Source organism: Pistacia vera, unplaced genomic scaffold (assembly GCF_008641045.1).
Source record: "Pistacia vera cultivar Batoury unplaced genomic scaffold, PisVer_v2 Contig581, whole genome shotgun sequence".
In the NCBI taxonomy this organism is placed as follows: Eukaryota; Viridiplantae; Streptophyta; class Magnoliopsida; order Sapindales; family Anacardiaceae; genus Pistacia; species Pistacia vera.
In genome coordinates, this window is record NW_022196425.1 from 156,684 (window position 1) to 228,772 (window position 72,089).

The following is a 72,089-nucleotide window of genomic DNA, read 5'->3' on the forward strand; positions in this document are numbered from 1 at the left end:
CCTGATATTAAAAGCAGAAACTATTTACTTACTCTTAGAGCTCTTGATAATTGAAGTAGAAGGATTTTGACAAGGAGAAAATGTGAAATTTTTGGTCATTCTTAATTTGAACAATATGACAAAATCAATTTATAGGTAGACGCAGGACAAAAATTTTGCCCCTCATTTCTTTCTATCTCGTTACAAAATAAGAATTATGTAAGCGGTAATTCCTCCCGTAGTTCAGTGGAGGACCGCTGTCTGTGCTCGTTTATATCAATTAAAAAAGCCACAAGATATTGCAACAAAATTGAAATCGGGTTGATTTAGCTGCATATAAAACGAAATAAAAAAATGAAATTTAATTTGCTTGCACACTTTTGAGATCTGAGTCATCAATCCAATTGAAGAATACTGATACTCAGGAGAAAATAAGGAACAGAAAATGGTTAACAAATTTCTACATACACTAATTAAATGGAGACTAAGAATTTAAGCTCTACTGCTTAGTTAACTGTGTTACTGAGAAACCTAATTCCACCTGTCAGAATTAAAAGCAAATGAGACTCGAGAAGATAATTTAGTGAATTCAGTTGTTATTGAATTGATTATTATAATTGAATCATATGTCTATTTATATAAAAATTAAGTTATAAATGAAACATAATATTGGAATAATACTAAATCTCTTAGAATAATGAAACATAGTATTGTTTCACAATTAAGGAAACATATTATTTGCATTTTATTTTACACTTCAACAATACCTAAACTATTGTAAGGCACCTTTACTGCTTTATTTTCGTAAGTAATATTTCCCCTAGACTTTTGTATTGTTATTATGCTGTCTCTAATCACATGATAGGTGAGTTCCCAAAAGTATTGTTCACTTTAGACTCATAGGTTGTGTTGCAGACAAGCTTGTACGGTTCTGTCCTGAAAATACACCTTTGAGTTTTTGAGTTGGGATGTTAAAATAATATAGAAACCGAACTGAACCAAATTTTTGGTTATCCAAAAAACTAGTTCGGTTTTGGTTCAAAGAAAAAACCGAATTTTCGACTCGGTTATCGATTTGAGAGAATATGAAAAATGATTAACCAAAACCAGTTTTACTTACAGGTTTATTATAAAAAAATATTAAATTAAAATATAAAATATAAAAAATATGGTTTGTTAAAAAATATTAAATTAAAAAAATATATATAATATATTAAATTAAAATTAGTTACCCAATCTTTTAGTTAACCGAAAAACTGGTTTTTCCCATTTCGATTTAAGAAAATTTTTGAACCGAAAAACCGATTTAATCTAGAAATCGGTTAACCATTCAATTAACCATTTTTTAATACCCTTATTTTTTAGGGTGTTTTTATATTATTTAAGCGACTAATATCTTTATCTCTTAGCTAATGTGGGAGTTTGACGTGAACACGAATCAATAATGAAATGAAAAAGAGAGAATCAACTGCACGCCTTTATTGCTTGCATGGTTCACTTCCAACCTTTATCTTTTTTTATTTTAATTAATTGTGATAAGATTCGTCCCGATCCACTCATTGGAATATTTTAACTAACAAATTGATTATTCGCCAAACTGATAGTTTGACTATGCTTTGACAAAATTGTTGACTAACGTTTCTTTTTTCTTTTCTTCTAAAAAGACTTTGTGTTAGCTGCATGAACTACTAACATGGGCCGTTTAAGGACCGCGGCTGTTACATATAGGCAAACGCAACAGATATACGTATGCATTGATTTATTCTTAATTTAAAATCACTCAATCATATTAACACACATTAATATATTAATTTATATATAAGTTGCAGCTCTCTTTCAAAAACATATTAATTAAACTCATTTTTTCTTTACTTTCATTTTTCGAAACATCTTTGAAATTCTAGATTTTTCTTAGTTCTGTTTCCATCAATTCCTTTCACTTTTAAACCTAAAGATCCTTTATAGGATAAACATCAAGTTATCCTTTAAGAATCTCTAGCAATATAGAAAGTATTATTTAGATAAGAATAAAGGAACGCATGATTCATGCGTGTGGTACCTATTAAGGGTCAAGGGCAGAAAGATTATTTGTGGTTTCATGTAATTACTAGTGAATAATATTACGTATACAAATTTCTCATGCAAACTCAACCCTATAAACTGATGTGTTTAAATGTGATTGAATAATTTTACATTAAAGATAATTTAAATAAATTTGAATATGGTTGCCACATCAGTTTGGAAAAGAAAGTTTATATATCTAACATTACTCATAATAAATCTATGGTAATTAGTTCAGGTTTAAATGAACCCAACTTAATAGGATTTCCACTTCACAGAAAAGTCATATATAATAGACTCATAGTTTAGGCAAATATCTTTTTACCATTGAAGAGAAATGACTATTTTGAATGATTTTAATCTGTAAATATGACAAAGAATTCCTCCATTCGATGCAAATCGAGTTTTGGTTCAGCCCTAATATGCTGACAGCCCACTAACGTTCCTTAAAATCTCTTAAGGGTTGAGAGCTTATTTTAACAAACTTTTCCCTCTCTTACTATGTGCACCCCTGCAACCTCAAGGGTAAAGTACCATTGTCTATGAATGGTTTGTGTAGACGAGACTAGAGAAATTATTCTCTTCATTTCTTTCTATCACATATTCACATTGAAAGATACTGAATAATTAAACTCTATTATTACAAACTCTTCCTTATATGCATATTAATATAACAATATACTAAATTTGGATAAGTATGAAAATATAACTTCTGTAGGATATACCTCAGATTAACCTTTAAGAATCTTTGAAAGTATTATTTAGATAAGAATAAGGGAAGTTTTTGGGACTCATTGAATTGCGCGAGTGGATTCTTGTATAATTCACTTTCATCATATGGTATCTATAAATGGTTGGGTAGACGATGTGACAAAAGGTCTATCACATTAAATATAGATATTTTAATAACTTTATTCAGCATTTTTCTATAAAGAGCACGCAATGTGAGTCTTTCTTCACAAACGGAGCTGAGCAAGTGAAAAAAAAAAAAAAAAAAAGTCATGTCCAACTGGAAGGAGCTTAATGGCGAGAAGAACTGGTCAGGTCTTTTGAGACCTCTGAAGAAAAGTCTCGGCCAAACTTTAATTCATTATGGTAAAAGAATTGACGCTATTTATGACACTGTCGAGCACAGTATAACTTCTTCGAGCTACGGGCAACCCAAATATGGAGAAAAAGAGTTCTTTGCTAAGGTTGGTCTGGGACTGTACACCATGAACAACTATGTTTATGGTGACTCAAAAATTGATTTCTTTGCTAAAGGCTCACGTGCATGGATTGGTTACGTGGCCGTGGCCACAGATGAAGGAAAGAGACAGTTAGGAAGGAGAGACATTATGGTTTGCTGGAGAGGATCAGTGACAATCGGAGAGTGGATAAAAGATTTCCAGTTTAGTCAAACCTCAGCTACACCGATTTTAGGGGAGCATTCCGGAAATTCTCGTGTACATGAGGGATTTTTCTCCATCTACATGTCAGCTAGAGATCAGGTAAATAATCTCTTTAAAAGTTTTTTTTGGTATATTATGTGCAAAATCCAACGATTATTATTTTTATTGTCGTTATGTATGTAGGTTCTTAACGCAGTTAAGAAACTGGTGAAACAATACCAACATGAAGAAATCAGTATAACCGTAACAGGCCACTGTTTGGGAGGTTCGTTCGCTATATTGAATGCAGCTGACATAGTTGCCAAGGGATATAATAATAAGTCTGATTGTTCTTGCATGCCCAAAGCCATGGTCACAGTTTTTGCCTTTGCTAGTCCCCAGGTTGCAGGGCCGGCTTAAGGGGTAGGCAGGCGAGGCACCTGCCTAGGGCCCCAAAAAAATGGGGGCCCAAATTTTTTATAAAATTTTTATATTTTTTTATTTTTGGAATATCTTATAAAAATAAAAATGGTTTATAATTTCTTATCTAAGTCAAGGGGCCCCCAAAAAAAAGTCACAAAAGCCCAAATTTATTATAAACGTTTTACATATATTCCCACCCAAAGTTTAACAAAATAACAAGTTTATACCTCTAGTTTTATATATTTTAGTTTATACCCCAAAATTAACACATTGAATCTCTTTTAACAATAGAAGACTAAAATAGTCATTTACATATCTTAAATTACTCACCCCCAGTTCAATCCCAAAATTTGACATTTAAATCATCTCCAGCCCTCTTCTGCCGCCAATGGTTTGGAGTTGATTTCGGTCAATTTTGGTTCCAGTCGATTTTCTCACCAAAATCGACCGAAATCATCATTTTATCATTTCCCAACCTTGATAGCCCTTGATTTGACTAATTTTTGATGAATCTCGCAACCCAACTCCACCACATGACAGCCATTTCCAATCTTTTTGGCATATACTCGACATTGTTGGCCTTCCTCGACACCACCATCTTCCTCCCCTCAGCCCTCTCACCAAAACCCCTATCATACCTTATCCGTTTACTCTGCCAATCACCAGCAATCGATACTTTTTGGGTCGTGACTTCTCAAGTCTTTTCTTATCAATCTTGGCATTGGAAATCACTCATTTCACCACCCATCACTTCTCCAACATCTATTCTCCAAAACCCCGCACCAACCTAACCTTATTAGCCTGCCGATTGCTGTTCACCTCTCCTAGTGATTTTTCATCTCAAAAGGGGAAAAAAAAAATTGAAATGAAATAATTTTTTTAATATATGCTTATATTATTAGAGAGCCCCGAAGTAACTCCTGCCTAGGGTCACAAATATTCTAGAGACGGCCCTGCCAGGTTGGAAACTCAGACTTCGTGAAAGTGTTCAATAACTTCAGCAATCTTCATCTCTTGCACACTCGGCATTATATTGACATTGTTCCTGAACTTCCACCGACAACTAATTATTCGAAAATGGGAACTCTGTTACGCATCACTTATACCAATTTCACAATATGGGATCTTCTACGCCCTATTATCCTCTCTGTTGCTGAAATTCTAACCAGGTTTCATCATTTGAAGAATTTACTCGTGGCAATTGAAAAACAACAAGAAAAGAAAGGCCTCCTTTTTGCCGCTGCTGCCCCCATGGTAGCAGTTCAAGGTGCTCCCCAGCTTGCAGGTCTTCCTGGGGCAAATTTTGCCGGTGACGGTACTGTCATTCTTGATGACGAGGTAAATGAGTCAAATGTGGTGATGGAAGACCTTGGGAATGGCAATTACAAGCTGTATCTGCGAACTCCTCAACGTCAGACTGCTTAACAATGCTGGGAAAATAATAATAATAATAATATATATTACTGAATAAAGTTTGTGCCACCAGTTTGCACAAGCACTAATAATATGTATTGAGAATAAGTTCCTCCGCACATGGAGGACTCAGCTTGGGGTTACTCTACGTCGTGTCGTTGGTTTGCACCAGCACTAATAATATGTATTGAGAATAAGTTCCTGATTGCCAATGGCTGTATGCATGTGTCCCATTATATACCAATAAAAATGTCTAATATTAAAAGTTAGTATATAAGCCTTTTGTTTAAAATGAAAATTTTATTAAAACGTGTAATCACGTGTTCAAGAGGAATTTTGATATCCAGTTTCGGCTAAAAATCTCAAAATAATAATAATATAAATAATAATAAAAATGGCAGCAGAAGTAAAAAATCAGATTATTTTTAATTAATTAAGCAAACGAGCAATCTTAAAATTGGAACCAAGTTAATTTCCATATCAATTAAGCAAAATACACACTCTAATATCGCTTTAGCTCAAAATTCAACAGAATTATTATGGCTTCAGCAATTGTTCGAAGAACTCAACGTTCATCACTCTTGCTGCTAATCCTGCTCTCCATGCTTGTTCAAAACTTATCGAAATTGAATTTAAGATTGGCGCCAGGTCAGCGGACCTAGCGTTTATATGTTAGGTTTCAAATATTAGCTAGGGTTAAAAACAGGTAAAGGTGCTTACTCTGTCATGACTCTGTTATGTGTTATAGAGCTGTATTTGATTCTTGATATAAAAGCTGAAAGAATCAAAGAATGAATAAGGTTTTCAGTTTCATTTTACATGTAGATAAACATTTTGTTTTGTTAATTAAATGACCAATTCACAGTATCCAGCAGGTTTAGATTAAGCAAAATCTGAATGGTTTTTGATAAAGAAAATTATCAGTGGCCATAACGGTGTATATTTATACAAAAAATACAAAAATGATTGAATTCGTACACTTTAATTGCAGTATTCTGTGATGTTTCAGCAGCAGAAAGAAAGAGGTTCGATAAATTAGTAGTATGCTGAAAGTAATGCTAAAACTTTGACCTGATTGTGTTTCTTGACAACAGTCACAAATCATTAGAACTTGACTGAAACAAAAACTAAAAAAATGGATTCTACCAAAATCCTCTTTGTCTCTTTTGACATAAAGAGCGGCATTTTTTATAAGTATTATGCAATGTGAGTATGTCTTCACAATCCGGTTGAGCAATAAAAACAAAAAAGAAAAAAATTCATGTATAGCTGTATAAGGATTCCTAGGATCAGTTAGAGAATTCTGAAAAGGATAAATTTTCCAGGAAAACAAACAGAAAATTGCAGCAAGTTGAAGAGCAGAGAAAGTTCTGGAATGAGCAAAAGTTTTGTTGAATATTAATTCTTTTTCCAACACAATGACCTGATTACAACACTGCTTATATACTAATTCAAGTGCACGTTGGCTATCCGTGTGACTCTTTACAATTTCAGCAAAGTAACACCATTGATTCAAAAGGAAAAACAAAATTAAACCATTTCAGCCGTTGATTTGAAGACTGCAGCTTGAAGTTCTGCAGAAAAATAATACACAGCCCAGCAACTTCGATCTTAAAACGGCAGCTTCTGTGGTGGAAATCCATTGACTTGCTACAGAAAGAGATCTCAGCCCTTCAACAATCATACAACAAACACAAAATGAAGATCTCCGGACCGTAGGATCTGTGTTTTTTCTAAGTAGGAACAGTAGGAAGAAGATGCAAAACCCCAAAAGCCTGTAGCTTGATCTGCCTTGTTAAATTTTCACACTCATTGTGTAAAGAAAACGGTGCCGTTGGGCTTATGAGAAATTGAGAATTAACAGTTTAACACCCATGTGACAGAATTTGACCTTGTGCTGTTATTAGGACCGTTGCTCAGCGCAGAATTTTAAATTCTTTAACTTGCCGTACAAATTATTTGGTTATGTAGTCGATTAAAATTAAACCTTCACCTAATTATCTTATACCATATAATATTATATAAAAGATATTATATGTATAATATTATTCTATTATCGTTATATATCTAAGTGCTTGCCACAAGTAAGAAACTAATGAATGAGTAACAGAAAGAGGAAATCAGTATAACGGTAACAGGCCATTATCTGGAAGTGATTTTGCTATATTGGACTGCAGCTGACATGGTTGCCAATGGATATAATAAGTCAGATTGTTCTTTCTTCCATGGCCAACGCATGGTAACAGTCTTTGCCTTTTCAAGTCCCAAGGTTGGAAACTCAGACTTTGTGAATTTGTTCAATGAATTCAGCAATCTTCATCTCTTGCACATTAGACATCATCTTGACATTGTTCTTAATCTTCCAAATTTTAAAGCAGCACCTCAAGGTGCTCCCCTTGTGGCAAATTTTGCCGCTGACGGTACTGTCATTCTTAATGATGAGGTTGATGAGTCAAATATGGTAATGGAACGACTTGGAAATGGCAATTACAAGTTGCATCGGCGAACTCCTCAAGTCAGACTGCCTAATAATCCTGGGAAAACTATAATTAATTATTATTAAATAAGTTTAATGCCAACAGTTTGCAGAAAGACTAACAATAAGTTGTGAGAATAAGCTCCTCCTCTCATGGAGAAGTTAGAGCTTTGTTTACTGTAAATCGTGTCATTGGTTTGCTTTGGCCTGAGTCATGATTGCATATATATCGCTGTTTGTGTCCGATTATATATCAATAAAAATGCCACCTATTAAAAATTATAGGTATGCCTTTTCTTCAAAAAGAAAATTTTATTTAATACGTTTTTAAGAGCATTTGTACAAAGGATTAGTCTGGTAGTCAAGAACGTTTACTTACTTAATTAATTCTTTGGTTTTAAACCACTTGAGTTCACTTATCACATTTATAGTTTACTTAGAACATGAAACTTATAAGGCGTTTAATGGGTCTCAATGATCAGTAAAGGTGCGTATAAACTGATCCAAACACTCTGTTATCAAAAAAAAAAAAAAAAAGTTGATATCTAATTTCGGCCAAAAACAAATTATTTTATTTGGCAACAGAACTAAAAGAAATCAGGTTATTTTAGTTATATAGAAAATTTGAAAAATAAAAATAAAATTTGTTTCTGCACTTATAACAGAAATCAAACCAGACAATTTCTATGTTAATTAAGCAAAAAATCAATCTTAGTAAGTTAAAACCAAGGTGATTTCCATATCAATTAAGCAACAAACACACACTAAAATTGCCACTGCCACAGAAAAAAAAGCATTATATGGGAAAAGCAAGTCAATGCAAGTCTTTATATAAGTATAAGCGGGAGTCCAGCCACCGCAATAATCCTGAAAAAACAATTCAAGTCAAGTCAATGCATGGCGTGCAATTGTTTTAGCAAGAGCTGTGGACCCTAAACAAATCCCATCCCTCCTTTAAATTCCTGATACCAAATTCTTTATCAGAGTTATTGGTAATCTTACGTTCAACACTATCTGTAACTTTATGACCCTTCCGGTTTCTAGCTTTATATAAATTTCTCAGCAAGATCCTGAAAGATCAGTCCCTTTAGTGGTGGAATTTTTGGAAAGTTCTTCAATACATCCATGTTTCAGGATTCATTCGTTTGACCAATAATAGTAGTAATATATATACATGCATGACTTATATAGAGAACATGGATGATATTCTCACAGATTCCTCTTTCTTGAATTATTGTTGGAAAAGAAAATTTGTGCAAAGCCGCCTCGACTTTATGCTAAAAAGAGAGATTCTACGAACTTCTCTGTCCTTATTACGTGCATTCCTTATAGAAATCCAGCGGAACCCACCTCAAAGTTTAGGAAAATTAAAAGAAAGTGGTGAGAATTTAGTATAGGGTCCATGCAATGTTTGTTATATGACCCTAAATTTATCTTTGTATGCTTCCCAGCTGTTATTTTATGTTTCTTAATGAATTAATTTCACAACCAGAAGGTATGCTTCCCAGCTGTGCGGAGTTATAAAAGTTGAATTTGGGATATTTTCGTGATTTAAGTTTTACTCTGTTAAAAAATCTTATGATATATGGGCATTTTAATATATTTATAGTTAAAATATATCCATTTGTAAACTTTACGTGTAACATCTTTTTTATTATTACATCATTTACCTATATTAATTAAATATTTATCAAGTATTATTTATATAAATTCATCCAATTACTTTATGTCATATCAATTTATATGAAAACTTTACAAAAAGAATTTGTACACTTGGCATCAGAGTAATATTTAATAGCCTCAATTAAATGTACTTTTTGTATACTATAATTTCAATATTGCTTTTGATTCTAATAAAATTCCAACCATAGCCCTCCACCCACTTTTTTACTTCTTTCTATTCTCTTTTAATGGATAAAGGTTACTATCTTTTCTTTTCGTTTCAAAATAAAATTCCTCAAGTAAAACCAAAACACAAAAAATTAATATGGTTTTGGGTTTTTGTACAGAAAAAAAGCATAGTGAGGGTAATTTTGGAATTAATGATATGGATTTACTTGAAATAAGAGTTAATTGGGGAATTGAGAAGATGCATATCATATCACTTTTAATATTATTTCTTTTTAAGTTATAATATCTTAGTATAATGATTTTCAATAAAACGACACATATAAACAAATTTTATATATGTTTTTATACAAAGTAATGTGACAGAAAATGAATTGAGGAATATATATGATGAGTTTGATTTTTTTTATTCACTTTTCTATTTATTTTTTACCGCACAACTTTATATATAAATCTTTGTATTATTTTTTTTATACATTTAGCATTATTAAATGATTTTTCTGTTTTGTAGTTTCAGGCTTTCAGCAAACCACTCTGATAATCAAACAACGGGTGAAATCAAATTTTTAAGTAATTTTGATGTTTAATTGAGTCTTTTATGTCCATTGATTTTGGTAGCTTGTTCTCCTATGCCACCGTAAAATAAAAAATATTCCTTTAGTGATAATCTTCCTATTTAAAGTCTAATTCTATAAGAATAAATAAATCCTAATGATTGTAGTGTTTCAGTGTACTATTGCTATAACCCTCTTTAGAAGTTGTGGAAGCCTTCCTGGCAGTTGCTTTCAAAGAATGTGATTTGTAATTAATTATAATATTCTTCCACTTAGTGGTCTTGCTAAGAAGAGCCGAATTCATTTTAAATCTATTTTCCATTGACCAAGAATTACTATATATACACTCACTCGGAAGATGCACTGCATTTTTAGAACTTAAAGAGATTACTTTTCTTAAGCATTCTTATCTCTCTTTGTGGTGACCAAACGTTAATACTTTGTCAGGTTAATGTTCAGTCCTTACTGTTATTAGTTTTGCTCAGATTATATCTACTTCTGTCACCAAGATCATACATATATGTTTCCATTTCCTTATTCAATTTTAAGGTTTCATCAACTTTCATTTGCGGACGATCGCATTTTATTTTATAAAACTTGGTGCTCAAAGACACTTCTTTCAGTAATTTATTATGTTTGATTAATTTAAACAAACGTACCACCATCATAAATTATGAAGCAATAACTTGTATTCAGGAGAGATCAACTAATGGCCACAAGGGATGCAAATTCAGTACCTCCTCCACAAGTACAAGATGCAGTAATAATTGATATCGATTCATCAGCAAAAGCTCTCTCACCTTCCCTGCTTCTACTAAAGAGTAAGCTATGATCTTTGAAGTGAATTTTCTTTTTCACTCTATTGACATGATGAGATTGCCAAATAGTACTACACATATTATTTTATTGTAAAATCTCTTCTCGTCAATAAAGTAAAATGATGATCAGACTATCCCATATAAATAGACGTCGATCAAGCCAAAGAATTAACCCTTTTCTTCTTGGTTTAAATACACACAGGAGAAAACAGAAGAAATTACCTCAACACATGTGTGTCTCTTCATAAGGCTGCGTTAAAAGGTGACTGGGGAACGGCTAAGCATATTTTTGGACAATATCCTGGATTTTTGTGTGCCAGTATAACAAAGGGAAAACAAACTGTTCTTCATATTGCAACAGCAGCAAGACAAACTAACTTTGTGGAGGCGTTGGTAAAACTGATAGACCCCGAAGACTTGAAGTTGCCAGACGAAAATGGGAACTCTGCGTTTTGTTTTGCTGCTGCAGTTGGAGCGATTCAAATTTCCAAGATAATGTTGATGGAAAATCCTCGTCTTCTAACAATCCGAGGCAGTGAAAATATGAGTCCACTCCACATAGCCGCTGTGTTTGCACAGAGAGACATGGCATCTTTTTTATACGGTGAAACTAAAGATATGTTGACAGAAAAGGATCGAATCGCTATATTTTTCACCTTTATCAATACTGGTTTCTGTGGTAAGTTTACATCCTAATGTTATTCCCTAATCAGCATGTTTGGAAGCATCACATCTTTGCTTATGATTTAATCTAATGTCACAAATAATTCAATAATTTATGTTATACCTACCTCATCTAAGATTTTTTCTTATATTATATATCATCTAGTATACATTATACATAAAAAATATTACAAGGTAGGGACATGTCACATCAATTTCTTTTAAGTGGGATTTTGTTTGGAATGAATTGGAACATAAATAAGCTTGTACCTTAGGATTACTTGAAATATGATATTCTGATATCCTATTCTAAGTAGGATATGATATGATTAAATCAAACAATATAAGATTTTGAGAATATGTTTGGTACATTATTGAAAAACATTTTCTGAAAATATTTAGATTATTTTTTAACCCCTTATATTTGTTAATTTAGCTAAACATCCCCCGAATAAATGTTTATAAATTAACAAAAACACGTCACCCACCCAAACAACTATTGGCAGCTGGCCACCACCATTGACCGGTGGCTGACAGTCATCAAAATAGCACATGACCGGTTGGATCTGGTAAATCATGCACTGATGTGGTCTTTTTCTGCCAAATCCACCATGTATCTAGCTTAAAACGGCCAAATCTATTGTCAGAATCTAGTTGTCATCAATGGCCAAAATCTGACTGTCAACGATAACTAAGATATGATCATTGTTAACGGCCAGATAAAGCCAAATCTGACTATCCACGACTAGATCTGTGGTCATAGACCTGACTAAAAATGGTCAGATTGACACACGATTGATCAGATCTGACCGATTGTGTGTGGTTCTGGCGTCAACCTTGGTAGCTATGGCCAGCGGTGGAAACGGCTGGTAGCCGACAGTGGTTGCTAGCGGGCGACAATGGCTTAGATGGGTGGGGGTGTTTTTATTAATTTATAAACTTTTATTGTGAAAATTAATTGTTAAATGCTTTGAATTGAATAGAATATGATTGAATTTTGAATTGAATAGTTAATATTAAAACAAACATGTTTTTCATTGTTTAGGATAGAAAAAGATAACGGTAATGCATTAATATTTAAAATTAATCTGTGTCAAATTATGAGAATACAAAGGAAAAATATTCATCAAATATTTAATTTCATCTGAATAAATTGATATATATTCATGCTGAACTAAATTAAATCAAGAATTTTGTGTATGGTTTAACTAAAAGATATTGGTTGAATGTTGTTCAGATCTGGCGTTGGAATTGCTAAAGGATCATCCAGAACTTGCTGTGGCTCGTGACAAGAATTCTGAAACAGCTTTGCATGTTTTGGCTCGAATGCCCTCCACTATTGCCGGCAGAAATCCAGGAATCTTGAAGGGGCTTCTCACTTCGTGTTAGTTACTTCTTAATATATTGATAGATGAGATTATATATAAAGTTATTCTTGTCCTTGTTATTATTACATTAATATAAATAATTACACAACTTGCTTCTTACTTTTAGTACCAGGATTGAAGTTCATGACTCATAAGGACTTGATGTCAACCCAAGCTCTTCAACTTGTCAGATGTCTTTGGGAAGAAATATTAAAACGAGACGAGTTGGAGCTTACGGCACTAATCGGAACACCTTCACAATTGTTGTTTGAGGCAGCTAGATTGGGGAACTTCGAATTCTTGGCAGAGCTCATTTGCTGTTATCCTGATGTGGTTTATGAATTGGATGACAATAATCACAGCATATTTCACATTGCTATTTTGCACCGTCATGCCACTATATTCAATCTAATATATGAGACAGCCTTTACAAAGGAATTGATGGGGACCTTTGAAGATAATAAGCAGAATAACATATTGCATTTGGTTGCAAAATATCCAGATTCGAATCGAGTTAGTATCGTATCTGGAGCAGCTCTACAAATGCAACGAGAATTGTTATGGTTTAAGGTATTCTTCCATAGTTCAAAATTATTCTTCAGTTTCAATTATAATACTTCTTGCATTAACATTTTTGTTAATGGTGGTAGGAGATTGAAAAGATGGTTCAACCCTCGTTTAGAGAAAAGAAAAATTCAGAAGGTAGTACACCACAAGAGATTTTCGCCAAAGAGCATAAAGATTTATTAAAAAATGGAGAGCTGTGGATGAAGAAGACAGCTGAATCTTGTATGCTTGTCGCAACACTCATTGCCACTATGATGTTTGCAGCAGCCTTCAGTGTACCGGGTGGTAACGATAATAACAGGGGGACGCCAATTCATCTAAGAGAGACTTTGTTTCAGGTTTTCGCTTTGTCAGATGCAATCGCTTTATCCTCCTCAACTATCTCCATTCTGATGTTTTTATTTATCCTTACATCGCGTTATACAGAAGACGATTTTCTCAAGTCGTTACCGTTTAAGCTGATGGTAGGACTCTCGACGCTCTTTTTATCTATAATTGCCATGATGGTGGCTTTTAGCGCAACCTTCTTCTTAGCTTATCATGATAGATTAAACTGTTTCACCATGCTTACTGCTATACTTGCATTTGTACCGGTTAGTCTCTTTGTTATGCTGCAATATCCCCTTCTAAGAGACATAGTTTGTTCAACATACCGGTCTAAGTTTCTGTTTAAGCCATTATGCTATGATAATTTGCTGTAATAGTATATATATTTGTATTATGTTGTATAATCTGAAATAAAAACTTTTCAATTCAACTATGTGTCCTAATTGTTGGTCTTAGTTACTTCTTTCGACTTTCCAGTGTTGAATAAGGTCAACTTGAGACCTCATTGTACTTATAATAAAGAACATTATGCATATTGATACTTAAAACTTCTTTTAATAATTACTTAAAGATGAGATTTTTTATATAGTAATTGGGAGTAGGGATGACCATGAGTCCCCCATCATTTTTATCTGTACCCACAGTAAAGGATAAACAAATTTCTGCCGAAGCTGATTGGCCACGTGGGTATTTGTTTAGTTGTTGGTTTGGGGTACTATTGGCTGGTGATTTCGGGTTGTGGCTTGGGCAACTGATCCTTCTTGTTTGTTAGTTGCTGGATGTTTTACCGGTTCTTTGTTAGTTTATAGGCTCTTTGCCAGTTTTCTGGGGGGACAAGAAGCCAGAGCCTTGTTTTTGGTGTGGCTTTTGCAGGCTGCTTATAAACAATAAAGGCTACTTTTTTCTGAGTTTCCTTTGTTCTGGGCTGAGTGTCCTTTGGCTTCTTTTAGCCTTTTGTATAACCTTGTCCCTTGGATAGGTCCAAGGTCGTGCGTCTAAAATAGTGTTCCCTTTTTTAGGCTGTTATTATTTATTCCTTTTTATTACAATTATTGGGTTTGTCCAAAATAATAATAATAATAAAGGATAAATAGATTAACATATATCACTCATCTTCTTACAGTGTTTTTTTTTTTTTTTTTTTCATAGATATAAAATCATAACTTACAAGAAATTAAATCAAAGAGTTTTTATATTAAACACCTTTTCACTTCCCAATAACTCTATATAATTTTACTAAAATTTGTGTCTAACCCATGCAATCTCATACTTAAATGGAAAGATTAAAAAAAATTGATTTAAAATTTCAACTCACTGGGGGGAAAGAGACCTAAATACATAATCTATTGGTGTATTTAAAATTCTCTATAACTTTAACCATTGCCTCTCTTACTAAAATACTATATTGGAGAAGAATATTTTTCATTAATGAGAAAATTGAGGTTCTAAAATTTTTTAAGATTAAGTAAAGCTAAAAGAATTCGGTGTTTAATGGAAACAAGAGGATAATTACATATCGTTATTAATATTATGTTCAATTCAAATTTTATCCTTATTTCAAAAACAGATGTAAGCTAATGAGATAACCCTTCCCTATCCTAAATCTAGTTATGGCAATGGGCCGGGCCGGGATTGGGTACCCCTTGGCCCAAGCCCAAGCTCGACCTAATGACAAAGGCCCAAGCCTGGGTTGGGCCCGTCACGGGTATGATAGGTAAAGCCCAAACCCGGTTCGATGGGCTTTTTGTAATCTCAGGCCCAGCCCAAGCCCGCCCATTTTTATAATGTGAATTTTTAAATATTAATAAATTTCATTTTTTTATATTTTTAATTCTAAAAACATTTTTTAAATATTAATTTATTTTTTAACACTCACCAAATATATAAATAACATTCCACAAAATCTATCCATTCATCCATGTAGGGTTTGAGAAAAATGAGTACATATGTAGGATAATTGTGATTAAATATATAGTATAAAAGTAATTTAGCATAATTAATACTAAAATTTTCGGGCCGGACCAAGCCTGAAGACATACCGAGGTTTGGCCTGTACTCAAGGTAGGGCCTTCAAATCAGGCCCAGGCCCAAGCTTAAGCCCGCGAACATCGGGCTAAGCCTGACCTTTTAGGGTCAGGCCGGGTACCCAGAAATATCGGACACATTGCCATCTTTACCTAAATCCATCAACCATCATGGTCTATTTTAATCCATAGGGCTTCATGTAGCCCAATTTTATTTTCTGGGTTACGTTTTCTATCTCTTTATACATGGTCCGCCTGGCCCAAGATGTTTGGGCTTTTTTAATTAAGTCTTGTCCCTCCAAAGGAGGCTCAACAGCCCGTAAAGATTTTAGCTCGGTTAGGGGAATTGTAAGTTTTGGAGATCTCATTCTCAGGTTCTTCCAGCACTTTGATCATTCGAGCGAGCTTCAAGGTTTTATGAAGCCTTAACCTCATACTTTTATCTATGAAAACACTGAGGATTCAACTGGAGTGGTAAAGCAATTTAATCCTGATTAACTCCAACGGAAACGTATAGATCAATTTCCTCTTATCGGGCTTTGCTTCTCTCTGAGAGTCCATGTCTAGTCATGTTGCAACATGTCACAATTAATTTGAATATAGATAATGGCAACAGTTCAATAGATATATAAATGGAATGGAACCTTACAAAATAACTGAAAATCGAAAATCAATTACTCTTCCTTAGATATCAGGTTCTTCCAGCACTTTGATTTCCTGTTTAGCTGGTTTTGCTTCTCTTTGAGAGTCCACGTCTGGTGATGTTGCAAAATGTCACAATTCATTTGAATATAGATAATGGCAGTGGTTCAATAGTTTTTTTTATTTATCCGGGGTGTCTAAGTACACATTTCAATTAATCCCCTGAGATCTTGAAATTATCGACCGGGTAAGAAGTATAGTGATTATCTCTATTAGCAACCAATGAAGAATTCAAATTCAAAATTTCTTGAGTAACATACCTAAGAGCTCTTATTGAACCATTCACTACCCAGAGATAGCTAACAATTCAATAGTTGTAGAAATGGAATGAAACCTTACAAAATAACTGCAAATCGAAAATCAATTACTCTTCCTTAGACCCCTTAACCATCAAATACTATATTAGGTTCCATGACTTTTGAAAACTATTACTGACACGCGTGTCGCCACTTTTGGCTGTTAAAATGGATGTTCACTGACTTTTGGCTACTACAACGACAAAAATATCCCAAAAAATCTGATGAAATTTCAGGCAGTCCAGGTCTATTTATTAACTCATCCTCATCCTCATCCTCATCGTCGTCCGTTTGGAAGAATTCTTTAAACTTGTCTCTTAAGGAATTTCTTAAGAGCCAAGTTTAAAGACTTCTTCTAAACCTTTAGCTGGCCGGTATATATATCATCAAAAGTCAGAGGTAGCTGTACCAATAAATCTGAGAATTTACCATTTATACAGAAAGCAAAACATCTTACAGATATAAATTGTAAATAGACATTGTCAACGCAAGCAAGTGGGGTTTGACTACAGGCAAAGTAGTTTATGTTCATTGATTAATGACCAAAGAGTAGCCATGGAGTTGACTTTGCAATTATTTTGGCTAAAGATGAGAGAGAACGCCGACAAAAGGAAATAGCAGGTGACGATCAGGTAGGGTCGAAGTAGGAAGAAGAAATCAAAAGCTTCCTTAATAAGTTTAATCCAAAAACTAATTACGGTCTATAGTCCAAGGCTTTCATATGGAAACTTACAATAAAATATCTCAGAAATGGTTTGAAATTAAATTATAGTTTGACAACTACTGCTAGTTGTAACTATCAGAGGCCCATCAGGTTTATATTAAACAAAATTTTCTTTATTATATTGTTCTTTTATTAATTATCAATTGTATCATTGCAATTGTTAATGTTAAGAATTCATGATATTTGAGAAGAGGATCTTGGTTTCTTCGTTAATGGAGCCAAGTGTTTGAGTTTCTTTTGATTATTTCATTTTAAAACTCAATAACAATATATTAGAATAAACGAAAACCGTGTTCTGTGTAGAATATTGGTCACGAAGTAATAAATTATGAACGATGCACATTTCTTGAGGCTTACATTTATACTTTGTGGTTCATATGTCATTATCTTAAGAGTAAATGACTTTTTTTCCCATCCAAGGTTCCTTAATGACACTTTCCCACCCAAAGTTAATATCCTCACTATCTAAAGTTGATTCTAACAGCGAAAATTCTCTTCGTCTTCATCATTCGAACCTTCGATCTCTTCTCTATAAAACCTTTCTATTTCAAACCTTGTTTCTCGTCAATTGTAGGTCATTCCAAAGTTTGAGTTTTCTGTTCTTATATGATTTCTGGCTAATTCTAGCATGAATATTCATCAGTCACCACTGTACAATTCACCGGCCTCCACTCTACAAAATCTCTCTCATCCTGTCTCCATAACTTGTCAAACTCGTACGAATGTCAGTATATTTTAGGTATTAACAAAATATAAACTTGGGTAAAAAGTAGCATTTTGAAACTTTTGGGATGCAAAAGTAATAAGGAAAACCTTGGGTTGAAAAACTCGTTTAATCTTATCTTAATTAGCTAAACATTCCTACGCCTTCATATAATCTTAGATAAGAATTACGTTCTTTATATCTTTTAATAAACTACTTACTGGCTACACGTAAATTTCAACTCTTAGAATAAGTCTTCCATGGACTGGCCAATTGAACATTCGGGAAAGCCAGCTGTAGAATTTCTCTATCATACATTGCGATAACAGGTTTGAAAAGATAAGATGAATCCCCAGGTGTAAACACTTGTTAGAAGCATTATTTTAAATTTTAATGTAAACAGATAAAAAAAGATAGAAATTAAATATATGAAAATTAATGTCTCAGCAAGCAATAATCGGTGGAGAGAAATAGTACTCTAGGCCAATGTATCACACATGAAGAAATTAAATTATAGTTGGAGATTAAAATAAGCCCAATTCCAGACTTATACATCCAAAGATTTATAGAATCAAGTAAAAGAGAAGAGAGATCTCCACTATATATATGACAAAATCTATTCTAGGCTTTGACTTAGAGATACAAACACTGTTTTATTTCATAATAAACTGATGAAAGGATATAACAGGGTATATAAACTACCCTTATTAGATTTACATATGGTGCAATTGATTGAAGATGCAAAAGACCTATGATCAGTATCTCCAATTAATTGTTGTTTCGGGGCTGAAACAGTTGGTGAAAGATCCTCAGGTGGTATCCTCTTTCTGATGAAACTCTTGATCCCTTACGAAACATAGTGAAGCGAGTAGTATCATTGCACCGTTTTAGAGTTTGAAAGATGAATCATCTCCTTGAGGACTCTTTTTATCTTGTGGTGGAGGCTCTTGAGGACGACCCATGAGAAATTACCTGGTAGTGAATACCCAGATTTATCTTCACTTTCGCCGCTCTTTGTCTGGCCGGAGCCTCCAGGCGAGGCGCTTTTGATTTCTTCCTGAACATCTCCTCTCGTCTCCGCCGTCACAATCTCGATGTCACTATAACTCTAGGCTTTTCCTTCTCCTTGTAATAGATATGAAACCCTTCTCCAGTACTTATATAGAAGATGAACCGACTTTCTTTCTTTCAAATGCATGGAATTTCAACCTATAGCATCCTCGTGTGAAAGCTGTGTGAGCAGTTGATGATATCTCTTATTTGAAATTAATGTACATATTTTTATAAACGAATCCATTTAAAATGGATTAAAAGGCAATTTTCCCAAAATTTTCATTATTCAGTACAAAATGGTAACTTAAGAAGTTGCTATAATATATCCAGCTTATATAAGCATACTATATTTAAGCATCCAAAGAGAGACAAAATTCATATACTTCTCGGTTTAATTTTATTTACAAAACTAAGACAAATCAATTATATAAATTTAACCTTGCTTTAAGAAATCAAAACTTAATGAAATATGATCAATTAATAATTTGTTGTTTACTCTAATTAGTTTCGCTCTTTCAGTATCTCTACCAATCGAAAATCTAATTAATGTGCGGTTTAGGTAAAGCTGAGATAAGAAAACGATTATATTTCTGCTAATATCCTGCTAACCAAAACTTTGCTGTTAAAAGGAAATAACAAAATTAGTATTTCAGACTCTATTATTTTTTAGATTTTTCTGAAACAATTATAGAGATTATTTATGACTCCAACAAGCATCAGCGAGGTAACGTTTTCCTTGACTACTGTTTTGTTGCGGTGATGTTATTTCTTTTCGGCTAAGAAAGATTTATCATCGCCAGTTGTCTTATTCTTATATTTAATCCATTATTTTCTTTTTTTTTTAAAAAAAAAAAATGAGATTCCATTTCAAATTTTTGACTCTTTAGTTTACCAAATATAATAAATTTATACGATAATATTGTTATAATGTTGGACCTATCATCTGTCAACTGTTTGACCCATGTTTTAAGGAGAGTATATATATTTTCATCTTATAAATGGACATAGAAATATATAATAAAATAAATTTCAGGAAACAATTACCATAATACTGTCCACAAAGCTGTCATTCAAAAACCTGTAGCAGTTGGTCAAACTCAAACTTTGAAAATAATGGTTAATTTGTGCGGAAATTTCTTAGATATGTTTTACCTGTCTAATTGTAATTATTATCAACATACATTTCTAATAAATTATTTACACATCTATTCATTATTTTGTTACATGATGTAATAATCAAATCAAAACAGGCTGTATTGAATATGGCATATGACTCGTGGCCAATAGTAGTCAAAGAGAATTAATCAACGACAGGCCGCTAATGCATGCAATAATCAAATCAAAACAAATCAATCAAAACAAAATGATGGACAACTGAAGAGTTTAGTGGTGACAAGGATTGGTGGGTCTCTTGCAACCTCTGAACAAAAATCTAGGGGAACATAATTATGTGAAAGAGTTCAATCTATTTACGATATCATTACTGGCGGAACCTCCAAAATTAATTTACTTCCGCAAAGCGAATGCTGGTGCTGGGTCAAATTTGGGGTTCAAGCTCCTATTACTTCTCTTGTTCACACAAAGCTGGCAGTTGACAGTCAATTTCGTGGTTGAAGAACTTGAAAATGACAATTTCAAAATTATAAACGTATTTCATTTAGCAGAAAAAAATTAAAAAGAAAATTAAAATAATTTCATTTGTAAAAAAAAAAATTATATATATATATACTTAACAGTGTTAGTCTATCCATTCCGATTTTGATACAAGGAAAACAACTAAAATAGAACAAAAACACTACAAAATAAAAAATAAAAAAACAAAATATGAGGACTAAATTAGGTGGCCAAATATTATTCATAGATTTTGTGTCTTTTTATAACGAGATTTTGTTTCTTAATTCATTTCTTTTTTCCTTTTATGAAAGCATTAACTCCCTTTAAGTTGAGAGTTACGAAATAATGATCTACTGATTTTATATTAGAGATTATCAAGTTGACTTTGGAGCAATAGGGAACCGTGTGGGAATTTCTTAGATAAGTTTCGTTTACCGCTATAAATTAGAGTAAAAGACTTTTTCCCACCCAAGAAGATTATGTTTATAAAACTGTAGTATGAAAACAGGAAATTTGACTCAAATTTTCAATTGTTAAATGGTTTACATCATCATAGTTTGGTCAAAATTAAGCCTACTATTACCCTATTTGCTTACCTGATCCCAACAACAAGCATCGGGTGACTATTGGTAAATTGACTCCTCTCATCTCCTTAATTAGTTGGTTTATCTTATTAGCTATTGATTTGATGCAACCCAATTATTTAGAAATTTTTAATTAGTATTAAAATAATTACATTAAAAGGTAATATTATTTTTACTTGGGTTGGGGTTTGGTTGGGCCTAGTAGGCTTAGAAGGATATGTTACAGATCTTGATACCGTGGGCTACGCTGCTCGAGACAGAACTTTTTACATAATCCAGTCTCAACTATGCCCAAGCTTCCAAGATCATCAAAAGGAAATTTAATTAATCACACTAGAAAAAAAAAAATATATATATATCTTTTTCATATCAAGTTTTAATTTCTGTTGAAAATAAGTTAAAGAAGGCAAGTATAAGACATCAATTTTTGAAAAAATTTATTTGCTTTTGATTAATAGAAAACTATCAGTAATTTCAAGGAAAAAGCTTGCCATTAAAGAGGAGATGAAACCTTTACAAAAGGAAGGTGTAGCCTATTTTAGTTGAAGTCTTTTTTCTCCAATGGTTAATTAAGCATGCTTTCTCCAATAGTTTTTTCAGTTTAGATTTGTCACTCTCTTTACAAAGTTAGTACACGTGATGTGTATTTTAAAACTGGATCGGCCTAGCTGGTTCAGGGGGCTGTTGCTAGTGATTGGTGAGGCAAATGGGGGTGGGCTGGGGTGAGATGGGTTTTGGTAAGGAGGTTGAGGGGAGTGTTTTTGTGGTGACAGAGAGTGTTGTTGACGTCGAAAACAAGCCCTATTTAGCCTAGGTTGTTGAAGCTAATGATCTGCATGCATTTGGGATGTTTTTGTAGGATTTCAAACCTGTAGGGACTTATGTAATTATTATGGGTGTTTTTACTAGATTTTAAACTTTTGGGCACACTTACATCACTAGTTTGACCTATCGGTCAAATCAATTTAACCAGTCAACCTGGCAGGCGATCACTTTGTCAGGTTTCACCCTAAGCCAGGTTTTAAAACCTTGCACATGACATGTCCTAATATGCTGACATAAATTTGACTCTAGTTCACAGATAAAGTAACATGACAAAATATTGACTACAGAACTAGTATAGCACATCGAAATTTAACACAAACTATATATACCCTCTAATTATTTCTCGAATGTACTTATTTCCTTAAAAAAATAATCTAAATTGTACTAACATGTATGTATTTCTTTTTCAAGCATTTCGCAATTATTAAAAAAAAATAAAAAATTAAGGAATGTCCTTATTAATTTTTATTGAATGCTCCACGTTATACTTAATTCATATATATATTATTTTGTCTCTTGCAAACAAGTGAATAGAGGTGTTACACTAGCCAATAAATAACTATATCTTACATAACAACAATAATAGGTAAGTCAGCTTTTAATTTTATATCTCATTAATTTTTGTCTTTCTTAAACCATGATACATATTAACTTTGTTCTTTTTCTCCTCACATTGTATAACGTACATGAACAAAATTTAGTTTTATTTTTATAATGATATCTTTTAATTAGGTGTGAAAGTTGAGTCAAGTCACTCGTTCTCGGCTAATTAAATGCTCAACTTGGCTCAATTACAGTGTCGAGCCGAGTTCTAACACAATGCTAATCGGCTCGAAAAGCTCGTGAGCTTTAGCTAGCTCGAGGGTGCATTTGATAGTTTTGAAACTAAGAGGGAGTCATAAAATTTTATAGTTTTTAAATTGCAAATCCACCCATATTCAAATTATGTAAAAGTCGAATTGGATTTGGGGATTAAAAATTAAAAGGAAACCCTAAAATATAAAAACTCCCTCCTTCGCCTCCTCCTCGTCTTTGTGTGTAATCCAAGCGCATTCTTCCGATCAGGAAGTGTCTTTGAAATACTCTCTTTCTGCAGACATCTCTTAACCCACGCCATGTATTTGGGGCGCTCTTTTTCAATGCTCAAGCCGGACAAAATCTCATATGTGTGAAAATAACAGCAGTGAGGAACCAAACAAATATCCACGAACCCCAAGGTTTCACCTCCGAAGAATGGCTTTTCTCCATAATCTTAGTGGGTCTTGTGTGATTGAGTACTGTAAGAATAAATAAATATGTGAGAGTAGAAAAACTTGAGAAAGATTCAACTTTGTTTGTTGAATTCTTAATTGAGTTTTTAATAGATTTTCGATGGTTCTCTAATTTTTTTCAGTTTAGATTCGTCACTCTCTTTACAAAGTTAGTACACGTGATGTGTATTTTAAAACCCGACCCGGCCTAGCTGGTTCAACCAGCTCAACAGGGACTCAGAGCCTTCATCGGGCTACTTATCAATTTTAACTGTTCATAGCAAACCCTTGAGAGGAGGATGACAATCGGCGAGCACACAATGGCAGATGTTGGGGGTTTTACAGTGGAAGGGCCAATGAGTCCAAAGGTGGTGATGGAAGCGATTATCGATGAGTGAAACGACCGAAAAGAGAAAAATTCACGTGGCCACAATAGTGGACTGTTGCTAGTGATTGGTGAGGCAAATGGGGGTGGGCTGGGGTGAGATGGGTTTTGGTAAGGAGGTTGAGGGGAGTGTTTTCGTGGTGACGGAGAGTGTTGTTGACGCCGAAAACAAGCCCTATTTAGCCTAGGTTGTTGAAGCTAATGATCCGCATGCATTTGGGATGTTTTTGTAGGATTTCAAACCTGTAGGGACTTATGCAATTATTAGGGGCGTTTTTACTATATTTTAAACTTTTGGGCACACTGACATAACTAGTTTGACCTATCGGTCAAACCAATTTAACCAGTCAACCTGGCAGGCAATCACTTTATCAGGTTTCACCCTAAGCCAGGTTTTGGCCAAACGACTTGCGCATATCCAAGGTTTGCCGAAATGACAAGTTGGTACCCATAAGGTTTTAAAATGACAAACAGGTACCTTCTGTCATGTGCTGTTAGTGATTTCTGTTTGTTAATAGTGAAAAGACTAAAATGCCCTTGAAGTTTGATATTTTAGTTTTTTAAAAATTTCTAAAAAACCCCCTAGGTTTGCTAATTTAACTAAACACCCCCATCTATAAAAAGTTTGTTAAATGACAAAAACAACCCCACCAGCTGCGGCCAGATTCCGGCCACCACCACCGGAATCTGGTCGAAAATTGCGTTACGACATAGACCCCGTCGGATCTGTGTTGTAACGCGCCGATCTGGCCTTTTCCGGCTAGATCCGTGGTTGATCTGGTCGGAAAAGGCCAGATCTGGCCGTCGAGGCAGCAGATGGAGTTTTGCAGCCTCAACGGCCAGATTTGGCCTTTTTCGGCCAGATCCGTGGGTGATCTGGCCGGAAAAGGCCAGATCTATGGCTAGATCTGGCCATCGTGGCCGCAAAACTCTATTTGCGATGTCGACGGCCAGATCTGGCCGTAGATCTGGCCTTTTTCGGCTAGATCAGCCGCGGATCTGGCCGGAAAAGGCCAGATCGGCGTGTTACGACATAGATCCGACGGGGTCTGTGTCATAACGCAATTTTCGGCCAGATTCCAGTGGTGGTGGCCGGAATCTGGCCGCAGCTGGTGGGGGTATTTTTGTTATTTAACAAACTTTTTATATGGGGGTGTTTAGTTAAATTAGCAAACCTAGGGGGTTTTTTAGAAATTTTTAAAAAACTAAAATATCAAACTTCAAGGGCATTTTAGTCTTTTCACTGTTAACAAATAGAAATCACTAACAGCACATGACGGAAGGTACTTATTTGTTGTTTTAAAACCTTTTGGATACCAACTTGTCGTTTCGACAAACCTTGGTATGCGCAAGTCGTTTGGCCCCAAGTTTTAAAACCTTGCACATGACATGTCCTAATATGCTGACATAAATTTGACTCTAGTTCACAGATAAAGTAACATAAATATTGACTACAGAACTAGTATAACACATCGAAATTTAACACAAACTATATATACCCTCTAATTATTTCTCGAATGTACTTATTTCCTTAAAAAAATAATCTAAATTGTACTAACATGTATGTATTTCTTTTTCAAGCATTTCGCAATTATTTAAAAAAAAAGAAAAAATTAAGGAATGTCCTTATTAATTTTTATTGAATACTCCACGTGATACTTAATTCATATATATATTATTTTGTCTCTTGCAAACAACTGAATAGAGGTGTTACACTAGCCAATAAATAACTATATCTTACATAACAACAATAATAGGTAAGTCAGCTTTTAATTTTATATCTTATTAATTTTTGTCTTTCTTAAACCATGATACATATTAACTTTGTTCTTTTTCTCCTCACATTGTATAACGTTACATGAACAAAATTTAGTTTTATTTTTATAATGATATCTTTTAATTAGGGGTGAAAGTTGAGTCAAGCCGCTCCTGCTCGGCTAATTAAATGCTCAACTTGGCTCAATTACAGTGTCGAGCTGAGTTCTAACACAATGCTAATTGGCTCGAAAAGCTCATGAGCTTCAGCTAGCTTGAGGGTGCATTTGATAGTTTTGAAACTAAGAGGGAGTCATAAAATTTTATAGTTTTTAAATTGCAAATCCACCCATATTCAAATTATGTAAAAGTAGAATTGGATTTGGGGAATAAAAATTAAAAGAAACCCTAAAATATAAAAACTCCCTCCTTCGCCTTCTCCTCGTCTTTGTGTGTAATCCAAGCGCATTCTTCCGATCAGGAAGTGTCTTCGAAATACTCTCTTTCTGCAGACATCTCTTAACCCACGCCATGTATTTGGGGCGCTCTTTTTCAATGCTCAAGCCGGACAAAATCTCATATGTGTGAAAATAACAGTAGTGAGGAGCCAAACAAATATCCACGAAACCCAACGTTTCACCTCCGAAGAATGGCTTTTCTCCAAGCTCATCTTCCGATCTGTTCAGGATTTTAACGAATTCCCTCTTGGCTGCCTCCGGATTTTCATCTCTTGTTCTCCAGGTCTTCCTCCCAGCTTCAAACGCCTGCATTTTTTTTTTTGGCTACTATGTTTATTGAAATCTTTGATGGGAAATACAGTGATGGAGGGAGGATTTTGTTGTTGTGGGACTGGGCCCCAGTCACTGGGGTACCTTAAAAAAAAATTTTCAAATATTATTGTTCATGGAAATTTGTTTTTTTTTTTTTTCATTTATTAAATTTTGTTAATAAATCTTTAATTTTGTATTTATTTTTTGTGTTTGATAATAATAAAAATTATTTTTAGAATTAAAAATATTAACTAGAGTTGATCCCACTGGAATTTTTGGCAAATTTTAGATGGCAAATCTTTCATTGTCTGCTAGAATTTTTTCTGATTTTTTCAATCAGCTTGAGCTCGAATTCGAACTCGAGCTTGAAAACTCAAGTATCCCTTTAAAGTACCGAGTTCAAGTTTGAACTCGATTCTTCAGGATCGAACTCGAACTCGGTATTGTAGCATTCGAGCCAAGCTCGAGTATTCAGATACTTAACTCAACTCAACTCAATTTCACCTCTAGTTAGTTCTAATCATTGATCCCCAAGTTAATCTATTGTTCTTTCTTTGATTAAAAATTAAAATCCTAATTTCACCACTTATGTGGCAGAAATATTGTTGGATGCTTGGACAATTCACAACCATATTCAGAACATGGTGAGAGCTAGATAGGGCTATGGACCTCAATAAAATGAAATATTTCATGGTCAATATAAAACTTGTGGAGATTTGGAGATTACCTATGATTATCTTGAAAACCAACATGTGACGAACATGGGTTTTCCTAACCCAAAGATTGTTGTAAGGTAGGAATGATGTTATGTACTATTGTTCTTAGTCTTGTTTAAGTTTTTTTGAATCCTATCTCAAAGCATGTCCTATGGTAGGATGTCTTTGTCTTTATGTTCTTTTGCTTGCTCCTCTCTTCTTTGTCCTATCCTTCGCGTGCTTAAGATAGATAAACAAGAGGAGATTAGGTTTTCAGTGTATTACGCTTGTGATTTTGTTCCTTTCCCAAGATCTATCTTGAGGTAGGATGATCGTTTTTTTAATGACTTTTTTGTACATTTTTTCTCTCTTTTAATGGTACTACTTAAAAAAAAAAAAAGCTCATAACTCTTTTGATACTTTCCATAATTTTATAAACTCCTTTTTATATTGGTTACACCATGTTAATTCTTTTTTTATTACCATGCATATGCATGACAGCCACATTGTACTAGATTTTCCTTCTTGGAGGCGAATATCAATACCAGGATTCCCGGTATCGAACAAGATGCTTAAGTAAAATTTTATTCATCCAGTTTAAAATATAATTTTGATTCTCTTTGAGAGATTAGATTAGACTCTCCACTTGATGGTTCACTTCAGATTCTCTTTCAAAGAGCATTTTCATCCAGTCTTTCCTTGCCTGGAGCTTCATATTTCTGGGTTGCATCGATCCCGAGTGCCAAAAGAGGTGAGTGTTTCAAGCCCAGTTGTTTTCTAGTTTTATGGAGTTCTATTTTCTCAATTATTTTCGGACTGCTGCATGAATGTTTACCAGAAACATAGTGATTAATATTACTTAGCAGTACATAACTAAGATTTTTCTTGTTTCTATCCTACATAAGAAATTCGAAAGTAGGTTTAACAATATGCTATAGACATGGTTGCTAAGATTTCTCAGTAAAATAAATGAAAAAAGTATCCTAAATGCTGATAATTGATCTTAAGCACCCATTTGTTTCCAAGTATATGCATATTTCAAGATATTTATCTCCCATAGCGGCATTCCACTACAGATGAGTTAAGGCAGTAGTTATAGAAGATGATCCAATAAATGATTCAGTAGAGTGAGTTATATATATTTGTTTTGAAAGATAGGGTCTACATTGCATGAATAAATTTTTTTGTAATCTATTTGGGGGTTATTATCTCTGATTTCTTTAAATTAAAGTTTCATAAGTTATCGGCAAGACTTCCTTAATTATGTTAAGTAATTTTTATTGGAGCTTAATAGCAACACCAAGTTACATGGTAACTTAAAACTATTACGGCATATTCTTTGAGAAATGAAGATTGGGAATGGTTACTATAGAGGAGAGACAAGAGTTACAGGAAAAAGTCTTGGGTGGCATCCAATCATGAAATGGCAAAATTAGTCTACATTATGTTGGAAAGTTTAAATTATAATTGTCACACCCCCTCCCAGGTATCCTATCTCATTAGATCCAGGCGCTTCGAGGGACTCGGGATCCCAAGAGGAGGGTGAATATTTTTGAAAATGTTTTTCTTAATAATCCCTATAAATAAAACCTCATAATTAATCTCCATGTAAAATGTTCAATTACCCCTTATATTTTTAAAAATTTAAACAACCCCTATACTTTTAAATGCTTAAGTCAACTTTGTAAACTTTTAGATTCATAAACCCCCCAAAAACTCTGAAAACATGATAGTTTCCCCCCTTCAGAATATAGGAGTCTAATTCAAGAAGGGGGACATTCCCTAAGGCCCAAACGGAAAGAATTAAAAGGGTTTACAAAAGAAACTGGGCCTCATTAATAAGTTAATAGGCCAGCCCACTATATATAACAAATTCAAAAACCAACAAAATAACTGGGCCATATTAATAAGTTAATAGGCCAACCCACCATATATAAGAAATCCAATACCCAAACAATATCTCTTCCCCAAAATTTCCAATTTCCAATGAACACGATACAAAACAAAATTCTAGCAGGTCAATGATAGTAAACTTAAAATTTTCCAGCATCATTTCAAATTAAGGGTCAGCGAATACAAACATAAACAGATGTAAATTCCAGCAACACTTTAAATCAAAAGGGGCAGCCGATTACATGTAACTACAACTCCATATTTAAAAAAAAAAAAAAAAAAAAAAAATCACCACATGTATGCCATTTGTACTTCATCACTTAGCCAACAATTTACTCAGTTTCATATTTCCAATATATAATCAACTCTTCCATAGGCTAAATATATCAGAAAGACCAATATAGGGCAGTGACTAAAGTGTATGAATTAACCCATTCAAGCATGAATATTGAAAACATGAATTGTTTATTCAATACTAGTCCACTCACATCAATTTTAAAATGTCCCTTAAAGATTTTTACACTTCTAAATGTACTCAAGTCCTCCTACAAAACTTTAACAGTCCTACTAGATCTTATTTCTTACAAAAATGTTCCCAAAAAGTTTCAATTCTTACACATTACCCCCCAAATTCACATAAATAAAATTGAAAAAGAAATACGGGGTATTACAATAATGCTTTGATCCGATTAAATTTTAAAGTTCAACAAACTCCATCGTATGAAAGTCAGATTTATATTTTATTTAGTTGAAATGTGGAGATTCAAACCTATGACCTTAGGCTTTAAAACCATGTTCAACAACGGATAGTTTCAGCATTAATTTTATAACAACTGACCTGTAACCCTTAATCTACTCAACATCCGAAATTCAAAAATTCTATATGCATTTTCTTTTTCTTTTAAGCTCAACACTTAACAATTTTGATTAAATTTTGTTGTTTTCCTTGTATTTTCTATTTAATTAAGCATAAACAATGAACTACGCCTCATGCCATGGCAACCATTATAAATTTTACTTTATTTAGGATGAGGATTTTATTTTATAGATAGAACTAGGAGTTGGATGGAAGATGCAAAAGACTTACCAACAAAGAGTAGTCTTAATTTGAACTTGAAACAAGAATCATCCATCGAGTAAATGGTTGAATATTACATTTATCATACATATGAGCACTTTCTTACGCAAAAATCCAACTTTAGGGCTTTGAATATTTGAAAATTCATAGCTTATTGTGTTTGAATTTAAACTTATAGAACTAATGAATCTAGACATTGCCACAAAAATATCAAAATTTTCTCAAAAATAAACTGATACAAATGAACCATACCCAGAGTTTGATGGAAAATGCAAAAGACCTATACCTCCAGAGAATTTTTATTTTTTTTATCACTTGAAATTGACAAGGATCTTGTTCTTCAATATTTTTTTCTTTTTGCAAAGAGCTTCAGAGTAGATGGATGCTTATTTTTGGTTTTTGCCGCTGAAACAGCTAAATGATTTTTAGGTCCGAATAGATCCAAAGCACTTGGTCTTGGAACTCCAGGAGAAATCTCTTCAACCGTAGATTTGTCGTCATGAACAAACATGTATGTATTTCGCACTCCATTTCGAGGTTGTTCTTGTTCAACACCATCCCCATTAGCACCTGGTAGAGAACTAGACCTAAATGATGTTACGTCCAAAGAGATCCAAACCACTTGGTCTGTGAACTCCAGGAGAAATTCTTCAGCCGTAGAGTTATTTTTATGAACAAATATGTATGTGTTTCGCAATACATCGTTAAAATCTCAAATCTCAAATCTCACTTGCACTCTCACTTTAGGGTTTTTCTTCTTTCTTTTCTGTGATGAGCCATTGGAAATTTATAACAAAATCTCACTCGCTGAGAATTTTACAGGTAGTTTTCTGCACCGCGTTAGTCAATAGGCCGCGTTAGAATAAAAACTCTTATATTTCTCCCTATTATATATGTTTTATTTTTATTAGAATTTTCAACAAATACAGAGTCTAAATCATATATTAAACTTTACCTCAATCAAATTAATCTTATATCCGGCCACCATATTGGTTAATGTAGACTAATTAAACTTCTCCACTTTTCTACCTTAATCAACATTGGGAATATTTCATAAATTAATCCTTAAATTGCATTGCGAGTTTAGTGGTGTTAAGTGTAATTTTTCCTTTGTTCAATAAATTCCTTCCTTGAGGTCTAAAAAAAATAAAATAAAGGATTTCAGACCTTTTCCCGTCAACATTGTCTATAACAATTTTCTTTGCTGTTTCCCAAGCTGTTTATCATTTCTTTTTTCTGTAAGGAAACGAGATTTCCACACCGCCAGAGTGTGTTGATCTTTGTTATCTTTAAAAATTGTTAAGATGTGGACCTGATTGTAAATTTGACCTGTCTTTAGGGTGGATATGTTTTGCAATTTTTATTTAGAAGAAGACATATATTGTACATGGTTTTAAAACGGCAAGTCCGATCGGAATTCGGTAACACTGAATGGATAAAACTATTTAACCATTGGACAAGATTGACATGTGGTTCAACCAGTGGCTAATTGGATTACTAAAGTGCAATTTCAAAATTTCAATTTCAATTGATGCCTGTTGATGTCAGCATTTTTATAATTACTAGAGTTTTAAAATTTTATTATGTTATGCTGATGTCAGCATGACACCATCGGTCAAACTTGCCGATCAGACGGGTCAAGCCCAATCCGGATATAAAAACATTGACATATAAATAAATTAATTAATAAATTCTAAAATTATAACTACTCATAATGAGAAATATTTTGTGTCAAATAAATTTCTTGTAAATTCTCAATTGAAAAACTTGCAACTTTAGAGAAAGGAAAGAAAAAGAAAAAAAAAAATGCAAGCAATGTTTGCTGTAGTACGACAACTCGTGCTATATATATTCATATACCAAAACTTTTCAAAACAGAAGAAATATTGCAGTCAACAAATAGTTAATTTCAAAGTTATAAGAAATAGTTATATTTTACTAATTTTGTGTTAAGTGATATATAATCAGATATTGACTTGACTGAAGGACTGCGTTGGAAATTACTACTTAGATAAGTTAGAGACTAAGTTTTCGGTGGCCATAGCGCATAAATAAAGCACTAGAAATGTTTGACCTGGAAAATAATATACCAAGCTTCTTCTCATGGGCAAATAAATATTGTAAATTTTGTAGGTTCTCATTTTATAATGTCATGTAAGCTAGTTCAGATCACAAAAATCCTCTCATAATTTTAGGTACAATTTTCCTTAGCTACCTAATGGTCAGACCATGAAGTTATTTCTTTTACACCAAGAAATCGGTGTATTAGTTTTAAACAAAAGTTTTTTATTAGGTTTCTTTTTTTTTTTTTTTTTTTTGTTTGTTTACACCAGCTTTGTGTTTGCTGACATGGAAATTTACATGAATTGCCAACATGGATTTTGTTTTGTATACAAACAATCCATGATCTAATTCAACATCGTTTCTAAAACTTCAAGGAAATAGTTGAGAAACTACATAAAAAAAAGTTAGCCCAAATAATATGTTTTATAATTAAAAAAAATCTCATAAATAACTATTAATTGTGAAAAGTGGTAGATGAATTTATTAGGATATGTGTTAATTCGGAGTTAAGAGTGTAGAAGACTTCCTTTAATACTACAAAAGGGGGTTACCCTTAGCCATTTTGAATAAACCACCATTTTGAATAAACCAAATTTCAGAAGCAATATTAGTTCTCTCAAATTTGAGAAGCAGTAGTAATTCTCTCTTCAATCACTCCTCTCCTCTCAGCCATCTTAGGAAAGCTCATTTTCTAACAAAGTGATATCAAAACTATAAAGATCATGAAGACGGTAAGTGAGATGGTTTCCTTCCAAGTTCTAATGCTTAGCCAAAACATGGGAGATTGTGGAGAAAGGCTACAAGGAGCCTCAAGATGAGGTTGTCATCTCCCAAACTAACCTTGCAAGATAAGGAGGATGGTTACAACAATGAAAAAGGTCAACGTGGATGGTGGTATTTCTTAATATTTCTTCCTAAGCCTAATATAAAGCCCATATTTAACCTATGTATTTAGCTCAAATAATAGACCTTGTAATTAGAAAGATCTTATATAAAGATATCTTATTTATCAGGGAGTTGAAGAATTTGTGAAAATATATTATTTATTAGGAAGTTGTTAGATAACTATTAATGGTAGAAAGTGGTAGATGATATTTATTAGGGTAGGTGTTAGCTGGGAGTTGGAGCATAGAAGTCTCCCTTGAGCATTATAAAAGGGGGTGACCCCTAGCCATTTTGAACAAGCCAAATGTGAGAAGCAATGGTAATTCTCTCTTCAATCACTCTCCTCTCAATCATCTTAGTTAACCTTGAGTTAGAAAACTCCTTTTCCAACAGAATTTGATGTCTATACCAATTAATTTTCTCTTCTTTGAAGGAAATAAATGCAGAACTCTAAAACTATATAAGAAAATTAAAAGCCAACATAATATGGCTTGTGTAAATTATACAAGATCTCAGTTATAACTTGTGTTATTCTAGCTTCCAAGCTTTACCACCGTTCATGTTGAATTTCTTTAGCCTTCCAAGGAGCATGACAAGAATGAGTATCAATTTTCCACCATCACTCCATCTTCCAACAAATCCATACCAAGTGTCTTTGCATGAACTCTCAGGATGCAATTGCCGTTTACAACTGTACCCAGTGGTGAACCCAACATTCCCATATGCACTACAAGAAGGCATTTATTTTCCCTTTAGAAAATCTTAATTTTATATACATATATAAAAATTTATATTTCAAAATAATCTCTTCACCTTATAACTTCTACGATGATGTTTAACACATTGAAGTTGAGGGGGTCTTCCTTGATTTTTTGTCTCTCTGTGATGCAGACCAGGATGGTAGAGATGACTAAATAAGAAAGTTGTGAGAGTATCAGATTCTCAGCAAAACGCTTCTTTCCCTTTTTCTTGAGTTTGCCATTTTTTGAATCTGTTTTACGGTATCTTCTGGGTAAAAACGATGTATAGGGCGGGAGATACCTGAACAAAGCAGGAAAAAATAGTTATGATCTGTTTTTGTCATTTATTTGATATAAATTCTAATTGTTGGAGGACAATATTCTCTATAAAAAACTAATAATTTTAACGAGAGATTAGAGAAATTGATGTTTCTATTTTTAATATTTTGGTCAACGAGTTCAGATTAGATTAAACAAACAAACAATAATAAAAACAAAAACTTAGAAAGTGCTTTTTTTGGAGTATTTTGAATAACAATTTTCAGGTATATTCTTAAGACATTAATTTAAACCTGAGAATTTTTCTTTTCTTTTAAGAATTGAAAACATTAAATTGTATTATAATTTTGGAAAAATACTTCCCTAAATCATCAATCTAAAGTAAGATTTTGAAATTATCTTTCTAGGATAAACTCTCTCTTTATGGTCAAATGGCATGCCCTTTAGTAATTGGAGTTAACTATACTCATGAATCTTATGTTTAAGTTGTAGGAGAGACAATTATTGGGTTTACCAAAAAAAAAAAAAAAAAAAATTAGACTTAAACTTCTGAAGTATGAATAGAAAATTCTTTATGTACAAACTATTTACGCAGATTGATGTGTTTTTTAAGTGATAACACAAAAGAAAGGGTTCCAAGTTTACCCTTCAACATGTGGTATCCATGAATGGCCAAGAGAAGATGTGACAAAAGAAAGGGTTCAACATTATTTAACATATTAACATATACAAATCAGTAATTTTCTTTTCTACGCTTTTTATATTTACTTCTTGTGCTCATTGTCCTCAGAAGGGTATATAAGAAAGGGCCTCTGAAGGTTTCATACCAAAGTTTTACTAAGAATTACTTTCTAATTATATAAATTAAATTACTAAAAAGAAATATATATATATATTGTTGTTTTACAAACTTCTAATTTCATAGGTTAATCTTAACACCTATCATTTAAAAACTGTACATTAAAATTTAAAATATTGATTATCTACTGTATATTAAGCATGACACTTGCTAATTTAATTAAAAATCATATCATGAATTTCTAGAAGAAAACCAAGAACTTACATCATAAAAACGAAGAGCGTCATCATCGCTGGAGAAATTATGGAGAGATCAAACACAGATTCACCAGTATGCCTCGAATTAACCACTTGAAACAATGAAGCAACGAGTTTCTGATAGGCATTCATACCATCCATGGCTTCTGAATTCCATTCCGAGGCACAAAACAGCACAAACTGAAGAAATATGAACCCAAATGCCGTAACACCAAGAAGAGAAGAATAAACGCCAGATAGCATGTGGCGATAGCCAATCTCTTTGTAATTCTTCAACATGTATTCAAACTCCCCTTGGTTTGTCACCTTCTTCAAAACCCAGATGAGAAGTCGCAGGAAAGATGGATACAATGTGTTGCCAAGGACGACTTGTGGGATTAGAACCCAAAGGAGGCCTGGATTTTTATTAAAAACCATCATGTTTTCATTGGTAGGGACGAATCCAGAGTTTGAGAAGGTTGAAACAATTAAGAACACAGAAAACGTTAGCGTATGAAGGCCCTTGTTTTTTAGCACTTCTTTTGCGTTTTGAACAAGGCTTATATACAAAAAAACTAGACTAATTCCACCTACATGAACAACTAAAAGATAACCTAATACTACATAAAACAAATATTTAATTGAATTATCAATTAAAGACTTTTCATTATCATCTTCTGAGCTATTAGTATTTGTAATAATAATTTGATTCTGGTTTTGTGTATGTGAAGAATGTGCCAAACCCAGCTCAATTTGGTCTTGAAAATTTGCGTTTTGTAAAGAAGAAAGGTCGATGTTATAATCTGAACCGACTCTATTTCCTAGGAAATGTTTTCTGGGAAACTTGTAACTTATGTAAAGTCCAAGCCAGGAGACGAAAACTTCTCCACCTATAAGCATCAAAACGATCAAAACGATGAGTTGAAAGTGAGAGAAAACCTCCATTTCGATTGTTGACATGCTAGAATTTGTCAATGCGGACACGGAGGTGAAGAATAAATCAAAGTTTTTTGGGCGAAAGGAGGTTCTTGGATCTGAGAACCGCAAAGCTAAGTATCCTGCTAGAGAGGAAATTAAGAAATAGAAAAGCTGAATCCAGAAAGGATGTACTTTGACAATCACGACACGAAAACATGACCAAACTAAAATCAAAACAGATTTGTTAAAAGAGGCGATTCTGATACTTGAATAATTACAAAAATCCTTTAGATTCTTACAAAAAGAAGGAATGTTATTCATCTTTACAGAAAGAAAAAGGCCCGATGAAGTAGCAAAGTGTGTGGGTTTTAAAGACGAATATAGGGCAAGGGTGTAACTTTAGTCATCTTTTTATAGCCATCAGTTTCATGTCAATAGTATTTCCAATAGTTATTTTAAAGAGTATATTTTATATAAATAAATAGCATTTTTATTAATTTCTGAATATAAAAAAATTATTATAATAAAGAATTTATGTTATATAAAGAGTCATTTGGAGATGCATAAAATATCTTCTTTTTTATTTTTTTTATTTTCCATTTGCATCATTGATGGCAATAATGGTTTTTTTTTATTTTCCATTTGCATCATTGATGGCAATAATGGTTTGAGGTTTGACTAAATGACCAAAATCTTCTTTTAAGGCCTTTAAAATAACAATAATTTGTAAATATTCATAAACTAGTATAATTTTTAGATATGGTTATTTATTAAAAAAATTTGGGAATCAATGTCCTTAACTCATTATTTATCCCACACTTATTTTTTCATTAGTTATATTTGGGAATCAAGGTCATTGAAAGTATCATATTATTTAATTTAACATATTTGAATATTTGCTACTAAATGTTAACATATAGCTTCTGTTTCTAGATAGCACAATAAATTTTTCCCTTTACATCAAGGTTAAAAAAATAATAATATTAACAAAACAATCAGTCTTATGCCCACAGTTGGAGACAACTCAACTTTGACTCTGGTCTCCTTCGATTGGCAGCAATCCCTCCTTTAGGGCTCTAAGAGTGTCATGACCAAGCCTTGACATGGATGCTTACCACTTAGCTAACAATCCCTCCCTGCATGGATGCTTCAAGGTTTTGATACCACTTGTTAGGATTAGACGTATAAGTAGACCAAACATTGTAGTTATTAGTAGACCATGATCCTTGCACGCATAGTTTGAGGTGACTCGTACCCGTAACCTCCGCTACAGGGTTAACTTACGTAGCTAGCAATCTCCCCTTCAAGACTGAGGTGGCCCAATCCCTTAGTCCCCTAACCTCTACCAAGGAAGATAATGGCCTATCTAGCCAACAAATTGATGTTAAATAACTCTTTCATTGCCTATTATTTATTATTTATTAAGTTAACTTTTTATATGAATTTATCCATCTAATTTGTGTCATATCAATTTGTATTTAAGAGTTTCTATATTATTATCTTTTTCCATTTACCAATGATTTTTTTTTTCTATCTTCTTTTACGTGAACCAATTCAAATGAAAACAGATCGCTTAATGAAAGGTTCGTGTTAGGAAAATTGAATCTTGGACTTTTAATAGAGATCTAAATAATTGAGTTATTTTTTTTAGTGTGATCAGCACAAATATATTAAAAATTCTTGTTAATATATATAACAAATACTGAACACGCCTCTACACAACGCATAAAAATATATGAATTATTGATCTAAGTCCCTATACATTACATAAAAAAAAATATGAATTATTGATCAACCTCCATACATTAATAATATTCCTAAGTTGTTTAAGGAAAGGCATAACTTCCCGTTACTGAACACCAATCATAGGACACTAAATTAACATCAATGATATATTTTTTCCCCAATTTAATGTTAAAGAAAACTGGTTTTATCTATAAATATATCTAAAGTTAGACTATAAAATAATAATAAAATCTCATCATGTCAACGTTAAGAAAACCTTACCTAGGAAAATTATACAAAATATATTTGTTATGTAATAAAAATACGGCATGATTAGCATAGCAATTGTAATACTTAATCATTAATTGGATGCCATTAAAAAAATAAGCATGATTGGCATAAATAATTAGAGTTAACGACATGTTCTCACACAAAAAATGGCCCATTGACAAATTTCATACCTACCCGCATTTTAAATACCCTTTTAGTACCCAAAGGTTAGTAATTTTTGTTGTGGGAAAGGGTAAAATGGTCAAACGCTCGTTATTAGTGGGGGCAGAATGGTTAACAAACATTTGGCCACTGGAGAAGAGAAAAGAAAAGGGGAGGCGCACATTAGCAAGGAGATGGCGACGGTTTTTGTCGTTTTTGGGCAGATGCCGACGTTCAAAATCACTCCTGAGACCACCCACTGAATCCCCAGCACCCCCTCTACAAAGCCCAAGGCTCCATTTGTCGTCATCACTCACCATTTCCCATCACCACCTCCATTCACATGACCGACATTGAAGTCGGATTTTTGGTCGTTTCCGGTGTCGAAAATCCACCGTGAAACTCACTGCCTCCTCCATTCTTTCCCTCGAGCCTTTCTCACCCTTAATTCATTCACCCTGAGCCCGGTGCACTTGCCAATTGTCGGAAATCGCTGCTTGAGTTTTTGCACGATTCCCCATCTTTCTGGCCTTTTTCCGATCGATTCAGTCACCCAAAATGCCCCCTGCCACCGCCATTCAACTCCCCACCCTTTGCTCTACAAAACCCACCCGTCCCCCAATCTTTCATGCTTGCCATTTGTCACCTGTGTCCAGCTCTTTCCACCATGGGACAATTACGATTTGCGGTGGTTTCCTCCACAAATCATTGGTGTTTTTGGTGCTTAATCAGTGGCTTTTGAGTGGTTGTCCTTGGGTTGTGTTTTTTCCAGCCACTGTTATCTCCCAGATCATCAACCTAAGTGCCCTAGCGTCATTCACCACCTATTTGATTTATTGTCACTCCCAGTTCCCAGCTCCCAACAATGGAAAAGGCTAAGGGTGTTTTCATAAGTTAATATATTTCCCACCCCAAACTTAATATTTGGGTACTAAAAGGATATTTAAAAAGTAGATGGATATGAATTTGTCAATGGACCATTTTTTGGGTGGGAACATGTCGTCAACTCTAAATAATTAAATAATAAATGAGAGAGAAGTGGCACAAGGAAGTTGGAATGTTCATCTTTTGAGCGGCCAGTAATTGCAATTAATGAATGAGTAAATGACCTTTTCCTGCCCAAATAATGGTTTAATGACACGATTCCACCTTCAGACTTTTAAAATAACACTCTATTATCTAAAATATTATTCCGTTTTCCATTTTGGCATCGTTGCAATCTCATACCACCACCATTCTCTTCGTTGATCATCACTAACCAAAACCCCTCAAACCTTGTTTCTACCAATCCCACTAATCGTTAGCAACCGAACGATTAGGGTTTGCGCAATCACCCCTCCCAAGTCAAATTCTGATCAATCCTAACCACCAAAATCCAATATTTTACCACTAAAAGACTCATCGGTCTCTCCTCTTCAAAAGCCCCAGTAGCTTGGACTGATGTGTTCTCTATTCACCGCTGGAATATAAATTTAAGCAGTAAAGTGATATTTTAAAAATTTATAGGTGGAAAATCGTCATTAAACCATTATTTGGGTGGGGAAAAGTTGTTAACTCTTAATAAATAATAAAACCAGGACGGTAAGATGAATGAGTTTATAAGAGTATTAAATATAAATTCTAGTAAGTCATTTCATGGTACTGTTAGCCCGTTCATGATACAACATCAATTTAGATCTTATAAATTTGACTTTGTAGGTTAATTACTTCCTTAAAAATAATTATATAATGAAGAATAATTAAGGATTATAATTTGATCAAACTTCTCTATTAAAACCTGTTTGGTTAGACTTATCTTCTAACTAAAAGAGTTTATTTAAAAGTATTTATAAGTATTTTTTAATTTTGTTTACACCATTTGGTTGCATTTTAGAACTGTTTATAGAATCATAAGTAAGTTATTTTAAGGTTCATGGGAGAAGCTCAAATTTTCAGCTTTCTATAAGCTTTGTATGAGCTTATTTGAAATGTTGAAATTTCAAACATTATTTTTATATTTTTTATAAATCTGACTTGACTTATTCTTGTATATCAAAGTTATTTTTAGTAAATTAATATATACTAGAAAACTTTTTTGCAATTTCTTAACCAAACAACTAACAGATTTTTTACAAATAAACTTTTCTTTTAATAAACTCTACTTGACAAAGCTGTATCAAACAGATCTTATATATATGTGAAAAAAGAGTGACTGACCATTTCCAAGGATTACCGTCATAAAAAATAAAATAAAAATTGAGCCATGAGAAGTGCAAACAACTCACAGTATGTAAAGAAGGATCTCAGAACTAATCATCAAATAAAAGTAACTGGTAGACATGATCACATTATCTTCTCATTTCTTATCATTATAATTAGAAAACTGAGACAAGAACTGAGACAATGTAACATTATTAATGAAAATAATGCCATAATTTTGGGTCAATAAGACTTATCTTAAAGAAAAGAATGATTGGAGTCGGATTTCTATTATTAGGGAGGAGAAGCCATGTGGCCTTGTGCTTGTCTTTATCCAATGGTCAGTATTATTAACAATTTGTCTATACCTATCTAATTCGGCACCAACTTTTGTCTTCTGAAATCACTTCCAATTTATCAACAATTAAGTTATCTACTATTGGCATTGTTTGTCCTAAACCTGTACACTCTTGTTGGGTGCATGTACCCATTTCTCTTTTCTGGTTGGTTTGAGCTTGTGAACTCCATTAGGGTGAATGTGCACATCTTCTTCTTTTATTTGGAATCTGCATACTCCTTTTTGGACGATTGTTCCCATCCTTTTGAAAAAAAGATGGGTACATCTATTCTGATCTTCTTTAGACATTTTTTTAGGGTATATCCTTGATTTTCTATATAATTTCTCTTCTTTTATGAAATTTACCTTTAAAAAAAATGCTCTACAATGAATAGAACTATAATTTCTTTTAATTCTTTGGGGCTTATTTCTAAATAATTTTTAAATATTGTAGTTCTATATACACATAAAAAGTTATCTCGTGAGATAAAGACATGGTATCAACTTCAAGTGTGTTGATGTTTTTGTCAAACTTATGTTATGGTGAGACATTTTGCCAAGTGGCATTTTCTTTTTTATTGTCTTGCCCATCAAGTTTATTTTGATTCATGATATTCTTGTGTAAGCTAACTTTACATGTGTCACAATTTCTTTATATGGTCCTAAAAGGTTGTAAGACTTCGTCTGTGATCCTGCAAGAAAGAGAAAAGTTATGTTTGTGGTCTAACAAAAAGTTGTAATTCTTTTTGTCCTCCACGTGTTTAACTATATTAGACTTATGTCTTTTGCATTTTCATTTCATGTGTGTTCATAGTAGATGTGTGCTTCCACACTTATGTCAGACATAAGCATGTTGCATTTCATTTCACCTTCTACTTCGTGTGTGTGCACACTTTTCTGTTATGTTGATATCACATGTCTGACTCATTTTTCATAAGTTGCGTTTTTATCCTTAACAGCTAAAATATTTTCTTTGCATCATTTTTGCTGTCATTTGGACCACTTACAGGTGTCCTAATATCTTTTAGTGGTCTAGGGAAAATTAGCCCTTTTCCCCTTTTGGTTGTGGTCTTAAATTAAAGTTGAAAACATTTATATTTTTGGACCAACACATGTCAGCCTTTGTCTATTGACTTGGCTAGAAGTGAAGTGCACGAACTTGGGTTTATCTTCTCCATTCTTGCAACTTTGTTTGGCTAACCTTTATGTTTGTTTTTGCCTTGTGCTCTGAAAGTTTCAGAGAGTTTTTTCCTTAAAGGTTCCCAATATGTTTTTGTGATAAACACTTATCATCCTTCATCTTTGTTGAGCTAAAAGGAAGTTCATTTTCTTCATTGTTTGTTTTTCTTTTTGAACCTAAATATCTATTTCATTGGTGCTCTAAACTTTTCAGAGCGTTGTTCTTGGTTAGGTTCTTTTATATGGGTTTGTGCTAGAAACTTTCTTGTTTATCTTCTTTCTTGAATGGCGGCTAGAACGTGGTTCTTTTGCTAATACTAGAGCGTGCCTTCAGCGACTAAACCTTGGGTGGAGCTCAAGCATTTTCCAAGAGTGAACCTGGTCTGAAGAGATCCATGGTGCAACAAGACATTAGATATTTAAAGGGTGATGTTTAGTGTAACTAGAACAGAGAGTTCTCTTTGTTGTAGCTAAAATCAATTTTGAACTATATCTTGTAATGTTGGTTGATTAGTGGATTTTCTTCGATCTAGATGAGATCCCATTGATGTAAGCTAAAAGTGGATTTAGCCAAATCATGTATATGCTGGTGTGCTTTACATTTACAACTTGTTATTATTTGTGATTTGTTCTAACTTGACTTGCTTAATCAATTTGGTAAATTTCTTCCTCTGTATCTTTAAAATGAGTACCTAAATGTTAAATAGAGTTCACCAACTCTAACAAAGTGAATCATATGCAACTTCTGAGAACTATTTTCTATTACTTGTGGAAGCAGTTTCATTAATTTTCTCTAAATTTAGACTTCATTGGTTGAGCATTTTGAGACTATTATGATCCAAAAACTAAATAACTACATTAATAATTATCTCTTCTCTAAGTACTACAACAAAAGCAAAAATTCAAAAACTACAGATAATAAGACTAGAAGTTAATAAATTAAGTTATAATAATCATTATTGGGGATTTATTCATCCAAATTTCAACATAAATTTTGAACTGTTAGATTAATGCATTTAAATGGTTGAAATTACATTTAAATATGATATTTCCCAATTACATTAAATATGTAAGTTGTATTGATTACCAACTGATTTGATTCAATAACTTATAAATTGTGTTATATTTTATGTAAAAAAATGTGGTGCTCTTAAACCTTCCCTTTATTTATCATATTAATGGATTTTTTTTTTTTTTAGTGGATAATGTATCATTATTTATGAAAATAAAACCATAATTTTTGGGTCAATAAGATTTTTATAAGAAATGTTGGTTTGGGGTACTATTGGCTGGTGATGTTGGGTTGTGGCTTGGGCAACTGATCCTTCTTGTTTGTTAGTTGCTGGATGTTTTACTGGTTCTTTGCTAGTTTATAGGTTCTTTGCTAGAGCCTTGTTTTTGGTGTGGCTTTTGCGGGCTCCTTTTGTATAAATAATAAAGACTACTTGTTCTGAGTTTATAGGTTCTTTGCTAGTTCCTGGTGGGGGGGGGGGGGGGGGCCAAAAAGCCAGAGCCTTGTTTTTGGTGTGGCTTTTGCAGGCTCCTTTTGCATAAACAATAAAGACTACTTTTTCTGAGCTTCCTTTGTTCTGGGCTGAGTGTCCTATGGCTTTTCTTTAGCCTTTTGTATAACCTTTGTCCCTTGGATATGTCCAAGGTCGTGCGTCTAAATGGGTGTTCCCCTTTTTAGGCTGTTATTATTTATTCTTTTTTATTACAATTATAGGGTTTATCCAAATAATAATAATAATAATAATAATAATAAAGGATAAATAGATTAACATATATCACTCATCCTCTTAAAGTTTTTTTTTTTTTTTTCATAGATATAAAATCATAACTTACAAGAGATTAAATCAAAGAGTTTTTATATTAAACACCTTTTCTCTTCCCAATAAATCTATATAATTTTTCTAAAATTTGTGTCTGACCCATGGAATCTCATACTTAATGGAAGGATTAAAAAGAAATGATTTAAAATTTCAACTCATTGGGGGAAAAAAGTCCTAAATACAATCTGTTGGTGTATTTAAAATTCTCTATAAATTTTAACCATTTTATCTCTTACTAAAATACTATATTGGAGAAGAATATTTTTCATTAATGAGAAAATTGAGGTTCTAAATTTTTTTAAGATTAAGTAAAGCTAAAAGAATTCAGTGTTTAATGAAAACAAGAGGATAATTACATATCGTTATTAATATTATGTTCAATGCAATTTTTATCCTTATTTTGAAAGAATAATGTTAGCCTTACTCTCTTTCTTACTCCTTTCTCTTACTCACTCATATTAATCTCCCTTCTTACTTTTTTCTCTCTCTTCTTACACTCACCTACCACATGAGTAGTAAGAGAAATGAGTAAGAAGGGAGAGTAAGGCTAATATTACTCATTTCAATAACAGATGAAAGCTGATGAGATAACCCTTCCCTATCCTAAATCCATCAACCATCGTGGTCTATTTTAATCCATATGGCTTCATTTGGCCCAATTTTATTTTCTGGGTTACCTTATCTATCTCTGTATACCTGGCCCGCCTGGCCCAAGCTGTTTAGGCTTTTCCAACTAAGTCTTGTCACTCCAAAGGAGGCTCAACAGCCCGTAAAGATTTTAACTCGGTTAAGGGAATTATAAGTTTTGGAGATCTCATTCTCAGGTTCGAAAATCAATTACTCTTCCTTAGATCTCAGGTTCTTCCAGCACTTTGATTTCCTGTTTAGCTGGGTTTGCTTCTCTTTGAGAGTCCACGTCTGGTGATGTTGCAAAATGTCACAATTCATTTGAATATGGATAATGGTAGCGGTTCAACAGGTTTTTTTTTTTTTTTTTTTTTTAAATTTGACCAGGGTGTTCAGGCTAGCTAATACTCACTTCAACTAATCTCCCAAGATCTTGGAATTATCGACCGAGTAAAAACTCTAGTGATTATCCCTATTAGCAACCAAGGAAAAATTCAAATTCAAAATTTCTTAAGTAATATACCAAAAAATCTGTATCAAACCACTCATTATCCATGATAGTTAACAGTTCAATAGTTATAGAAATGGAATTAACAAAAATATCCTAAAAAATCTGCTTGAAAATTCAGGCAGTCCAAGTGTATTTATTAACTCATCCTCATCCTCATCTGTTTGGAAGAATTCTTTAAACTTGTCTCTTAAGGAATTTCTTAGGAGCCAAGTTTAAAGACTTCTTCTAAACCTTTAGCTGGCCGGTATATATATCATCAAAAGTCAGAGGTAGCTGTACCAATAAATCTGAGAAGTTACCATTTATACAGAAAGCAAAAACATCTTACGGATATAAATTGTACATAGACTTTGTCAACGCAAGCAAGTGTGGTTTGACTACAGGCAAAGTAGTTTATGTTCATTGATTAAAGACTAAAGAGTAGCCATGGAGTTGACTTTACAGTTATTTTGGCTAAAGATGAGACACAACACCGACAAAAGGAAATAGCAGGTGACGATCAGGTAGGGTCGAAGTAGGAAGAAGAAATCAAAAGCTTCCTTAATAAGTTTAATCCAAAAACTAATTATAGTCTATAGTCCAAGGGTTTCATATGGAAACTTACAATAAAATATTTCTTATAGAAATGGTTTGAAATTAAATTATAGTTTGACAACTACTGCTAGTTGTAACTATCAGAGGCCCATCAGGTTTATATTAAACAAAATTTTCTTTATTATATTGTTCTTTTATTAATTATCAATTGTATCATTGCAATTGTTAATGTTAAGAACTCATGATATTTGAGAAGAGGATCTTGGCTTCCTCTTTAATGGAGCCAAGTGTTTGAGTTTCTTTTGAATATTTCATTTTAAAACTCAATAACAATATATTAAAATAAACGAAAACCGTGTTCTGTGTAGAATATTGGTCATGAAGTAATAAATTATGAAGGATGCACATTTCTTGAGGCTTACATTTATACTTTGTGGTTCATATGTCATTATCTTAAGAGTAATCGACTTTTTACCATCCTAAGGTTTTCCTTAATGACCCTTTTTCACCAAAAGTTAATATTTCATCACTACCTAAAACTGATTCTAACGGCAAAAATTCTTTTTATCGTCATCATTCGAACCTTCGATCTATTCTCTATAAAACCCCTCTCACTTCAATACTTGATTTCTTATTAATTGTCGGTCATTACAAAGTTTGAGTTTCTTATTCTTATCTAATTTCTAGCTAATTCTAGCGGTGAATATTCAATCAGTCATTACTGTATGATCCACTGGCCTCCACTCTACAAAATTTCTCTTATCCGGATTCCTGATAACTCGTCAAACGCCAATTAGGAAAGTGAAGTATATTTTGGGTATTAACAGAATATAAACTTTGGCTAAGAAAGTAGCATTTTGAAACTTTTGGGGTGCGAAAGTAATAAAGGCAAACCTTGGGTTGGAAAAAGTCGTTTGCTCTTATCTTAATTAGCTAAACATTCCTACGCCTTCATATAATCTTAGATAAGAATTACATTCGTTATTTCTTTTAATAAACTATCTTATTGGCTAACTGTAAATTTCGATTCTTGGAATAAGTCTTCCATGGACTGGCCAATATTGAACATTCGGAAAAGCCAGCTGTAGAAATTCTCTATCATACATTGCAATAACAGGTTTGAAAAGATAAGATGAATCCCCCAGATGTAAACACTTGTTAGAAGCATTATTTTAATGTACAACAGATTAAAAAAGATAGAAATTAAATTATATGAAAATTAATGTCTCAACAAGCAATAATCGGTGGAGAGAAATAGTACTCTAGGCCAATGTATCACACATGAAGAAATTAAATTATAGTTGGAGATTAAAACAAGCCCCAGATTCCAGACTTATACATCAAAAGATTTTATAGAAATCAAGAAAAAGAAAAGGAAGATCTCCACAATATATATATATATATATATATGACAAAATCTAATTCTAGGGCTTTGACTTAGAGATACAAAACGCTGTTTTATTTCAATAATAAACTGATAGAAAGGACATAACAAAGTATATAAACTACACTTATTAGATTTAGATATGGTGCAATTGATTGAAGATGCAAAAGACCTATCAGCATCTTCAATTAATTGTTGTTTCGGGGCTGAAACAGATGGTGAAAGATCCTCAGGTGGTATCCTCTTTTACTGATGAAACTTTTGATCCATTACGAAACATAGTGAAGCGAGTAGTACCAGTTTTAGAGTTTGAGGAAGATGAATCATCTCCTTGAGGACTCTTTTTATCTAGTGGTGGAGGCTCTTGAGGACGACCCATGAGAAGATTACCTGGTAGTGAATACCCAGATTTATCTTCCCTTTCGCCGCTCTTTGTCTGGCCGGAGCCTCCAGGCTGAGACACTTTTGATTTCTTCCTGAACATCTCCGATCTTCTTCGCCGTCACAATCTCGATGTCACTATAACTCTAGGCTTTTCCTTCTCTCTTGTTAATAGATATGAAGAACCCTTCTCTAGTACTTATATAGAAAGTGAACCGACTTTCTTTCTTTCAAATGCATGGATTGTCAACCTATAGCATCCTCGTGTGAAAGCTGATGATATCATTAGTTGAAATTAATGTACATATTTTTATATACCAATCCATTTAAAAATGGATTAAAAGGTGTAATTTTCCCAAAATTTTCATTATTTCAGTACAAAATGGTAACTTAAAGAAGTTGCTATAAATATTTATACAGCTTATATAAGCATACATATATTTAAGCATCCAAAGAGAGACAAAATTCATAAACTTCTCGGTTTAATTTTATTTACAAAAACTAAGACAAATCAATTATTATAAATTTAACCTTGCTTTTAAGAAATCAAAACTTAATGAAATATGATCAATTAATAATTTATTGTTTACTTTGATTAGTTTCGCTCTTTCGATATCTATCCACTGATCGAAAATCTAATTTATATGCGGTTTAGGTAAAGCTAAGATAAGAAAACGATTATAATTTTTTCTATTATCCCGTTAACCTAGACTTTGCTATTAAAAGGAAATAACAAAATTAGTATTTCAGACTCTATTATTATTTTTAGATTTTTCTGAAACAATTATAGAGATTATTTATGATTCCAACAAGCATCAGCAGAGGTAACATATTCTTTGGCTAGCTGTTTTCTGACCGTGATGTTATTTCTTTTTGGCTAAGAAAAGGTTTACCATCGACAGGTGTCTTATTTATATTTAATCCATTATTTCATTTTAAAAAAATGAGATTCCATTTCAAATTTTTGACTTTTTAGTATTACAAAAATAAAATTATTCAGAATCTTACATTATTGACAACCTAGCTGTAACTTCCCAAAAAAAAAAAAAAAAAAAAAAAAAAGGAAAATAAATTATAAAATTCTGATAATATTGTTATAATGTTGGACCTAGTCGTTGACAACTGTTTGACCCATGTTTTAAGGAGAGGTAATATATATTTTTCATCTTATAAATGGACATAGATTATATAAATAAAATAAATTTCAGAAAAAAATTTGTTCATTACCATATATACTGTCCACGAAAGTTGTCATTCAAAAACCTGGAGCCGTTGGTCAAACTCAAACTTTCGCTATTGGTCATATATAGATCCAAAAACTTCGAAAAATAATGGTTAATTTGTGTGGAAATTTCTTAGATATGTTTACTTGTCTAATTGTAATTAATTATCAACATACATTTCTAATAAATTATTTACACATCTATTCATTTATTTTGAGTACATGATGTAATAATCAAATCAAAACAAATCAAATCAGGTTGTATTGAATATGACATATGACTCGTGGCCAATAGCAATTAAAAGAGAATTAATCAACCACAGGCCACTAATGCATGCAATATTCCTCACAAGAGACTTTATCACAAGGAAAAACAAAATGATGGACAACTGGAAGTAGTTTAGTGGTGACAAGGATTGGTTGGGTCTCTTGGAACCTCTGAACAAAAATCCAGGGGGAACATTATGGTGAAAGAGTTCAAGCTATTTACGATATCATTAATGGCGGAAGTCCCAGATATGAAGAAAAAGAGTTATTTTCTAAGGTTGGTCTAGGACTGTACACTATAAACAACTACGTTTATTCAACTCCAAATTTTAATTTACTTCCGCAAAGCGAATGCTGGTGCTGGGTCAAATTTGGGAGTTCAAGCTCCTATTACTTCTCTTGTTCACACAAAGCTGGCAGTTGACAGTACTCCCATTACATATCTTGATGAGCTTAATGAGTCCAATTTAGTAGTTGAAGAACTTGAAAATGACAATATCAAAATATATAAACGTATTATCATTTAGCAGAAAAAAAATTAAAAAGAAAATTAAAATAAATTTCATTTGTTAAAAAAAAAAAAAAAAAAAAGAACTTAACAGTGTTAAAGTCTATCCATTCCGATTTTGATACAAGGAAAACAACTTAAAATAGAACAAAAAATACTCGCAAAATAAAAAATAAAAAAACAAAATTTGAGGACTAAATTAGGTGGCCAAAATATTATTCATAGATTTTGTGTCTTTTTATAATAACGAGATTTTGTTTCTTAATTCATTTCTTTTTTCCTTTTATGAAAGCATTAATCTCCCTTTAAGTTGAGAGTTACGAAATAATGATCTACTGATTTTATATTAGAGATTATCAGAGTTGACTTTGGAGCAATAAGGGAACCGTGTGGGAATTTCTTAGATAAGTTTCGTTTACCTCTATAAATTAGAGTAAAAGACTTTTTCCCACCCAAGGTTTGCCTTAATGACATTTTCTCACCCAAAAAATTTTAAAATATCACTTTTCCACCCAAAGTTAATATTTTGTTATTACTCAAAGCTGATTTTGGCGATGAAAATTCCTAGTTATCACCATTTGAACCTCCGATATCTTACAATTTGAATCTCCGATATCCTCTTTACAAAACCACTCTCGTTTCGGCATTTGATTTCTCTCTCATTGTTGGCCACCGTAAAGTTAGGGTTTCCTATTCTTAGTTGATTTTTTAATGATTTTAGTTTCGAATATTCAATCGGTCACTACCATTTGATCCACCGACCTCTACACTACAAAACCCCTCTTACTCTGACTCCTGATAACTCACCGAACGCCAGCTAAAAAGGTGAAGTGTATTTTAAGTATTAATGGAATATAAACTTTGGGTGGGAAAATGATATTTTGAAATCTTTTGGGTGGAAAAGTGTCATTAAGGCAAACCTTGGGTGGTAAAAAGTCGTTTACTTCTATAAATTAATGCTATTAACTACTGGCATATATAATAAGTTAATTATGTGTGAAATCAAATACTTTGGGAACAATGGTTAAGACGAAGATCTCTCAAATATATAGAAATAAATACAATCAATGTTCCCACAGTGGAAGATTATGTTTATAAAACTGTAATATGAAAACAGGAAGATAAGGGGAGATTTGACTCAAATTTTCAATTGTTAAACGGTTTATATCATCATAGTTTGGTCAAAATTAAGACTCACTATTACCCTATTTGCTTACCTGATCCCAACAACAAGCATCGGGCGACTAGTTGGTAAATTGACGCCTCTTCATTTCCTTAATTAGTTTGGTTTATCTTATTAGCTATTGATTTGATGCAACCGAATTATTTAGAAAATTTTTAATTAGTATTAAAAATAATTACATTAAAAGGTGAATATTAATTTTTACTTGGATTGGGGTTTGGTTGGGCCTAGTAGGCGTAGAAGGATATGTTACAGATCTTGATACCTTGGGCTACGCTGCTCGAGACAGAACTTTTTACATAATCCAGTCTCAACCATGCCCAAGCTTCCAAGATCATCAAAAGGAAATTTAATTAATCACACTAGAAAAAAAAAAAAAAAAAAAATTCTTTTTCATATCAAGTTTTAATTTCTGTTGAAAATAAGTTAAAGAAGGCAAGTATAAGACATCAATTTTTGAAAAAAATTATTTGCTTTTGATTAATAGAAAACTATCAGTAATTTCAAGGAAAAAGCTTGCCATTAAAGAGGAGATGAAACCTTTACAAAAGGAAGGTGTAGCCTATTTTAGTTGAAGTCTTTTTTCTCCAATGGTTAATTAAGCATGCTTTCGTTCATGACTTTTGAAGCCATTGTAGCACGAGATAGTTTGAGTTAGGATAGTTAAATGTCATAGCAACATAGAACCAAGAAAATATACATATGATCAATCCATGAAAAGACTAGTCGTTTGAAGGCCAAACGTGCCAATTCTTTTAGCCGGAGAGGACCCAATAAAATATTCAGATTCCATCCTTACTTTTCTTCACATGGCTGCCAATATTAGTAAATTTATACGAAGAGAAAGACTTCTCGCAATTGCCCTTCAATGATCACAGCCTACTTGAAGGCCACCTGATGTAATCTAGTTATCAGTTATAATAACAAAAGTTTCAGCTCCGGATATCTCTGAAGAATAATCTTTATAATTCTTTGATTTGCTTTCAGCACCTTTTGGACTTTCTCATTAACCAAACACTCCACAAGTCACAATAAAAACTAAAAAAATGAATACAAATCTGCCTAAATCTTCAGTTATGATAAAAATAAAAAAAAATAAAAAAAGTCCAATAATAAACACCCAACTTCAAAAAAGTTAAGAGAGATTATCATAGATTCCTTTTATTTGCATTAGAGTTAGAAAAAAAATAATTGCTAGGCCGCCACAACTTTAAAACGCCGAAAGAATCCTCTCATTGAGTGTCGAGAGGAAGAAAATTTTCTACAGGCGCCGCCTGTGTCCTTGTCGTTATCATCTTTACTCCTTAAAGAAACCCTTCACCAAATTTTATAAAGTTTATTGAGAAATATTTTTCAATTCCAAGCTGCCCGGAGTGCGAAATTAGGTCACTGTCTGGGAATGAACTTTGTATAATAATTATAATTTCTTAATTATCGATCTTCTCTTGGATCTCAATGATTTGATATGGTTGGTTAAACCTTAAGGAAGTGATCAGTTTATTACGATTATTAATTAATTAATTATTTGAAGTCTTTTAAACTTTAGTCATTAGTGTATCACTTCATTATTTATATAATCACCGTGAGAAGTTGTGGAAACCTTCCTGGCACTTTCTCAATTTTACAACGCGGTCAGTAAATAACTATTAAAATTAATTATCCATTTCTGGTGCATGAACAAGAATCTAATCCATTTTAAAATAATTAATCTATTAATTTCCTATTGACTATATATACCAAAACACAGTGCAGTGCATGTGAACAAGTGCTAATCTCAGCTGTTAATTAACCAAGTCTTTTCAGGTTGATAGCTTAATTCTATTATTTCTCACCAACAATACCTCGATTGGTCACCCAAAGGGTTATTATTATTATAAGCACAGTAATGGCGACAACAGATGTTAATTCAATTCCTGATCCACAAGATGCTATAATTGAAATGGCACAAATCAATATTGATTCTACAGAAGCGCCACAAGCTCCAAATGAGATCATGAATGGTAGTTCAACTCAATCTAGTGAGCTATCTCTCTCTTTTTCCATGCTAACCACCTAGATCTTTGAAGAGAATTTTTTTTCAAAATTTTTTTCTCATTGTTTTATTAATTTACATAGGAGAAAAAGGAAGCCTTCAGCTGAAAACATGTTTAGAGCTTCATAAAGCTGCCTTAAAAGGCGACTGGGAAACTGCTAAATATTTGTTAGAACAAGGGCCTCGATCAATCTTATCTGCCAGTATAACAACAGGAAACCAAACTGTTCTTCATATTGCAACAGCAGCAAAAAAAAACTAACTTTATCAAGGAATTAGTAAACCGGATGGAACAAGAAGAATTATCGTTGAAAGACAAAAATGGGAACACTGCGTTTTGTTTTGCAGCTGCAGCTGGAGTGGTGGAAATTGCTAAGATAATTTTAACAAAGAATTCAAGTCTCATGACAATCCGAGGCGCTGAAAATGTGACACCACTCTACATGGCCGCACTGTTTGCACAACGAGACATGGCATCTTTTTTATACGGTAAAGATGACACTAAAAAGGCATTGACAGTAGAGGACCGAAAGGCAATATTTTTAACTTACATCAGAACTGGTTTTTATGGTAAGTAGTTTAGTACTTCAAATTCCATACTAATATTTAATATTTATAGGATGTTAAGAACTAGCAGCTGTGCTTAAAAAATTTGGATGAATTTTTTTTCAGATCTTGCGTTGAATTTGCTAAAGGATCATCCGGAACTTGCTGTGGTTCGTGACATGAATTGTGATACAGCCTTGCATGTTTTGGCCCGGATGCCTTCAACATTTGCTAGGAAAGATCGAGGACTACTGGAGGGGCTTATCAGTTCGTGTAAGATTTTCATGGATAATTGTGTAATTAAACTATACTCATGTAATAGTATTTATTTTCTTAATTTTAGTCCCAGGAATGAAGATCATGACTCACAAGAAGGACTCGAAGTCCAATCAAGCTCTTCAACTTGTCAGCTGTCTTTGGGAAGAAATATTAAAACGAGATGACTTGGAGCTTACAAGCCTACTAGGAAAACCTTCACAATTATCGTTTGATGCAGCTAAATTGGGGAACTTCGAATTCTTGGCTGAACTCATTGGCTATTATCCTGATTTGGCTTATGAATTAGATAACAATAATCACACCATATTTCATGTGGCAGTCTTGCATCGTCATGCCAAGATATTCAAGCTAATATATCATACAGCTTTCGCCAAGGAGTTGATGGTGACCTTTGAAGATAATAAGCAGAATAACATATTGCATTTAGCTGCAAAATATCCACATGCAAGTCAAGTTACTAACGTATCAGGTGCAGCTCTTCAAATGCAAAAAGAATTGTTATGGTTTAAGGTAAAACTCTTAATTCTCCCTACTATTCTCCAATTTAATTGTCATGTTTCAAAATATGAGATTTTATTAGTGATCACAGGAGGTTGGACAGATAGTGCAGCCTTCATTTAGAGAAAAGAAGAATTCAGAAAGCAAAACACCACAAGAGATATTTAGTGAAGAGCATGAAATATTACTGAGAAGTGGAGAATTGTGGATGAAAAAGACGGCTGAGTCATGTATGCTTGTTGCAACACTCATTACCACTATCATGTTCGCAACAGCTCTTAGTGTGCCAGGTGGTAATGATAATAGTACAGGAATACCTATTCGTCTGAGAGACACCCTATTTCAAGTTTTTGCTTTGTTAGATGCAATCGCATTATCCTCTTCTTCCATCTCAATCCTGATGTTTTTATCTATTCTTACATCGCGTTATATAGAAAATGATTTTCTTAGGTCATTACCACTTAAGTTGATGGTTGGACTCTCAACTCTTTTCATATCCATGATAACCATGATGGTGACTTTCAGCACCACCTTATTCTTAGCTTATCATGATAGGTTAAATTGGGTTACCATGCTTACTACTGTGCTTGCATCTGTACCAGTCACTCTTTTTGTTCTGCTAAAATATCCCCTGCTGAAAGACATATTCTGTTCAACATACCATTCTAGGTCTCTATATATTTAAGCAGTGTAAATCTATGATAAAGTTGAAATATTGTCTATCTGAATATGAACCAAATATTTTAGCTTTTCCTTTCAAACTATTGGCTGTAGATTCAGCTCCCAAGATTAATTGATAGTTTTTGTGAGTGGAGGCTCAGATTAATAATCTTAGTGGGTCTTGTGTGATTGAGTACTGTACGAATAAATAAATAGATGAGAGTAGAAAAAACTTGAGAAAGATTCAACTTTGTTTGTTGAATTCTTAATTGAATTTTTAATTGATTTTCGATGGTTCTCTGATTTTTTTCAGTTTAGATTTGTCACTCTCTTTACAAAGTTAGTACACGTTATGTGTGTTTTAAAACTCGACTCGACCAACTGGTTCAATCGGTTCAACAGGGACTCAGAGCCTTCATCGGGCCGCTTATCAATTTACAGTAGAAGGGCCAATGAGTCCAAAGGTGGTGAAGGAAGTGATTATCGATAAATGAAACGACTGAAAATAGCAAAATTCACGCAACCACAATAGTGGGCTGTTGCTAGCAATTGGTGAGGCAAATGGGGGTGGGGTGGGGTGAGATGGGTTTTAGTTAGGAGGTTGAGATGAGTGTTTTCGTGGTGATGGAGAGTGTTGTTGACACCGAAAACAAGCCGTATTTGCCTTGGGTTGTTGAAGCTAACGATCCACATGCATTTGGGATGTTTTTGCAGGATTTCAAACTTGTAAGGACTTATGTAATTATTAGGAGTGTTTTTGCTAGATTTTAAACTTTTGAACATGCTGACATCACTAGTTTGACCTATCGGTCAAACCAGTTTGATCGGTTAACCTGGAAGCCGATCACTATGTCAGGTTTCACCCCAAGCCGGGTTTTAAAACCTTGCACATGACATGTCCTAATATGCTGACATAAATTTGACTCAAGTTCACAGATAAAGTAACCTGACAAAATACTGACTACAGAACTAGTATAACACATCGAAATTTAACACAAACTATATATACCCTTTAATTATTTCTCGAATGTACTTATTTCCGTAAAAAAATAATTGACGTTCAAGTTGATCAGTTCTAATTGTGCTCAATATTATTAATAAATTATGATATATATTTTGACAAAACTGAGCTGTAAGTCTTGATTGAGCTTGCCAACTGTACACTAATCTGGATTTACTTAAAGCTAATCTAAATTGTACTAACATGTATGTATTTCTTTTTCAAGCATTTCGCAATTATTAAAAAAAAAAAAAAAAAAATTAAGGAATATCCTTATTAATTTTTAATGAATACTCCACGTGATACTTAATTCATATATATATTATTTTGTCTTCTGCAAACAACTGAATAGAGGTGTTACACTAGCCAATAAATAACTATATCTTACATAACAACAATAATAGGTAAGTCAGCTTTTAATTTTATACCTTATTAATTTTTGTCTTTCTCAAACCAGGATACATATTAACTTTATTCTTTTTCTCCTCACATTGTATAACGTACACGAACAAAATTTAGTTTTATTTTTATAATGATATCTTTTAATTAGGGTTGAAAGTCGAGTCAAGCCACTCACGCTCGGCTAATTAAATGCTCAACTTGGCTCAATTACAATGTCGAGCTGAGTTTTAACACAATGCTAATCGGCTCAAAAAGCTTGTGAGCTTCAGCGAGCTCGAAGGTGCATTTGATGGTTTTGAAACTAAGAGGGAGTCATAAAAGTTTTATAGTTTTTAAAATTGTAAATCCACCCATATTCAAATTATGTAAAAGTCGAATTGGATTTGGGGATTAAAAATTAAAAAGAAACCCTAAAATATAAAAACTCCCTCCTTCGCCTCCTCCTCATCTTTGTGTGTAATCCAAGTGCATTCTTCCGATCAGGAAATGTCTTCGAAATACTCTCTTTCTGCAAACATCTCTTAACCCACGCCATGTATTTGGGGCGCTCTTTTTCAATGCTCAAGCCAGACAAAATCTCATATGTGTGAAGATAGCAGTAGTGAGGAACCAAACAAATATCCACAAAACCCAAGGTTTCACCTCCAAAGAATGGCTTTCCTCCAAGCTCATCTTCCAATCTGTTCAGGATTTTAACGAATTCCCTCTTGGCTTCCTCCTGATTTTCATCTCTTGTTCTCCAGGTCTTCCGAGAAAATTTAGCTACCCGGTCATCCCAAGTTTGGATTTAAGAAAATGGCCTTGAAACTGTTCATCATTTTTTTTTTAATTTAGAGAAGATGACGTGGCATAGTTAGGATTAATTAAACACGTAAAATGGGTTAAAATGAAAAGATTAAAACATATGTAGAACGAATCAGAAATAATGAAAGTTTTTAAAATTTGAAATTTCGCAAAACAAGCCCCACTAACTATTCACCTCGCTTAATCGAAATTCATCAGTTCAAAAAGCGATTTCTTGAACGAAAGGGAGACGCGATTTTTCCGATCGAACATCTGCAAATTTGCACCCTAAATCAATTTCTTGAACCCTAAACCGAATATAGGCGCGATTTTCAATGATATAGTCGCGATTTTCGATCGATTTGTTGAACCCTAAAATCGATTTCCTTAACCGTAAACGAAATCTGTGCCATTTTCGACGATACAGTCCACATTTCCGATCAAAACTGCAAACTTTGACACCAAATTCAATCCAAAACCATGAGTGACACTGATAATGAGGAGGGAAGCCCAACGCCACTTCGAATCCTAGATTCTGGTGGCGCAAGCAGTTCAATGGCTACTCCGGTGGATCATCTGACCAATGAAGGTGGTCCACACGCAGAGGAGACGCCGGCGGCACAAGAACAGAGGGAAGAACCAGCAAACGGGTCTAAAGACGAGGAGTCAGGCGAGAATTCAGGCCAGGAGGAGGATTCCGATGAGAATTCAGGCCAGAAGGAGTCGTCGGAGGATCCAGGCGACGAGGAGGAGGCCGGCGAAGATAGGGTACGTAGTTTGGGAATATTGCTTATACTTTCGCTTAAGCGATCATTTGTATCACTTAAGCGATTATTCTGTTTTACTCGTGATCGCAGTCATGATCGCTTAAGCGATAAAAAGGATCTCTTAAGCGATCTGAGATCTGGGCAGATGATTCTGCCCAGACCTAAGATCGCTTAAGCGATCATGAGTGTTTACTCTTGGTCGCTTAAGCGATCTTAGGTCTGGCAGAATCACAGATATAATAAGCGATCTGTTGTATCGCTTAAGAGATTCTTAGTTAACTCTTGGTCGCTTAAGCGATCTTGCATGAGGCAGAGTAAAGATCTCTTAAGCGATCCAAGATCGCTTAAGCGACTACAGTGGTTTTGGTTTATTTTTGTTGATGACATTTTATTTATATCGATTGTGAAGATTATGCGGACCGTAAACTGTAGAGAGTACGAGTTGGAGCCTATAAGTGAGAAGGTACCCTACTTCCCTGCAAGGGTGACGGTGAGGTCGAGCTGGGAGGTTTTTGACAGAATAAGGGCCATTTTAGCTAGAATGAGGCATGGTGAAAGAGATTTTGGTGACACTTGTTTCGTCAGTTTTAAGAATCGGACAAAGTGGAAAAAGTCATTTTGGGGCAGGGATGCATTACTTTGATGCACTCAGTAAAATGCAACAAAAATGAAATGTGGTTCGTGGGAGGGAAAGCCACTACGGTTTGGTATGATAGAGTATGCGTTGGTGACGGGCTTAGGACGCTGAAAGTGCCAACTAAGCAGAGGCAGACGCAAAAAGGACGAGTGCGGGACCATAAACTTTTGTAAAAAGGTTTTGAAAGGGGCAAAGTCTATTACAGGAAAAGTTTTAGAGAAGAGGCTATATATAGTTCGGTTTAGTGATGCAGAGAAGATAAAGTTTGCTTGATATTGTTTTTACATTCTATCTTATGGGCTGACTCAACAAAGCTGTTGAGAAAGATTGGTTGTTGTTGTAAGTGACTTGGAGTTCTTTAATTCTTATCCGTGGGATGGATATCATTTGAGCGAACCATCAAGGGCCTGAAAAAACCAGACATGGCGTTAAAGCATGCCGAATGGGGTGGGAAGGCTAAACCAAGCACGTATAATTTGTTTGGCTTCCCATGGGCAATGCAGGTAAATATTAATAGCTCTTTGTTATATTTTTTATATATGCGTATTTGATAATGACATGGACTTTTTTTTACAACGTAGGCTTGGATGTACGAGGCCATCCCTGTCTTCGCTAAGGGAGGAGCAACAATTTGAATGTCCAACAGCAATTTCCTAGGATGTTGCGGTGGCATGTCGAGAGCTGTAACCATTGGGTTATGGCCAATTAGAGATTGAGATCAACAGCTGGGGTAAGATTGAAGTTAAGCTTTTGAATATGCAGTTGCTTTTTTATTTTACTTCAATCTGATTGATTTTTATTTCTTATTGCAGGGAGTCGTTCGTCCCTTTCTGACCGCTATTGGGGATGAGCGGAAGAGGACTATTTCACATCTTTCAAAGCAATGGAGGATGAAAGGGATGAACAGATAGACCGCCTGATGCGGGACCTAAAAGGTGTCACGCATGTATGGCAGTTGCAGGGCCATTGCTTGACAATGTTTGATGTTGGGATAATGAAGCTCGGGGGGCCGAGGATGAGAGAGAAGAGGGAGGAAGGTTCGTATGCCTCAGCAAACCGGTACAACAAGTACCGCTTTGCCGAGACATCGACGTGGGGAGAATGAGGTTGTTGACCTCATAAACGGCCTGTTTGAGAGTTTTACAACAACTGTTTATACAAGGTTTGCACAGGAAGAAACAATGAAAAGGGTGGAGGAGAAAGTGGATAAGTTGGGAGAGAAAGTAGGTACAATGGAGGGCGAAGTTGGTACAATAGGAGGAACTTAGTGGAATTAGGCGGTTGAAGTGCAAACTGGCTTGAAAAGAGAGAGCCGAAAGAGCAAGTTGTGAAATCGCCTTACATGGAAGTGACACAGGTAAAGGAAAGAAATGAAGAAACAAATGGGAACAACCAGAAATGGAGAAGGTTGGTGGTGGAAGTGGGGCGGTGATAATGGAGGAGGGGGAGGTGGGAGGCGAAGGAAGCGGGGTGTAAAAATGGAGGAAGGGGGAGGAAGTGGGGAAGGGAAATTGGACCAAATGTCGATTTGTATAAGCTAATAGAGGAAAAGAAAAACTCTTTATGCCTATTACAATGAATCAAAGTGATGGCCATATAAAGTGTAAGACAGGGATTATCCCCGGGATGGTTTCAGAAGTTGTTGACGATGGGGACGTGGCTTAGGACTCGGTGAGTTATTTTCACTTAATTTTCCTTATTTTTGCCTGTGTTTTCCATACTTATCTTGTGTTTTTATTTGATGCAGCACTCGATGAGATATTAGCACTGATGAGGCTACGATAGACTATGATGGTGATCTGTTGTATCCTGACTGTACTATCACCGATGTGGCGTTTGGCAAACGCTGTTTCGGCATATCGCACTTTAATTAAAAATATCGTTGCTAGTGGTGTAGTAAAGGCCCGAAGCGAAAACGATTAGCCCCACACAGTCGACTGCTCCCTGATGATTTCCGTTTTGATGACAGGATATGCAGTACGTAAAGGGGGATCGCCCAATATGGCCACGGTTGGGCCTTTGCTAAAAGAGTTTATTGCATCATCCTCATCAAACAGATGCACTGGATAGCAGTCGTTGCGCATCTAGAGGAGGGGTTTCTGAAGATCCTTGACTCAACCCACCATTTGTCGAGACAACAGTTGGAGTCGAGTTGGACCCACTGTCCAGTTGTTCCCCGCGTGTTACGTGACAGTGAATGTTGGGCACTTCGGTGATCAGGTACTAAGCGAAAGTGGCCAATTCAGCGCTCTACCTGCCCAATAAATGAGTCAAGGTAAATTTTGTTTAAAATTAACTTACATAATACAATTGTTCTATAAGTTTTTATTATAATGCTAATGTCTTCTTCCTATTGTAGCGCTGAATGTGGGGCATATGCCCTGAAATTTATTCAGTTCGACATGGCCAATAGCCCGATGGACAGCTTGAATGACGAAACAATGAGAGATTGTCGGGAGCGCTGGGCTGTCACTGCTTCCATGGGCTGATAGATCCGTTTTGAGTGACCAGACCCAATCAAAGGGTATGAATGTTGGACGCTGAATTTTGTAGTTTATGTGATGTTGATGTTCATACTTGTTTTTTGAGTTGATTGTATTTATTCTAAACCATATAACTTCAGCTGCTAACACTGAGTTTTTTGACTTGTAGTTTGAAAGATGGAATGGTCAATCCCCCAGAAGTCAACGGAGGCCCCATATTACCGTCCTTGTAGATATCTCTTGAATTTGTTGAATGCTAGTACAGAGCCGAAAGCATTGGGAAGAATGATGTCGTGGGCATCTTTTCAAGCATGGACTGCCCTGATACCTCACTGTGGACTCTAAACTCTTGGCATCAAAAACTAAATTAAAGGCTGTACAGGAAATTGTAAATATTTACTATGTTAGGTGTGATCATTGTAAAGAATTGGATCTGATATTTGTGATATATTTTTGTTTGTCCATATAATAATTCATCAGCAGTTTCAATTTACTATATATGGTGTGTCCATTAAGATATTTTTGTTTGTCCACATATCTCTCTTAAACGACCAAGACTTTTCCAAAAATGATCGCTTAAGCATCTAAATCGCTTAAGCGACCAAGGTGTGGGCATATGTCATTTTAGGAAGAATCGCTTAAGCGATATAAATGGGTCGCTTAAGCGATCATAGTCTGACAGAGTCATTCTGCCTCAGAAAAGATCGCTTAAGCGTCATAAATCCGCTTAAGTACATGTGTCTTTAGGAGATCGCTTAAGCGATACAAGTGTGTCGCTTAAGCGATCATAGTCTGGGCAGATGTCATTCTACCTCGGAAAAGATCGCTTAAGCGATCATAAATCGCTTAAGCGATCATGTGTCTTTTAGGAAGAATCGCTTAAGCGATATAAGTGGGTCCTTAAGCGACCATAGTCTAGGCAGATGTCATTCTGCCTCGGAAAAGATCGCTTAAGCGATCATAATCGCTTAAGCGACCATGTGTCTTTTAGGGGAATCGCTTAAGCGATATAAGTGGTCGCTTAAGCGACCATGTGTCTTTTAGGAAGATCGCTTAAGCGATCATAATCACTTAAGCGACTATGTGTCTTTAGGAAAAATCGCTTACGATGCAATCTAAACTGACGTGTAAAAGAACTATATTAAACATACAATTCTTTTACACGTCGTATGAAACCTATGGTTTACGATTCGTTCAGAGTACCTGTTCCGTTATTACATTTATTTAAACATATAGTTCTTTTACACGTCAGTATGAAACCTATAGGATTTACGATTCGTTCAGAGCACCTGTTCCGTTATTACATTTATATTAAACTACAGTTTCTTTACACGTCAGTATGAAACCTATAGGGTTTACGATTCGTTCAGAGCACCTGTTCTGTTATTACATTTATATTAACATCAGTTCTTTTACACGTCAGTATGAAACCTATAGGGTTTACGATTCGTTCAAAGCACCTGTTCCGTTATTACATTTATATTAAACATACATTTCTTTTACACGCAGTATGAAACCTATAGGGTTTACGATTCGTTCAGAGCACCTTGTTCCGTTATTACATTTATATTAACCACGTCAGTATGAAACCTATAAGGTTTACGATTTTTCACACCTGTTCTGTTATTACATTATATTAAACATACTTTTCTTTACACGTCAGTATGAAACCTATAGGGTTTCGATTCGTTCAGAGCACCTGTTTCGTTATTACATTTATATTAAACATACAGTTCTTTAACATGTCAGTATGAAACCTATAGGGTTTACGATTCGTTCAGAGCACCTGTTCCGTTATTACATTTATATTAAACATACAGTTCTTTTACACGTCAGTATGAAGCCTAGGGTTTACAATTCGTTCAGAGTAGCTGTTTTGTTTTACATTTATATTAAACATATAGTTCTTTTACACGTCAGTATGAAACCTATAGGGTTTACGATTCGTTCAGAGCACCTGTTTACGGCTATACTAAACATATGGGGTTTAGATTCGTTCAGTATATTTTTATATTTGTTTGCTTATATTTACGAAATATTAGTATATTTTAATTAATTTTCGACCCATTAAGTGAATTAATTTTATAATACCAAAAGTTTAAAAATTAACAAAAACACCCCCACCCACCCAACTTCCCAGATTCTGGCTACTGCCGACAGTACAAACGATCGAAAATGGCTAGTAATGGCCAGTTGTGACCTTTTCGATCAGATCCACTGGATGTGGCCGGAAAAGGTCACATCTGCCGTTATGGACTTTCAATGAAATGTCACTTTGACGGCAACGACGGCCAATGTTGGCCTCTTTGACCGACAACGACAGCCATATATTTGGCTGTCAAAGATGGCAAAATCTGGACTTCTCCATTCGTCTACGGCTAGTTCTGGTGGATTGTCTAGCCTTTTCCAGCCACATCCGTGGTCGATCTGGCTGGAAAAAGGCCGTATGGGCCCTATCGGCCAGATCCGACCACTGTGCATCGTAACGCCCTTTCCTGGTAAGATCTGACTCCGATGCCAGATCTGGCACCGTGGGTAGGTGGGGTGTATCTGTTAAATTTTAAACCATTTGCACAAATCGCTTAAGCGATCATGTGATTGGCAGAAGCATCGCCCAGGTGCATGATCGCTTAAGCGATCCGTGATATCGTTTAAGCGAATCTTGTCTTTTTTCCATGGTCGATTAAGCGATCTGTGTATCGCTTAAGCGATCCTGTTACGAAAACACTTTGTCGCTTAAGCGATACACTTAATCGCTTAAGCGATCATGGGCAAGGTATACTTTTGCACCTTTTCTCCTGATTTTGACAAACTAAAATTACCAACACGTATTAATTCCATATTTTTTCCTCAATTTGACAACCTAATTCCAAACTAAAATCACCAAAAAATATTTAGACCATTGTATAAGAATACACAATATAAAGATAATTTATTAAAGGTAGCAATAAAATTTAAACATCAATAATTGAAACAATAACTCATCAACGGTTGCCTTTCGCAACTCCTTCAATTTCATCCTTCTTCGAACCTAATTACTCTGCAACTCTTCTCTTGTGGCCAGGCTGCTTGCAAATTGAGCACTTATTCATCTTCCGGGGAACCTTAAAGGCTGATGGAATATGCTTAACCTTTTTTCTCCCCTTTGGTGTCTTCTTGAATGGTGGCCGGAGGATAATGTCAGCCACCTCTGGCGGCACTACCCACTCCTCTTCGGGAGGCACCGATATATCGTTTCTGAATATGCTAGCATGTAGTGATCGGTCATATAGAGAGGGAGCAAAGTTCCATGTAAATTCTTGAACAAAATCCGGCTTCTGTTGGTGTTTTAGTGCTGTAGTGCATGAGGACAAGGTAAACGTTGAATGTCAAACACTTTACAACTGCAAGTTTTTTCTAACAAGGTTAACTAGAGCATCCGACTATAGCCATGCACAGTGAACTCTTGAGCATTAAGAGGATAGGCAAACAGTGCATTTGACACTCCATACGTTCTCGTAATAATTTTTCAGCTGACGGAACAAGGGTTGTAGTAAATTATCTGACTCTGTACACGCTCATGGAACCACTGGACAGTGTCCTTTGGATTGCATCAAAGTGCAACTATTGGAAACTCTCTTTCTATTAACAACTTCGAATTTATGGACTCAGCTATGTTCGTGGTCATGACATCAAACCTTCTTCCAGGAAAGTAAGCTCTACTCCATCTCTCGAAACCAACATCATGCTCAAGATACTTAGCAACTCTAACATCCTTGATTCGGATTTGCTAGAAGTGCTCCCGAACTCATCAACCCGATAAGCTTTTGCTGCCATATTGTATGTCTGAAGAGGCCAGCACACTTAAACTTTTGTTTTATGTTCTCACCAAGGTGCCTCATACAGAATCCGTGATGTGCTTGACGGTAAATAGTGGTAATCCCCTTCTTTATAGAGTTGTGCCATCGGATATTATGCACAACGTCATTGTCAGACACTATCATACGTAACTGCTGAAAAAACCAATCCACGCCTCGTCATCTCAAGTCAACCACACACCATGCAACAGGATATATGTGATTCTCACTGTCCTGTGCAGTGGCCACCAACAATGTACCTCCATACTTTCCCGTCAGAAAGCAACCATCAACAGCCAACATCTTTCTCATGTTTACAAAACCCTTTATAGCAGACCATAAGCAACAAAAAATATTTAAACATCATATTCCTGTCCCACTTCAAAGTCGTATTGCTACTTGGTTTGTCAACTCAAGCATATAACGATATGCTTCTAATACTGCGTACCCATGCTCTGGCGTGCCTCTCACAAAATCTTGGCATGTTGTCTCCCTTTCCAACATTTCTAGTAACTAACAGCACATCCCAACTCTGTGCGCACAAGTCTCTGAATGTCTTTAGGAGATGGACCTTTCCCTTCGACGAACCGACTTTTGACAAATTGTCCAATAACATCAGCGGACGCTTGTCGATGCTCACCTGAAATATGTCCCAAACCACATGGGTGCTCACGGGTATATGTGCTAAGAATAACTTTTCCGACTCCGTCAACCTTCTACAATAAACCCGCCACTGCACTTTCGGTCACGACATGCAACCGTCCACGCCAATGAATTTGACTTTTGGTGATGAACTCAAAATTACCTTTCACAGCAACAGTTTTAGCTTCCTCACCACTTCCTCTTTGTTGTCAAATAAATACCCTTGTGCAACTCCGATCTATCTGTAAAGACATGAGCTTTTCACTACTAGCTCCAATTGCCCCCTCTGAACCTACATAAACGACCATAGTGTTCTCTTCCTCACAATGTACGCCTTCTGCATAATCTGTATTTAAAGGAATCTCTACATCTGTGGGAACATCTACGGGTCCTCCTCCTCAACATTTTCATTCTGCCCCCATCACCACCTCTTCTATACTGTCCTCCTCACCACCCAATTCACCGTCACTCTTGATTTTTCAGCTAACAAATCAATGGCCTCGTAGTTCAAATTAAAACTAGGCAAATCTCTGCCTACATCCTTGTTATCCCCTTCCTTGGAACCAACTTCCACGGTTTTTCTACATAAGAAACCCTTAAAATCGGCCTTGAACCACTATCGGCCATATCAATCATATATAACTTTACACTTTTATCCGACTTTATATAGCAAGAGGTACCTTATATTTTCAGGAGCTCTGCTTAAAATATTCTTCACAAATATATCACTACGCGAGCAACTCAAATTACCTCTTCTATTATTTTTATCATCAACTCACAAACTAATCTCTGTGCTCACAGCAATTGGTATAACTTCTTTGCTCTTCCCAATCCACTTCCACCTACTTTCTTCCCCACCCACTCACCAAAATATTCAACACCCAAAACAACTTGTCCCATGTATAATAATCCCAACTATCTATAATGCAAGAAAAACATATTCTTAAATGTTGTACTAAGGGTTCATATTTTAAAAAGAATCTGCACATTCGCATATTGGTCTGATGTATCGCTTAGGCGATCATGGTTATTTATACTGGATCCTTAACGATCAACTTGATCGCTTAAGCGATCCAGTAAATAACCATGATCGCTTAGCGATCTTATGCATTTACAATCGCTTAACGATCTGCTCCATACAACACTTTAACCAGATCACTTAAGCGATCATATGCCACATACCTGATCGCTTAAGCGATCTATCTGCTGCATTACCAGACCTACCAGATCGCTTAAGCGATCCATCATACCCAGAACACTTTTTCAGTCATCTCCACCTACAATCGATCCATCAACCCAGATAAATACCCAGAATAAATTTTCACAATTTCACTCCTTTCAACTTGCATTACATCAAACACAACCCAACAACCTAAACAACTAAATCAAAATCATAACCCAAACCCCTCCATTATTAAATCTTTGTAAATCTAATATAAAATGTAAAAAGGAGATACACGTACTTACATGAATGTCAGGAGAGGAGGAGGGGGATCTTTGCCGGAGAAGATGTTAATGGTGGAGGAAGAAGAAGTTTAAGGGGAGGACAGAAGATATAGAGGAATGAGGAAGAAGAAGATGTACAGGAAGGAGGAAGAAGAAGAAGATGCAAGTAAAGATGCGTTAATGGCGGGAGGAGAAGAAGGTGTTTGGTTTTGTTGCAACAATTTGGGTTTGTGGGAATATAGTATAATTTTGAAAAGATACATAATACTTCTTTAATCATAATTAAGCACTAATCAAGTTTAATTACCCTTAATCAATAATAGGACTATTTAGTTAGAACTTTAAAACTTGATAGCTTTTTAATTAAATTCAAACTTGAGAGGTTGTTTTAAATACTCTCCAGGTCTTCCTCCTAGCTTCAAACACCTGCATTTTTTTTTCCTACTATGTTTATTGAAATCTTTGATGGGAAATACAGTGATGGAGGGAGGATTTTGTTGTAGTGGGACTGGGCCCCAGTCACTGGGTACCTCAAAGAAAAAATTTCAAATTTTTGTTCATGGATTTGATTTTTTTAATTTATTAAATTTGTTAATAAACTTTAATTTTGTATTTATTTTTTGTGTTTGATAATAATAAAATGATTTTTAATTAAAAATATTAACTAGAGTTGATCCCACGGGAATTTTTAGCAAATTTTAGATGGCAATCTTTCATTGTCTACTGGAATTTTTTCTGATTTTTTCAATTACTTGGACTCGAATTTGAACTCGAACTTGAAAACTCATAAACCGAGCTCGAATTCAAGCTCAAGTTCCCTAAAGTATCAAATTCAAGTTTGAACTCGATTCCTCAGTTGAACTCGAACTCAAACTCGGTATTGTAGCATCAAGCCAGCTCAAGTAGTCAAATAGTTAACTCAACTCAACTCAATTTCACTTCTAGTTAGTTCTAATCATCGATCACCAAGTTAATCTATTGTTCTTTCTTCAATTAAAAATTAAAATCCTAATTTCACCACTTATGTGACAAGATATTGCTGGATGCTTGGACATTCACAACCACATTCAGAACATAGTGAGAGATAGGCTATGACCTCAATAAAATGAAATATTTCATGGCCAATATAAAACGGTGAAGATTTGGAGATTACCTATGATTATCTTCAAAACCAACATGTGCCGAACATGGGTTTTCCTAACCCAAGGATTGTTGTAAGTAGGAATAATGTTATGTATTATTGTTCTTAGTCGTGTTTAAGTTTTTTTGAATCCTATCCCAAGGCATGTCCTATGGTAGGATGTCTTTGTCTTTGTGTTCCTTTGCTTGCTCCTCTCCTCTTGTCTTATCTTTCGTGTGTTTAAGATAGACAAACAAGAGAGATCAGGTTTTCAGCGTATTAGGTTTGTGTTTTGTTTCTTTCCCAAGATCTTCCTGAGGTAGGATGGTCATTTTTTTATGGCTTCTTTGTACATTTTTTCTCTCTGTCAATGATACTACTTAATTAAAAAAAAAAAAAAAAAAAATACTCATTACTCTTTTGAACTTTCCATAATTTTAAAACTCCTTTTTATATTGGTTACGCCATGTTAATTCTTTTTTTATACCATGCATATGCATACAGTCACATAATACTAGATTTTCCTTCTTGGAGGCGAATATCAATACCAGGATTCCCGTATCGACAAGATGCTTAAGTAAAATTTTATTCATTCAGTTTAAAATATATTTTTCTCTTTGAGAGATTAGATTAGACTCTCCACTTGATGGTTCACTTCAGATTCTCTTTCAAAGAGCATTTTCATCCAATCTTTCCCACCTGAAGCTTCATATTTCTGGGTTGCATCGACCCTGAGTACCAAAAGAGGTGAGTGTTTTCAACTTTCAAGCCCAGTTGTTTTCTAGTTTTATGGAGTTCTATTTCCTCAATTTTTCGGACTGCTGCATGAATGTTTATCAGAAACATAGTGATTAATATTACTTACAGTACATAGCTAAGATTTTTCTTGTTTCTATCCTACATAAGAATTCGGAAGTAGGTTTAACAATATGCTATAGACATGGTTGCTAAATTTCTCAGTAAAAAATGAAAAAGTATCCTAAATGCTGATAATTGATCTTAAACACCCATTTATTTCCAGATTATATGCATATTTGAAGTGTGGCCTGATCGATATTTATCTCCCATAGCGGCTTCCACTACAGATAGTTAGGCAGTAGTTATAGAAGTTGATCCAATAAATGATTCAGTAGAGTGAGTTATATATTTGTTTTGAAAGATAGGTTCTACATTGCTGAAGAAATTTTTTTGTAATCTATTTGGGGGTTATTATCTCTGATTTCTTTAAATTAAAGTTTCATAAGTTATCAGCAAGACTTCCTTAATTATGTTAAGTAATTTTTATTGAGCTTAATAGCAACACCAGTTACATGGTAACTTAAAACTGTTACGCATATTCTTTGAGAAATGAAGATTGGGAATGGGTACTATAGAGAAGACAGTTAGAGGAAAAGTCTTGGGTGGCATCCATCATGCCAGTGGCAAAATTAGTCTAAATTGTGTTGGAAAGTTTAATTATATGTCACTCCCCCTCCCAGGTATCCTATCTCATCAGATCCGGCCGCTCCAAGGGACTCGGGATCCCAAGAGAGGGTGAATATTTTTGAAAATTTTTTTCTTAATAATCCCTTTAAAAAAACATCATAATTAATCTCCATGTAAAATGTTCAATTACCCCTTATATTTTTAAATTTTTTAATCAACCCTCGTACTTTTAAATCTTTAAGTCAACTTGTAAACTTTTAGATTCTTATCAACCCCCAAACTCTGAAAACATGATAGTTTCCCCCCTTCAGAATATAGGAGTCTAATTCAAGAGGGGGACTTTCCCTAAGGCCCAAACCAAAGAATAAAAAGGGTTTACAAAAGAAACTGGGCCATATTATTAATAGGCCACCCCACCGAATAGTAAAATCCATACCCAATAAATAACTAGGCCTTATTAATAATTAATAGGCCAGCCCACCATAATAATAAATCCAATACCCAAACAATATCTCTGCCCCAAAATTTCCAATAACAGTGAACACAATACAAACAAAATTCTAGCAAGTCAATGATAGTAAACTTAAAATTTCCAGCATCATTTCAAATTAAGGGTCAGCGAGTACAACATAAATATTGTAAATTCCAGCAACACTTTAAATCAAAAGGGGCAGCCGTTTACATGTAACTACAACTCCATATTAAAAAAAAAAAAAAAAAAAAAAAATCACATGTATGCCATTTGTACTTCATCACTTAGCCAACAATTTACTAGTTTCATATTTCCAATAATAATCAACCCTTCCATAGGCTAAATATATCATAAAACCAATATAGGACAGTAACTAAAGTGTATGAATTAACCCATTCAAGCATGAATTTTGAAAACATGAATTGTTTATGCAATACTAGTCCACTCACGACTTTTTCCCTTGCTTTCAACTCAAGTGCTAGGTCCTCTTGTCTTCTTCACCTATTTGATTCAAATTGTTATAAGGATTATGATCTAATCAAAGAGAAAATGAAAGATTGTAAATACAATAATGGATTGAAAATGCATGTCTAACTCTTGTCCTTACCCCAAAATTTCTCCGAAAATTCTTCTCCTACAAAGCACTTCTCAAATATTGTTTTTCTCTCTTTCAATTTACACAAAGAAGGTAAGGCAAAAATCCTTCTCCCTCTGTCACCTTTTCCCCTCTCACTCTCTTGGTCTTCTCTTTCTCCACTCTCCCGTTCTTCTTCTTCTTCTCATTTCAAATTAATAGAATCCTTCAACCAACATTGGCAAAACTAGCTACCAACAATTCATTTTTTTAATCCATCTTGCAGTGGACGATTATGCATGTATCCCCTAGTTTCTGATTATTACATCTTGCACCCCCAATCCTTTAATTAAAGTTCTGTTTTATACAGTCTCACCCCTAGAAATTTGCATGTGCCTTGCATGTCACAATATCAAAGACCCCTTGTCTTAATCAATTTAAAAATGTCCCTTAAAAGATTTTGACATTTCTAATTGTACTCAAGTCCTCCTACAAAACTATTAACAGTCCTACTAGATCTTATTTCTTACTAATGTTCCCAAACAGTTTCAATTCTTACACATTACCCCCCAAATTCACATAAATAAAATCCACTAGAAATATGGGGTATTACAATAAGCTTTGATCCGATTAAATTTAAAGTTCAACAAACTCCTCTATGAAAGTCAGATTTATATTTTGTTTAGTTAAATATGAGATTCAAACCTATGACATGAGGCTTTAAAACCATGTTCAACAACGGATAGTTTCAGCATTATTTTATAACAACTGACCTGGAACCTTTAATCTACTCAACATCCGAAATTCACAAACTCAATATGCATTTTCTTTTTCTTTTAACTCAACACTTAACAATTTTGATTAAATTTGTGTTTTCAATGTATTTCTATTTAATTAAGTCAAACAATGAACCGCCTCGTGCCATAAACAAACTCTAAAAAAATTTTACTTTATTTAGAGTCTGTTTATTTTAGGATGAGGATTTTATTTATAGATAGAACTAGGAGTTGGATGGAAGACTTACAACAAAGAGTAGTCTTAATTTGAACTTGAAACAAAAATCATCCATCGAGTAAATGGTTGAATATTACATTTATCATACATATGAGCACTTTCTTACGAAAAAATCCAACTTTAGGGCTTTGAATATTTGAAAATTCATAGCTTATTGTGTTTGAATTTAAACTGATAGAACTAATGAATCTAGACATTGCCAAAAAAATATCAAATTTTCTCAAAAATAACTGATACAAATGAACATACCCAGAGTTTGATGGAAAATGCAAAAGACCTATACCTCCAGAGAATTTTTATTTTTTTTATCACTTGAAATTGACAAGGATCTTGTTCTTCACTATTTTTTTCTTTTTGCAAAGAGCTTCAGAGTAGATGGATGCTTATTTTTTGTTTCTGCTGCTGAAACAGCTAAATGATTTTTAGGTCCGAAGAGATCCAAAGCACTTGGTCTTGGAACTCCAGGAGAAACCTCTTCAACCGTAGAGTTGTCGTCATGAACAAACATGTATGTATTTCGCACTCCATTTCGAGGTTGTTCTTGTTCAACACCATCCCCATTAGCACCTGGTAGTGAACTAGCTAAATGATTGTTACGTCCAAAGAGATCCAAACCACTTGGTCTTGGAACTCCAGGAGAAATCTCTTCAGCCGTAGAGTTGTTTTTATGAACAAATATGTATGTGTTTCGCACTACATCGTTAAAATCTCAAATCTCACTTGCACTCTCGCTCTCACTTTAGGTTTTTCTTCTTTCTTTTCTGTTGATGAGCCATTGGAAATTTATAACAAAATCTCACTCGCTGAGAATTTTACAGGTAGTTTTCTGCACCGCGTTAGTCAATAGGCCGCGTTAGAATAAAAACTCTCATAGTTTCTCCCTATTATATATGTTTTATTTTTATTAGAATTTTCAACAAATACAGAGTCTAAATCATATATTAATCTTTACCTCAATCAAATTAATCTTATTATCCGGCCACCATATTGGTTAATGTAGACTTAATTAAACTTCTCCACTTTTCTACCTTAATC

General features: G+C 34.2%; 5 protein-coding genes and 1 long non-coding RNA gene across 6 annotated transcripts in view; 4 read left to right on the forward strand and 2 right to left on the reverse strand.

Moving 5' to 3' along the window:
- Nucleotides 1–2,982: 2,982 nt before the first annotated feature.
- On the forward strand, nucleotides 2,983–5,515 carry LOC116109498 (phospholipase A1-IIgamma-like). The gene is made up of 3 exons (XM_031395713.1): nucleotides 2,983–3,530; nucleotides 3,615–3,812; nucleotides 4,794–5,515. The coding sequence occupies exons 1-3, from the start codon at nucleotides 3,042–3,044 to the stop codon at nucleotides 5,256–5,258; spliced, it is 1,152 nt and encodes a 383-aa protein (XP_031251573.1). The 5' UTR covers nucleotides 2,983–3,041; the 3' UTR covers nucleotides 5,259–5,515.
- Nucleotides 5,516–10,503: 4,988 nt separating this feature from the next.
- LOC116109503 (ankyrin repeat-containing protein NPR4-like) lies at nucleotides 10,504–14,297 on the forward strand. The gene is made up of 6 exons (XM_031395718.1): nucleotides 10,504–10,571; nucleotides 10,821–10,945; nucleotides 11,145–11,621; nucleotides 12,843–12,989; nucleotides 13,100–13,542; nucleotides 13,623–14,297. Exons 2-6 carry the CDS (start codon nucleotides 10,834–10,836, stop codon nucleotides 14,238–14,240), a joined length of 1,797 nt encoding a protein of 598 aa, XP_031251578.1. The 5' UTR covers nucleotides 10,504–10,571; nucleotides 10,821–10,833; the 3' UTR covers nucleotides 14,241–14,297.
- An 11,898-nt stretch (nucleotides 14,298–26,195) lies between these two features.
- LOC116109483 lies at nucleotides 26,196–30,758 on the forward strand. Its single transcript, XR_004124770.1, has 3 exons — nucleotides 26,196–26,522; nucleotides 27,149–27,997; nucleotides 30,632–30,758. It is a non-coding gene; the product is annotated as an uncharacterized LOC116109483 (long non-coding RNA).
- A 2,842-nt stretch (nucleotides 30,759–33,600) lies between these two features.
- On the reverse strand, nucleotides 33,601–36,459 carry LOC116109524 (sodium transporter HKT1-like). The gene is made up of 3 exons (XM_031395751.1): nucleotides 35,249–36,459; nucleotides 33,980–34,207; nucleotides 33,601–33,893 (listed from the first exon to the last, which is right to left on the reverse strand). The coding sequence occupies exons 1-3, from the start codon at nucleotides 36,457–36,459 to the stop codon at nucleotides 33,695–33,697; spliced, it is 1,638 nt and encodes a 545-aa protein (XP_031251611.1). The 3' UTR covers nucleotides 33,601–33,694.
- A 15,864-nt stretch (nucleotides 36,460–52,323) lies between these two features.
- LOC116109525 lies at nucleotides 52,324–58,048 on the forward strand. The gene is made up of 8 exons (XM_031395752.1): nucleotides 52,324–52,438; nucleotides 52,554–52,673; nucleotides 52,819–53,040; nucleotides 53,143–53,289; nucleotides 53,360–53,805; nucleotides 53,885–54,083; nucleotides 57,228–57,406; nucleotides 57,815–58,048. The coding sequence occupies exons 1-8, from the start codon at nucleotides 52,324–52,326 to the stop codon at nucleotides 58,046–58,048; spliced, it is 1,662 nt and encodes a 553-aa protein (XP_031251612.1).
- A 13,346-nt stretch (nucleotides 58,049–71,394) lies between these two features.
- The window catches only part of LOC116109526 (sodium transporter HKT1-like), a 5,713-nt gene continuing 5,018 nt past the window's right edge, over nucleotides 71,395–72,089 (reverse strand). The window contains exon 5 of the mRNA XM_031395753.1: nucleotides 71,395–71,747. Coding sequence (XP_031251613.1) covers nucleotides 71,395–71,747 — 353 coding nt within the window. The remainder of the gene's footprint in view (nucleotides 71,748–72,089) is intronic.

Bases quoted from the DNA above. Each gene is read 5' to 3' on its own strand.
- LOC116109503 (XM_031395718.1), top strand. From the start codon at position 10,834: ATGGCCACAAGGGATGCAAATTCAGTACCTCCTCCACAAGTACAAGAT. The intron at 11,622-12,842 runs GTAAGTTTACAT...AATGTTGTTCAG, and splicing joins TATCAATACTGGTTTCTGTG to ATCTGGCGTTGGAATTGCTA. The intron at 12,990-13,099 runs GTTAGTTACTTC...TCTTACTTTTAG, and splicing joins GAAGGGGCTTCTCACTTCGT to TACCAGGATTGAAGTTCATG.
- LOC116109524 (XM_031395751.1), bottom strand. From the start codon at position 36,459: ATGAATAACATTCCTTCTTTTTGTAAGAATCTAAAGGATTTTTGTAAT. The intron at 34,208-35,248 runs GTAAGTTCTTGG...TGCTTTGTTCAG, and splicing joins ACGCTCTTCGTTTTTATGAT to GTATCTCCCGCCCTATACAT. The intron at 33,894-33,979 runs GTGAAGAGATTA...GCCTTCTTGTAG, and splicing joins ATCATCGTAGAAGTTATAAG to TGCATATGGGAATGTTGGGT.
- LOC116109525 (XM_031395752.1), top strand. From the start codon at position 52,324: ATGGCGACAACAGATGTTAATTCAATTCCTGATCCACAAGATGCTATA. The intron at 52,674-52,818 runs GTATAACAACAG...TTTGTTTTGCAG, and splicing joins TCGATCAATCTTATCTGCCA to CTGCAGCTGGAGTGGTGGAA. The intron at 53,041-53,142 runs GTAAGTAGTTTA...ATTTTTTTTCAG, and splicing joins CATCAGAACTGGTTTTTATG to ATCTTGCGTTGAATTTGCTA.
- LOC116109498 (XM_031395713.1), top strand. From the start codon at position 3,042: ATGTCCAACTGGAAGGAGCTTAATGGCGAGAAGAACTGGTCAGGTCTT. The intron at 3,531-3,614 runs GTAAATAATCTC...TTATGTATGTAG, and splicing joins ACATGTCAGCTAGAGATCAG to GTTCTTAACGCAGTTAAGAA. The intron at 3,813-4,793 runs GTTGCAGGGCCG...CGGCCCTGCCAG, and splicing joins TTGCCTTTGCTAGTCCCCAG to GTTGGAAACTCAGACTTCGT.